At 41.5% G+C, this 72,089-nt stretch overlaps 1 non-coding gene across 1 annotated transcript; it reads right to left on the bottom strand.

The window, feature by feature from the left end:
- Window positions 1–596: 596 nt before the first annotated feature.
- On the bottom strand, window positions 597–704 carry LOC130937137 (small nucleolar RNA R71). The gene has a single exon (XR_009068369.1). It is a non-coding gene; the product is annotated as a small nucleolar RNA R71 (small nucleolar RNA).
- Window positions 705–72,089: the final 71,385 nt, after the last annotated feature.

Here is a 72,089-nt window from a genome sequence, read left to right as displayed (position 1 = left end):
CTCTATACTGTGACATAGAGGATTCCATAGTTTCTTGTTCCCTTCTCTTTCATATGAGCAGGAACAAAGACAAAGGCATTCTTGTTGAAGCTGACCCTGAACCTGAAAGGACTTTGAAGCGAAAGCTAAGAGAAGCTAAGGCACAACTCTCTGCAGAGGACCTAACAAAAATCTTCAAAGAAGAAGAACACATGGCAGCCGAAAACAACAACAATGCCAACAATGCAAGGAAGGTGCTTGGTGACTTTACTGCACCTACTCCCGACTTCTATGGGAGAAGCATCTCTATCCCTGCCATTGGAGCAAACAACTTTGAGCTTAAGCCTCAATTAGTTTCTCTAATGCAACAGAATTGCAAGTTCCATGGACTTCCATTGGAAGATCCTCATCAGTTCTTAGCTGAATTCTTACAAATCTGTGACACTGTCAAGACTAATGGGGTTGACCCTGAGGTCTACAGACTTATGCTATTCCCTTTTGCTGTAAGAGACAGAGCTAGGACATGGTTGGACTCACAACCTAAAGAAAGCCTGGACTCATGGGAAAAGCTAGTCAATGCCTTCTTGGCAAAGTTCTTTCCACCTCAAAAATTGAGTAAGCTTAGAGTGGAAGTCCAAACCTTCAGACAGAAGGATGGAGAATCCCTCTATGAAGCTTGGGAATGATACAAACAATTGATCAAAAAATGTCCTTCTGACATGCTTTCTGAATGGAGCATCATAGGTATTTTCTATGATGGTCTCTCTGAACTGTCCAAGATGTCTTTGGATAGCTCTGCTGGAGGATCTCTTCATTTGAAAAAGACGCCTACAGAAGCTCAAGAACTAATTGAAATGGTTGCAAATAACCAATTCATGTACACTTCTGAAAGGAATCCTATGAACAATGGGACAAATCAGAAGAAAGGAGTTCTTGAGATTGATACTCTGAATGCCATTCTGGCTCAGAACAAGATATTGACTCAACAAGTCAATTTGATTTCTTAAAGTCTATCTGGAATGCAAAATGCACCAAGCAGTACTAAGGATGCTTCATCTGAAGAAGAAGCCTATGATCCTGAGAACCCTTCAATGGAAGAGGTGAATTACCTAGGAGAACCCTATGGAAACACCTATAATTCTTCATGGAGAAATCATCCAAATTTCTCATGGAAGGATCAACAGAGACCTCAACAAGGTTTCAACAACAATAATGGTGGAAGAAACAGGTTTAGCAATGGCAAGCCTTTTCCATCATCTTCTCAGCAACAGACAGAGAATTCTAAGCAGAACCACTCTGACTTAGCAACCATGGTCTCTGATCTAATCAAAACCACTCAAAGCTTCATGACTGAAACAAGGTCCTCCATTAGGAATTTGGAGGCACAAGTGGGACAGCTGAGCAAGAAAATTACTGAACTCCCTCCTAGTACTCTTCCAAGCAATACAGAAGAAAATCCAAAAGGAGAGTGCAAGGCCATCAACATGGCCGAATTTGGAGAGGAAGGAGAGGAAGTGAACGCCACTGAGGAAGACCTCAATGGGCGTGCACTAGCCTCCAATGAGTTCCCTAATGAGGAACCATGGGAATCTGAGGCTCAGAATGAGACCATAGAGATTCCATTGGACTTACTTCTGCCTTTCATGAGCTATGATGAGTATTCCTCCTCTGAAGAGGATGAGTATGTCACTGAAGAGCAAGTTGCTAAATACCTTGGAGCAATCATGAAGCTAAATGACAAGTTATTTGGAAATGAGACTTGGGAGAACGAACCTCCTTTGCTCACCAAAGAATTGGATGACTTGTCTAGGCAGAAATTACCTCAAAAGAGACAAGACCCTGGGAAGTTTTCACTACCTTATACGATAGGCACCATGACCTTCAAGAAGGCTCTGTGTGACTTAGGGTCAAGTGTAAACCTCATGCCTCTCTTTGTAATGGAGAAGCTAGGGATCTTTGAGGTACAAGCTGCAAGAATCTCACTAGAGATGGCAGATAATTCAAGAAAACAAGCTTATGGACTTGTAGAGGATGTTCTGGTAAAGATTGAAGACCATTACATCCCTGCTGATTTCATAGTCCTAGAGACTGGGAAGTGCATGGATGAATCCATCATCCTTGGCAGACCCTTCCTAGCCACAGCAAAGGCTGTGATTGATGTTGATGGAGGTGAACTGATCATTCAAGTGAATGAAGAATCCTCTGTGTTTAAGGCTCAAGGATATCCCTCTGTCACCATGGAGAGGAAGCATGAAGAGCTTCTCTCAAATCAGAGTCAAATAGAGCCCCCACAGTCAAACTCTAAGTTTGGTGTTGGGAGGCCATAACCAACCTCTAAGTTTGGTGTTGAACCCCCACATTCAAACTCTAAGTTTGGTGTTGGGAGGTTCCAACATTGCTCTGAGAAAATGTGAGGCTCCATGAGAGCCCTCTGTCAAGCTACTGACATTAAAGAAGCGCTTGTTGGGAGGCAACCCAATGTTATATTTTATATATTTTCCTTTGTTATTTTATTTTATTTTGTAGGTTGATGATCATGAGAAGTCACAAAATCAATTGAAAAAGCAAAAACAGAATGAAAAACAGGAAGAAAAACAGTACACCCTGGAGGAAGAACCTACTGGCGTTTAAACGCCAGTAAGGCTAGCAGGTGGGCGTTTAACGCCCAGTCTGGCACCATTCTGGGCGTTTAACGCCAGAAAGGGGCACCAGACTGGCGTTAAACGCCAGGAAAGGGCAAGAACCTGGCGTTAAACGCCAGAAATAGGCACCAGCCCGGCGTTTAACGCCAGAATTGGCTCAAAACGCATTTTTGCATGCCATTTGGTGCAGGGATGACTTTTCCTTGACACCTCAAGATCTGTGGACCCCACAAGATCCCCACCAACCCCACCACCCTCTCTCTTCTTCACCCATTCACCAATCACCTCAATACCTCTTCCCCAAAAACCCTTCACCTATCAAATCCCATCTTTCTCTTCACCACTCACATCCATCATTCATAAAACCCCACCTACCTCACCATTCAAATTCAAACCACTTTCCCTCCCAAACTCACCCTCCCATAGCCGAACCATAACCCTTCCCCCACTCCTATATATACCCATCTTCACTCCTTCATTTTCCCACAACCTAAACACCATTTCTTCCCCTTTTTGGCCGAACACTAAGCCACTCCCTTCTTTCTCATTTCTTCTTCTACTCTCTTCTTTCTTCTTTTGCTCGAGGACGAGCAAACCTTTTAAGTTTGGTGTGGTAAAAGCAGTGCTTTTTGTTTTTCCATAACCATTTATGGCATCCAAGGCCGGAGAAACCTCTAGAAAGAGGAAAGGGAAGGCAAAAGCTTCCACCTCCGAGTCATGGGAGATGGAGAGATTCATCTCAAGGGTGCATCAAGACCACTTCTATGAAGTTGTGGCCTTGAAGAAGGTGATCCCCGAGGTCCCTTTCAAACTCAAAAAGAGTGAATATCCAGAGATCCGACATAAGATCTGAAGAAGAGGTTGGGAAGTTCTTACCAATCCCATTCAACAAGTCGGAATCTTAATGGTTCAAGAGTTCTATGCCAATGCATGGATCACCAAGAACCATGATCAAAGTGTGAACCCGGATCCAAAGAATTGGCTTACTATGGTTCGGGGAAAATACTTGGATTTTAGTCCGGAAAATGTAAGGTTGGCATTCAACTTGCCTATGATGCAAGGAGATGAACATCCTTACACTAGAAGGGTCAACTTTGATCAAAGGTTGGACCAAGTCCTCACTGACATTTGTGAAGAGGGCGCCCAATGGAAGAGAGATTCAAGAGGGAAGCCGGTTCAACTAAGAAGGCATGACCTCAAGCCCGTGGCTAGAGGATGGTTGGAGTTTATCCAACGCTCAATCATTCCCACTAGCAACCGGTCCGAAGTTACTCTAGACCGGGCCATCATGATTCATAGCATCATGATTGGAGAAGAAGTGGAAGTTCATGAGGTTATAGCCCAAGAACTCTATAAGGTGGCGGACAAGTCCTCTACCTTGGCAAGGTTAGCCTTTCCTCATCTCATTTGTCACCTCTGTTATTCAGTAGGAGTTAACATAGAAGGAGACATCCTCATTGATGAGGACAAGCCCATCACTAAGAAAAGGATGGAGCAAACAAGAGACCCCTCTCATCATGAGATCCCTGAGATGCCTCAAGGGATGCTCTTTCCTCCACAAGACTATTGGGAGCAACTGAACACCTCCCTAGGAGAATTGAGTTCTAACATGGGACAACTAAGGGTGGAGCACCAAGAACATTCCATCCTCCTCCATGAAATTAGAAAAGATCAAAGAATCATGAGAGAGGAGCAACAAAGACAAGGAAGAGACATTGAGGAGCTCAAGCACTCCATAAGATCTTCAAGAGGAAGAACAAGCCGCCATCACTAAGGTGGACCCGTTCTTTAATCTCCTTGTTCTTTATTTTTCTGTTTTTCGAATTTTCATGCTTATGTTTATCCATGTTTGTGTCTTATGATCATTAGTGTCTTAAGTGTCTATGCCTTAAAGTTATGAATGTCCTATGAATCCATCACCTTTCTTGAAAAAAAAATGTTCTTAATTGAAAAAGAAAAAGAATTGAATGAATTTTGAATTTTATAACAGTTTAATTATTTTGATGTGGTGGCAACACTTTTGAATGCATGCTTAAACAGTGCATATGTCTTTTGAATTTGTGATTCATGAATGTTGGCTCTTGAAAGAATGATGAAAAAGGAGACATGTTACTGAGGATCTGAAAAATCATCAAAATGATTCTTGAAGCAAGAAAAAGCAGTGAATACAAAAAAAAAAACGAAAAAAAAGAGAAAAGAGACGAAAAAAGAAAAAAAAAGGAGAGAAAGAAAAAGAAAAGAAAAAGAAAGAAATAAAGTTGTGATCCAAGGCAAAAAGAGTGTGCTTAAGAACCCTGGACACCTCTAATTGGGGACTTTAGCAAAGCTGAGTCACAATCTGAAAAGGTTCACCCAATTATGTGTCTGTGGCATGTATGTATCCGGTGGTAATACTGGAAGACAGAGTGCTTTGGGCCACAGCCAAGACTCAATAAGTAGCTGTGTTCAAGAATCATCATACTTAGCTAGGAGAATCAATAACACTATCTGGATTCTGAGTTCCTAAAGAAGCCAATCATTCTGAGTTCAAAGGATAAAGTGAGATGCCAAAACTGTTCAGAGGCAAAAAGCTAAAAGCCCCGCTCATCTAATTAATACTGATCTTCATAGATGTTTTTGGAATTCATTGCATATTCTCTTCTTTTTATCTTATTTGATTTTCAGTTGCTTGAGGACAAGCAACAATTTAAGTTTGGTGTTGTGATGAGCGGATAATTTGTACGCTTTTTGGCATTGTTTTTAGTATGTTTTTAGTATATTTGGTTTAGTTTTTAGTATATTTTTATTAGTTTTTAGTTAAAATTCACTTTTCTGGACTTTACTATGAGTTTGTGTGTTTTTCTGTGATTTCAGGTATTTTCTGGCTGAAATTGAGGGACCTGAGCAAAAATCTGATTCAGAGACTAAAAAGGACTGTAGATGCTGTTAGATTCTGACCTCCCTGCACTCGAAGTGGATTTTCTGGAGCTACAGAAGCCCAATTGGCGCGCTCTTAACGGCGTTGGAAAGTAGACATCCTGGGCTTTCCAGCAATATATGATAGTTCATACTTTGCCCAAGATTTGATGGCCCAAAGCGGCGTTCAAAGTCACCTTCAGAAATTCCAGCGTTAAACGCCGGAACTGGCACCAAAATGGGAGTTAAACGCCCAAACTGGCACAAAAGCTGGCGTTTAACTCCAAGAAGAGTCTCTACACGAAAATGCTTCATTGCTCAGCCCAAGCACACACCAAGTGGGCCCGGAAGTTGATTTTTATGTCATTTACTCATCCTTGTAAACCTTAAGCCACTAGTTTCCTATAAATAGGACCTTTTACTATTGTATTTTCATCTTTTGATCATGTTTTTATGATTGAACCCTCTTTGGGAGGCTGGCCATTCGGCCATGCCTAGACCTTGTTCTTATGTATTTTCAACGGTGGAGTTTCTACACACCATAGATTAAGGTGTGGAGCTCTGCTGTACCTCGAAGTATTAATGCAATTACTATTGTTCTTCTATTCAATTCCGCTTGTTCTTGTTCTAAGATATCACTTGTTCTTCAACTTGATGAATGTGATGATCCGTGACACTCATCATCATTCTCACCTATGAACGTGTGCCTGACAACCACCTCCGTTCTACCTTAGATTGGGTGAATATCTCTTGGATTCCTGATACACGATGCATGGTTGATCGCCTGACAACCGAGCCAGCCATTCCGTGAGATCAGAGTCTTCGTGGTATAGGCTAGAACTGATGGCGGCATTCAAGAGAATCCGGAAGGTCTAACCTTGTCTGTGGTATTCTGAGTAGGATTCAATGATTGAATGACTGTGACGTGCTTCAAACTCCTGAAGGCGGGGCGTTAGTGACAGACGCAAAAGAATCACTGGATTCTATTCCGGCCTGATCGAGAACCGACAGATGGATAGCCGTGCCGTGACAGGGTGCGTTGAACATTTCCACTGAGAGGATGGGAGGTAGCCACTGACAACGGTGAAACCCTTGCATAAGCTTGCCATGGAAAGGAGTAAGAAGGATTGGATGAAGACAGTAGGAAAGTAGAGAGACGGAAGGGACACAGCATCTTCATGCGCTTATCTGAAATTCCCACCAATGAATTACATAAGTATCTCTATCTTTATCTTTATGTTTTATTCGTATATCACCATATCCATTTGAGTTTGCCTGACTAAGATTTACAAGATGACCATAGCTTGCTTCATACCAACAATCTCCGTGGGATCGACCCTTACTCGCGTAAGGTTTATTACTTGGACGACCCAGTGCACTTGCTGGTTAGTTGTGCGGAGTTGTGATGAAGAGTTGAGATTGCAATGAGCGTACCATGTTGATGGCGCAATTGATGATCACAATTTCGTGCACCATTCATGCAAGAAATGTGGAAAGAAATATGAAAATTTGAGAAAATTTGAGTTGAGAAGGAAAATCCCCTCCCCTCCATGGTCCTGGCGTTAAACATCCAGGAGTAGCATGTTTTGGGTGTTTAATGCCCACTTGCTGCCTGTTTTGGGCGTTTAAATGCCCAGCTAGGTACCCTGGCTGGCGTTTAAACGCCAGTTTTCCTTCCTTACTGGGCGTTTAAACGCCCAACTAGGTACATTGGCTGGTGTTTAAACGCCAGTTTTCTTCCCTTACTGTGCGTTTAAACGCCCAACCAGGTACCCTAGCTGGCGTTTAAACGCCAGAATTTCTATATCACTGGGCATTTTTCTAATCATCCAGGATGCTGCAAGTCTGGCGTTAAACGCCCAGAATGGCACCCATTCTGGCGTTTAAAGCCCAAAAATGCTCCTTACTGGCATTTTTCTGCTAGTGAGCATCTTTTTTCTATTTTCTGCTCTGAATTCTTCTGTAACTCTACAAACTCCTGTAATGGAAGATAAATTTTGTATCAAACTCTTATAATTATTATTTAAAAAATAAATATGCTTAACCAATGGCTGGGTTGCCTCCCAGCAAGCGCTTCTTTATTGTCCTTATCTAGACCTCACTGAATGTTATTCTAGTCTCAGTTTTGAGCACTCTTATTCAATATTGCTTTCAAGATAGTGCTTGACTCTTTGCCCATTAACAATGAATCTTTTGTCAGAATTAATATTCTGAAGCTCCACATAACCATATGGTGACACACCTGTAATCACATATGGTCCCCTCCACCTTTTTGCTTTCTCCTTGTAAATTTTTGCATTTTCGAAAGCATTGAGTCTGAACTCTTCTAGCTCATTCAACTGGAGCAATTTTTTCTCTCCAGCTAATTTAGCATCAAGGTTTAGGAATCTGGTTGCCCAGTAGGCTTTATGTTCCAGTTCCACGGGCAGATGACAGGCTTTGCCATACAAAAGTTGGTATGGAGAAGTTCCTATAGGAGTCTTGAATGCTGTTCTGTATGCCCACAGAGCATCATCCAAGCTTTTTGCCCAATCCTTTCTACGGGCCATTACAGTCCATTCCAGGATTCTTTTTAGTTCTCTATTAGAGACCTCAGCTTGCCCATTTGTCTGTGGATGATATGGAGTTGCTACCTTGTGGCTAATTCCATACCGGACCATAGCAGAGTAAAGTTGTTTATTGCAGAAATGAGTGCCTCCATAACTGTTTAGTGCTCTGGGGACACCAAATCTACTGAAGATATGTTTCTAGAGGAACTTTAGCATTGTTTTAGTATCACTAGTGGGTGTTGCAATTGCCTCTACCATTTAGATACATAGTCTACTGCCACTAGAATATATGTGTTTGAGTATGAAGGTGGGAAAGGCCCCATGAAGTCAATACCCCATACGTCAAACAGTTCAATCTTTAAGATCCCTTGCTGAGGCATGGTGTAACCATGAGGCAGATTACCAGCTCTCTGGCAACTGTCACAGTTCTGTACAAACTCTTGGGAGTCTTTATAGAGAGTAGGCCAATAGAAGCAACATTGGAGGACTTTTGTGGTTGTTCGCTCACTTCCGAAATGTCTTCCAAAGGATCCTCTGTGCATTAGAGGCCAAAGGATCCTCTGCGCTTCTTCTCTAGGCATACATCTATGGATTATTCCATCTGCACATCTCTTAAAGAGATATGGTTCATCACACGGGTAGTACTTTGCATCAGAAATTAATTTTTTCGTTTGCTACCTGCTGTACTCCTTGGGTATGAACCTTCCAGCCTTATAGTTTGCAATGTCTGCAAACCATGGTACTTCCTGAATGGCAAAGAGTTGCTCATCTAGAAAGGTTTCAGAGATCTCAGTTATGGGGAGGGACACCCCTTCTACTGGTTCTATCCAGGACAAGTGATCTGCCACTTGGTTTTCTGTCCCTTTTCTGTCTCTTATTTCTATATTAAACTCTTGCAGAAGCAGCACCCACCTTATGAGCCTGGGTTTTAAATCTTACTTTGTGAGTAGATATTTAAGAGCAGCATGGTCAGTGTACACAATCACCTTTGATCCTACCAAATAGGATTTGAACTTGTCAATGGCATAAACCACTACAAGCAATTCCTTTTCTGTGGTTGTGTAATTCTTCTGTGCATCATTTAGGACACGGCTGGCATAGTAAATGACATGCAGAAGTTTGTCATGCCTCTGTCCCAATACTGCACTAATGGCATGGTCACTGGCATCACACATCAGTTTGAATGGTAATGTCCAATTTAGTACAGAAATGACTAGTGCTGTGACCAGCTTAGCCTTCAGAATCTCAAACGCCTGTAGACACTCTGTGTCAAATATAAATGGTGTGTCAGCAGCTAGCAGATTACTTAGTGGTTTTGTGATTTTTGAAAAATCCTTTATAAACCTCCTATAGAATCCTGTATGCCCCAGAAAGATTCTGATTGCCTTAACATTGGCAGATGGTGGTAATTTTTCAATTACCTCTACCTTAGCTTGATCCACCTTTATTCCCTTGTTTGAAATTTTGTGTCCAAGGACAATTCCATTAGTCACCATAAAGTGACATTTTTCCCAGTTTAAAACCAAGCTGGTCTCTTGGCAACTTTTTAGAACAAGTGTTAGATGATCAAGACAGGAGCTGAATGAGTCTCCATATACTAAGAAGTCATCCATGAAGACTTCCAGAAATTTCTCCACCATATTAGAGAAAATAGAGAGCATGCACCTCTGAAAGGTTGTAGGTGCATTACACAGACCAAATGGCATCCTTCTGTAGGCAAATACCCCAGATGGACATGTGAATGTTGTTTTCTCTTGATCCTGGGGATCTACTGCAATTTAGTTGTAGCCTGAATAGCCATCCAAAAAGCAGTAATAGTCATGACCTGCTAGTCTTTCTAGCATCTGGTCTATGAATCGTAAAGGAAAATGATCCTTTCTGGTGGCTGTATTGAGTCTTCTATAGTCAATACACATGCACCACACTGTAACTGTTCTTGTAGGAACCAGTTTATTCTTTTTATTATGCACTACTGTCATTTCTCCCTTCTTGGGGACGACTTGGACAGGGCTCACCTAGGGGCTATCAGAAATAGGATAAATAATCCCAGCCTCTAGTAGTTTAGTGACCTCTTTCTGCACCACTTCCTTCATGGCTGGATTTAGCCACCTTTGTGGTTGTACCACTGGCTTAGCATTATCCTCCAAGAGAATCTTCTGCATGCATCTAGCTGGGCTAATGCCCTTAAGATCACTTATGGACCATCCAAGAGCTATCTTGTGTGTCCTTAGCACTTGAATCAGTGCCTCCTCTTCCTGTGGCTTTAAGGTAGAGCTTATGATCATAGGAAAAATGTTGTCTTATCCCAAAAATGCATATTTCAGGGATGGTGGTAGTGGTTTGAGCTCGTGTTTGGGGTGCTTTTCCTCTAATTGAGGAATTTTCAGAGGTTCCTCTGTTTCCTCTGGCTCCTCCAGATCAGGCTGAACATCTTTAAATATGTCCTCTAGCTCTGATTCAAGACTCTCAGTCATATTGACTTCTTCTACCAGAGAGTCAATAAGATCCACTTTCATGCAGTCTTTTAGTGTGTCTGGATACTGCATAGCTTTGATAGCATTCAACTTAAACTCATCCTCATTGACTATCAGGGTCACTTTCCCATTTTGGACATCAATGAGAGTGCGTCCAGTTGCTAGGAAAGGTCTTCCTAGAATAAGAGTTGCACTCTTGTGCTCCTCTATTTCCAGCACTACAAAGTCAGTAGGAAAGGCAAATGGCCCAACCTTGACAATAATGTCCTCAATTATGCCTGATGGGTATTTAATGGTGCCATCCGCAAGTTGAAGATAGATTCGGGTTGGTTTGATCTCTTCGGTCAAACCAAGCTTTCTGATAGTAGATGCAGAGATTAGGTTGATACTTGCCCCAAGATCACACAGAGCTGTCTTGGTGCAAATTCCTTCTAATGTGCATGGTATCATAAATCTTACGAGATCATTAAGCTTCTCAGGTAAGCTTTTTAGAATGACTGCACTGCATTCCTCAGTGAGAAAAACTTTTTCAGTTTCTCTCCAATCCTTCTTATGGCTTAAGATTTCTTTCATGAACTTAGCATAAGAGGGTATTTGCTCAAGTGCTTCTGCAAATAGAATCTTTATTTCAAGAGTCCCGAGATAGTCTGCAAAGCAGGCAAATTGCTTATCTTGTTCCGCTTGGCGGAGTTTCTGAGGATAAGGTATTTTGGCTTTATATTCTTCAACCTTGGTTGCTGCAGGTTTATTTCCTACAGAAGCAGGCTGAGACGGCTTCTTGAGGGAGTTATTATCAGCACTTGTGGGTCTCTGATCCCTTACTGGCGTTTGAACGCCAGGATTGGGCATTGGATTGGCATTTAACACCAGATGCCTACCCTGTTCTGGCGTTTGAACGCCATAATTGAATATGGAATTGGCGTTTGACGCCAATTTTTCACCCTTTTCTGGTGTTTAGACGCCAGAATCATTCCTCTCTAGGCTCTTACTGTCCTCAAAGGAATTTTGGGTAGTATTCTGTTCATCCTCTGTTAGCTGTTCTTTCCTTGGCTTTTTGCTACTTTGAGTTAATGTATTTACTGTTTTTCCACTCCTTAATTGAACAGCTTGACATTCTTCTGTTATTTGTTTAGATAACTGTCGTCTTGTCCGGTCAAGTTGTGCTTCCATATTCTTATTAGCATCTTGAGTATCTTGTAACATTTCTTTAAATTCTGCTAACTATTTTGTCAGAGTAAGTAATTGTTGGTTGAGTTCAACAACTTTTTCTAGAGGATTAAGGTCAGTAGATACTGCTTTAGCCTCTTCCTTTATGGAGGACTCACTGCTCAAGTACAGATGCTGATTTCTAGCAACAATATCTATAAGCTCTTGAGCCTCTTCAATTGTCTTTCTCATGTGTATAGATCCACCAGCTGAGTGATCTAGAGATATCTGAGCTTTTTCTATAAGCCCATAGTAGAAGATGTCTAACTGCACCCATTTTGAAAATATTTCAAAGGGGCATTTCCTCAGCATCTCTCTATACCTCTCCCAGGCGTTGTAAAGGGATTCATTATCCCCTTGCTTAAAGCCTTGGATGTCCAGCCTTAGCTGTGTCATCCTTTTGGGATGGAAATATTGATTCAGAAATTTTTTTGACAGCTGTTTCCATGTCCTTATGCGGGCCTTAGGTTGGTTATTTAACCACCTCTTAGCTTGGTCTTTTACAGCAAATGGAAATAGTAATAATCTGTAGATGATGTGTGGAAAGCGATCCAACACAAAACTCACCGGCAAGTGTACCGGGTCACATCAAGTAATAAAACTCACGGGAGTGAGGTCGATCCCACAGGGATTGAAGGATTGAGCAATTTTAGTTCAGTGGTTGATTTAGTCAAGCGAATCAAGTATTGGTTGAGTGATTTTGTATCCAACAGTAAGTAAATGACAAAAAATGTAAAGGGGAAGGGAAGAATTGCAGAAATTAAAGAAAACTGAAAGTAAAAGAGTTGAATCTTAAAGAGCAAGAAATTAAATGACTGAAACTTAAAGTACAAGAAATGTAAATTGCAGTAACTTAAAGTGCAAGAAATATAAATTGCAGTAATGAAAAGGGATTTGAGGACTGGGATTTCAGAATTCAAGCAAGGGAAATTAAATTGCAACAATTGTCAAAGCAAGAGATGGTTTGAGTCCTGTTAGATCTCAAACAGAAAAGGAAATTAAATTGCAGCAGGGGTTCATAGAAGAATCAAAAGGAAAGTGGGATCTCAGGACTCCAGAGACTAGATAGCAAAGTCTAGATCTTAATTGCCTTCCCAGATCCAAATTCACAAAGCAATTAACAAGAAATTAAAGAGGAAGCAGTAAAGGAAATGTAATTGAACTTAATTATGCAGAAGAGGAATTAAAGAGATCTTGAATGGAGATTGAGGCAGAAATTCCTCAATTCTTCACACCCAAGACTCAAACAAGAAAAGTAAAAATGCTCAAGCAAGAACAAGGAAGAAGATAGATCAATTTTCCTTCCCAATTCTCTCAAATCTCAGTTCAAAGCTCTCAATGAAGTCTCCAAATTTCAAAAATCAAAAGAAGATTCAAAAGTCAAAAGTGAAAAATAAAAGTCCTAATTACATCAAACTATCTCCTATTTATACATTTTCTATTCTTGGATTTTGGAATTTGGATGGGCTTTTGATTTGGTGAAGAAATGAATTTAATTGGATTTTTAATCCAATTTCAGCCCATGAAGAAGTAGCTCCCAGGAGGCTGCCCTGCCCTTGTGGAGGGCAGGGCAGGAAATGGTGCGTGCGGCCTTGTGCGTGCGTGTTTGGTGCGAGTGGTGCTGCAGGATGCTGCCCTGCCCTTGTGGAGGGCAGGGCAGAATTTTGTTGGTGCACCAGATTCTGCTGCCCGCGCGTGTGTGCTTGTTGGCCGAGATTCCTTGGTGTGCCAATCTTGTGCGCTGGCCGTGCATCAAAAAAATGATGCCCTGCCCTTGTGGAGGGCAGGGCAATATGCCAAAGATGAGGTCCCAAGTTCGAAACTTGGTGGAGGCAGACGCTACTTCTTTTCTTTGGTTTTCTTGGCACCAAAGTCATGCTTAGTTCCTTGCTTCCTCATGGTGCCGTGTTCGATCCTGGGAGAATGAAGGCAAGCTTGTGAGTAGCACTCTCCCACTCCCCCTTGCTCATGAGTTCGAACCTTGTGGCAAGCATTGGTAGGCTTTTTCCTTGAATTTATTTCTTTGATGAGCCTGATATTGCCCTTGAGGAGGGCAGGGCAAAGTTTTTGCTCTCCTTGATCCTTAGCATCAAATTGTGCTCCGCCCTTGTTGTGGGCAGGGCAGTGTTGCCTCTCAAAGCTTGGTTCATAATGTTGCCCTCCTGGAGGGCAGTGTGCCCTTGTGGAGGGCAATGTTTGCTTCCTCCCTTCCATGCGCCACACTTCCTGTCTCTTGGGCCACGCTTTCTTAAGCCACGCTTTTCCTCTTTTCTTCCTTTCTTCACCTATAAAAAACCAAAACAACCACTCAAAGTATCTCTAAACTCATAAGGTTCATAATTCATAAAAAATCAATTAACTCTTGCTTAAACCTCATGATTTAGCATCAATTCAATGGTGGTTGCTTGACTTAAAGAAGTTTTGCATTTTCATTCCAAATTGCTTACTTAGGATGCAAGAAAGTGCATAAAGACTAATAAAACAAGTGAAATTAGCTTGAAAAATGGGTATATGATGACCTGTCATCACAACACCAAACTTAATTCTTGCTTGTCCCCAAGCAAGCATCAAAACTAAGAGAGTATGAGATGAACAAGAAAAGAAAACATATCCTTATTAGGCATATAGCAGAACTTGATTCATGGAGTTTTTATGCGGACAATGATAACTCAATTATTGTTGCTGTTACATAACATACATTTTTCCTCAAAGGCTTACTAAACTTGCTGTTATAAAGTTTATTCTCTCTTTGCTCCCTTGCTAACTTCTCCTTTCTCATGTTGCTTATCAAGCTTATTATTCTTTGAAGGCTTGGTGTCTAATGTTATAGTAGCCTTTGGCTTTATTTTTACTCAACATCTTTCCACCACAGACACATAGCTCACTATTTCATCCTAGGATCATTGATGCCCAGCATCTCTTTGGATAACTAAATGTTCTGTATCTAGGTTGCTCTTTATTGTGGACTTTCAATTGGCCATCCCAAATCAGTTGATCTAAGTGACCGGGTTTTGAAATACCCCTCAGAATTTACTTATCCAAGCATATCCTAGTACAAGAACACCACAGGCATGTGTCCTAGGGTCCAAGCTATTGGTGTCCAGCCTTTATTCTTTGTTTTTCTTGCCACATTGGCTTTTTCTTCTTCCTTTTCTTTCTGTTTTATTTTTTGTTCTCAAGGGCTTTTTCTATACTGATAAGAACCTTTACAATAGCAAGCTAGCTCACACTTCAATGAAAATAATACCATGCAGCAATTATTTCATGAGTTATGCATTTAATCAGACATATATACCACCATTAACTTCCATTCTACTTATGCAACATTGGATATTTACTTTCCAATTCAAACAATTCTCTTTTATTCAAGCATATGGGAAACAAAACAAAATTCAGCTAGGTGATGAATGACAAGCTTCATGCAGATTAGCATTCTTAATCAAGCAACTTCACTTGCAACTAAATAAACACTTTAGCAGGATATATAATGGTTTCCATGTTCAAAACAATTCACAGCAGCAAGGATTAAGTTTAGATAAAACCTTTGAAGTTGCAGCCCTTTGATTCTTCCTTCTGTTGTGTTCTCTTTGAGTTAATATGCACCATATCTTCAATTGTTGACTCATATCCTGCATAATTCTCAAAGTTGCTTGCTTCTCAAGCCCTTAATTACATGGTTAGTATGCATAAATTGAGTGTGGCTCTTGGATTTATTTAGGTGTTGGGGACACCAAACTTAATTGCTTGCCACTGCCTCTGATGCAACAAGTTAACCAAATGTGAAACCTTGTGTCCTTGCTAAAGATTATGGAATTAAAGCTAGAAAGCAGTTAAATAGTTGGATAATTTGTTTGATTGCTTAGAGCTAGCACTATGCAAGAGGTGAGAATGTGTTTTTAAATGAGATTTTTGGTGGAACACCAAACTTAGAATCTTTCATTCTCCCTTAAATTATTTTGGTGTGCAACACCAAACTTAGCTCCTTGCAATGCATACCAATTATTCAACATTTTTATTTTAAAATCTATGAAAAGAAAACTACCTCAGGTTGGGTTGCCTCCCAACAAGCGCTTCTTTATTGTCACTAGCTTGACATCCTCCATTATGCTGATCATGAAGATTGAAAATCACAGTGCCTTAGCTTGTCTTTCTTCACGGTGAACTTCCTTCCGGTTTCCTCTTTGATGACCTCTATGAATTCCTGTGGAAGGATCTTAGTCACAATATAGTGATCAGACAGCTGTGGGGACACCTTCATGGTTTGACTGTTTATCATTACTTTATCCCTTAGTAAAAATTTTCCAGTGGGGATTTTCTGCTTTTCTTGTTTCTGAGGTTAATCCTTCATAGAAAGCTCGGAAACCCACTTTATCAATTGCTTTCTTGTATCTTTGCCATGCCTTGAAGAGTGGTTCTTCTTCTCCTTGTGTTAATGGGTATTCCCCCTCTTTCAGCTTGATGATCTGTCGGGATGAGGAGAACTTGGCCAGAAATTTGGTGACCAAATCGTCCCAACTAGTGATACTTCCTTGGGGAAAAGTTTCAAGCCATTGTGCAGCTTCACCCCTTAATGAGAAAGGGAATAACAAGATCTTATAAGTGTCATGATCTAGACCATCAGTTTTGACAGCACCATAAGTCCTCAGAAAAGTGGATATGTGCTGTTGAGGATCCTCCAATGGATTTCTGTCATAGGAACAATTGTTCTTGATTAATGTAATGAGTGGTGGCTTCATGTCATGCTATTCTTCATCTGTAGAGACTTCTTTTCCAATGATAGTCTTTCCTTTGACTTCCGTACTTTCCTGTAGCATGCAAACAATCAGGAGGAACAAACAGCAGCACTCTTGAGAATTAAGTGCAGTTAGTTGAGACAAACTCTCAAACAGTTAGTGAGTTGATAGAGGCAAATTTTCAAATAGTTAGTGTGTTAGTAAAAAAATTAAAGAAACAGAAAAGAATTGCTTGATCTAGATCTCCACTTCACTTAATCATTGTCAATCTTTTTCAATCCCCGGCAACGGCGCCAAAAACTTGATGTGTGGAAAGCGATCCAACACAAAACTCACCGGCAAGTGTACCGGGTCGCATCAAGTAATAAAACTCACGGGAGTGAGGTCGATCCCACAGGGATTGAAGGATTGAGCAATTTTAGTTCAGTGGTTGATTTAGTCAAGCGAATCAAGTATTGGTTGAGTGATTTTGTATCCAACAGTAAGTAAATGACAGAAAATATAAAGGGGAAGGGAAGAATTGCAGAAATTAAAGAAAACTGAAAGTAAAAGAGCTGAATCTTAAAGAGCAAGAAATTAAATGACTGAAACTTAAAGTGCAGGAAATGTAAATTGCAGTAACTTAAAGTGCAAGAAATATAAATTGCAGTAATGAAAAGGGATTTGAGGACTGGGATTTCAGAATTCAAGCAAGAGAAATTAAATTACAACAATTGTCAAAGCAAGAGATGGTTTGAGTCCTGTTAGATCTCAAACAGAAAAGGAAATTAAATTGCAGCAGGGGTTCACAGAAGAATCAAAAGGAAAGTGGGATCTCAGGACTCCAGAGACTAGATAGCAAAGTCTAGATCTCAATTGCCTTCCCAGATCCAAATTCACAAAGCAATTAACAAGAAATTAAAGAGGAAGCAGTAAAGGAAATGTAATTGAACTTAATTATGCAGAAGAGGAATTAAAGAGATCTTGAATGGAGATTGAGATAGAAATTCCTCAATTCTTCACACCCAAGACTCAAACAAGAAAAGTAAAAATGCTCAAGCAAGAACAAGGAAGAAGAGAGATCAATTCTCCTTCCCAATTCTCTCAAATCTCAGTTCAAAGCTCTCAATGAAGTCTCCAAATTTCAAAAATCAAAAGAAGATTCAAAAGTCAAAAGTGAAAAATAAAAGTCCTAATTACATCAAACTATCTCCTATTTATACACTTTCTATTCTTGGATTTTGGAATTTGGATGGGCTTTTGATTTGGTGAAGAAATGAATTTAATTGGATTTTTATTCCAATTTCAGCCCATGAAGAAGTAGCTCTCAGGAGGCTGCTGACAAACCCCAATTTGAGGATTTGTCTTGCATTGAATTTGGAGTATTTTGATAACCTTTTGTCACATTTAGCCTAGGAATTAGCATGGTTTTGTTATCTCTCCCATATTTGTGCCTAAGTGTAAAAACATGCTTTGTAAGCCTTATTTTGATGAATTCTAATTTCTCTTTGATTCCATAAGATGCCTTGATGTGTTTGCTAGTAATCTCAGGTTGAAATAGGCTAGGCATGGATCAAAGGAAGCAAGGAAGGAAGCATGCAAGTGGAGAGAAGCACAAAAAGCCAAAGAGTTGATCTCGGCCAAGCACGCGTACGCGCACAAGGCGCTCGCGCGCACATCGCAGAATTGGCAAGGGACGCGCACGCGGACTGTGCGCGCACGCGTCGAAGCCCGCACGTGATTCTTTTATTACAACACGTGTCTGGCGATTTTGGAAGGTTTTAGCAACCAACTTTGGCGCCAAAATGCATATAAGGGCTAAGGATTGAAGGGGATTGACACACATACAACACATTTCACACATTCACACCCATAGACTAATTCTAGATCATTAGATAGATATTTTTAGTTAGTTGCATTTTGTAGAGAGAGAAACTCCAACTTCTCTCTAGGATTCATCTTCATCCTCTCAATTCTCAACCATTCCTTGGTGAGATCTATTACAACACTCAAGTTACTTTGTTCATGTTGTAGATCATCTTCTCTCATCTCCATTAGTGTTTTGTAATTGTTCAATTCTTGTAGATCTTAGGTTTAACTTTGTTGTTTTGGATTCTATTGATTCATTCAAGATTTCATTTTTATTGTTGTTCATTGTTGATTGTTGTTAATCTCTTGTGTTGAATTGCTTTGATTCTAATTCTTTTCTCTCCATTTTACTATGTCTTTCATTCCTGCTCTCCAAGTGTTTGAGAAAATGCCAACTTTAGATATGGAGTAGTATTCTCTCACTTGGCCTAATGGTTGAGTCATTGGAGACACTTGAATAAGGGATGTCAATTGTTGATTAAGAATTGAGGATTGCTAATTGACTTAGAGTGCACTAAAGCTAGACTTCCCTAGGGTAAGACTAGGACTTGTGACTTAAGTTAATTACTTTTACTTGACTTTCCTCTATAATTAGGGGTTAACTAAGTAAAGCAACACTCCTTTGTTATCACGATTGAATGAAGCTATAGTGATGGAACTTCCAATGTTCAACCTTGGCCAAGGCTTTTGATATTGATTGATTGTTGTTTTCTTTTATTCACACTTTTATGCCACACTCTTCAAGCCACAAAAAGACCACTTAACCAATAACATGCATCCTTGTAGCATTCCTAGGGAAGAACGACTCGGGACTAATACTCTCGATTATAGATTGTAGATTTGTTTGATGATGGATTTTGCGTCGGTTTAGACTATACTACGATTGATCACTTGATAAATTCTATACCGACAAAAATCCATTCGTCAAAATGGCGCCGTTGCCGGGGATTGCGCATAAGTGCCATGTTTTTGGTTAATGTAAATATGTGAATATCGTGAATATGTTTTTCTTTTGTTTGTTCGGTAGTTTTTGTTAGTTTTAGATCTCTATTAGTTTTGTTTCTATTTGCCACTATGAATTCTCGTCCTTGTGGTTTTGGATATGACTATGACTACTTTGTAGGTGATGAAAACTTGAATGATGGCTCACATTATGGGATAGACGAATTCTCAGGAAGGGAGCCATATTCATATGAGCAATCACCATGGCAATCTCTCCCCTCAAGTTACTATGATGGTAGTCCCTCCTATAATGCATATCATTCCTATGGATATGATGATTCTTATCATGGTTATACCTCTCAACCACCACCATTCTATGCACCATATTCTCAACCCACATCTTATTTCCACCAAGTGCCCACATATGATCCAAATCTATATTCCCCCTATGCATACCCTTGTGACGATTACGAACAAGCAACCCTTGAATCACCACCACTCCAACATTCTTACCCTCCAACCCAAGTCCCCATGGATGATGCACTTGGTATCATTCTTCAAGAGCAAGAAGAGATCCAAACCGCCTTCACTAGTTTCACCTCTACCCTCCAAGAATTTACGTCCCGTATAATTTTACCCTCTACCAATAACCAAAATAACTTCCCACCTCAAAGCTTTGATGAATCTTCTTTCCAACCATATTATGACTTCTCCTCTCCGCCACCAACCTCCATGGAAGCATATCAATGTCCATTAATCCAAGAGCAATATGATCCTACTTATGTTAGTGAAGCGGAACAAGACTTAAGGGATCGTTTCAAGGAAGAAATGGATCGACTTCAAGCAACCATCCGTCAAAAGATAGATTCTTGGGATTCATATCACAAGCGAAATGAGTTCACGGATGATTGTGAGAAAGCAACCAAAGAGGGAGGTATGAGAGAGACTTTAGAGTCTCAAGATGAGTACAAGGAAATGGAGTGTGTGTTGCAACAAGCGGAGGAAATAGAGATTGTTGAAGATAAAGAAGTGGAAGAAGACCTAGAGGAGGTTGAACAAGAAGGAAGTTCCATCAACAAAAATAACTCTACATCAAGTGACAATGGTGATCTTGTTGAAGCTCTCCCCTTCGAATGTAAAACTAATGTTGAGGAGGGTGCGCAACCTCCAACACATAATTTGATCAATGATAAAGGTTTGACGGAAGTTAGCAAACAAGAAGAATTTAAAGAGAGTTATCAAAAGATAGAAATCATCATGGAGGAGCCAAAGGAAGTGGAACCCACAATGTCAAGATCATTGAAAATCTTCCTTGCTAAGTCACCGTCCCAATCACAAATTGAGTGGGTAATCATCTCATCCTTTAATTTTCTTGACCCATATCAATATGCGTTGTTAGAAACGGACGGTCAACTTAGAACTCTTTGTGGGCTAGAGAGTAAGAACGGATTAGATGTTGGGGGACAATTTGAATCAAGGAGCATAAGGGATGGAAGATCAAACGTAGAGTTTCAAAGGTGGAGTGAAGCCAAATTCAATGGAATTAGGATGATGAGTATGAGTCACAAGGAGAACTCAATAAGTTTGTCACCCTATTGGAAGCATGAAGATCAAGAAGAAAAGGAGTTGACGAACAAAGTATGGGACCCCGGAACATACATAGATCACTATCAACTTAAGGGCATCGTTACTTGCTTAGGCCCCCTTGAAGGCCTTGTACGTTTAAATTGGGATCCCGGAGGCTATTGGAAGAGCAAACATTGGTGGGAATTCGAAGAAGAGTACAAACATAAGCCACCATGACAACAAGCATCTCAAAATGTCCAACTTAAGGACTTAAACTAAAAGTGCTAGGTGGGAGACACCCCACCATGGTAAACTCTTTCCACGCTCTTTTAATTTTGTTTAATAAGTGATTTGAGTTACCATTGTAGGTAGGTTTTCATCTCATAATTAGCTTGTTTGTGTACATTAGTTGCTAGCATATTAACATGTATGTTGTGCTTAGTAGAAATAGAATAAATCTCAAAACCAACTTGCATTTTAGAAAGTATAGGTTTTTGACTAAATAAGGAGTTGTAGGTACCATGGGGAGTCTTTGGGCAATTAGAGCTTTTAGGCATTCAAAAAAAAAAAAAAAAAAAGGGGGGTGGACGCGCGCGCACGCTGTACGCGCACGCGTCCATGAGCGGATGCATCATCAGCCATAATCCAGAGAGTTGGGCCTTCCCTAGGCCAGCGTTGTGCCTTAGGCCCAATTCACTCCACGCTTATGTGCACTACGTGCGTGCGCGCCATACAACCATAAGGAGTATCACGCGTACGCGCACCTGCCGCGTACGCGTCAAATCGCTGCTTGATGAGCGGATATTTTGTACGCTTTTTGGGGGTAATTTCATGTAGATTTTAGCATGTTTCAGTTAGTTTTTAGTAAAATAATATTAGTTTTTAGGCAAAAATCATATTTCTGGACTTTACTATGAGTTTGTGTGTTTTTCTGTGATTTCAGGTATTTTCTGGCTGAAATTGAGGGAGCTGAGCAAAAATCTGACTTAGGCTGAAAAAGGACTGCTGATGCTGTTGGATCCTGACCTCCCTGCACTCGAAATGGATTTTCTGGAGCTACAGGAGTCCAATTGGCGCGCTCTCAACGGCGTTGGAAAGTAGACATCCAGGGCTTTCCAGCAATATATAATAGTCCATACTTTGCGCAAGGATAGACGACGTAACTTGGCGTTGAACGCCAAGTACATGCTGCTGTCTGGAGTTAAACGCCAGAAAAACGTCATGATCCGGAGTTGAACGCCCAAAACACGTCAAAACCTGGAGTTTGACGCCAAGAAAGGCCTTTACACGTGAAAAGCTTTAGTCTCAGCCCCAGCACACACCAAGTGGGCCCCAGAAGTGGATTTCTGCACCAATTATCTTAGTTTATTCATTTTTCTGTAAACCTAGGTTACTAGCTTACTATTTAAACAACTTTTACAGACTCATCTTGTACCTCATGCTATTTTCAGATCTGAATTACATACTTTGTGACGGCATGAGTCTCTAAACTCCATTGTTGGGGGTGAGGAGCTCTGCAGCGTCTCGATGATTTAATACAATTCCTTTGTTTTCCATTCAAACATGCTTGTTCTTATCTAAGATGTTTATTCGCGCTTAACTGTGGAGAAGGTGATGATCCGTGACACTCATCACCTTCCTCAATCCATGAACGTGTGCCTGACAACCACCTCCGTTCTACATCAGATTGAATGAATATCTCTTAGATTCCCCAACAGAATCTTCGTGGTATAAGCCGGATTGATGGCGGCATTCATGAGAATCCGGAAAGTCTAAACCTTGTCTGTGGTATTCCGAGTAGGATTCCGGGATTGAATGACTGTGACGTGCTTCAGACTTTAACCTGCTGGGCGTTAGTGACAGACGCAAAAGAGGGATTCTATTCCAGTAGGAGCGGGAACCAACCGGTGATTGGCCGTACTGTGACAGAGTGCGTGCATAGCTTTCACTGCGAGGATGGGAAGTAGCCATTGACAACGGTGACACCCTACATAGAGCTTGCCATGGAAGGAACAATGCGTGTGAGAAAAGGACGCCTAGGGAAAGTAGAAATTCAAAGGACAAAGCATCTCCAAAACTCCAACATATTCCTCATTACTGCACAACAAGTAACGCTTTTATTCTCTATTATTAAAGTAATAACTATTTATTCTACGCTCTAATTGGCAACGAAAATACGAGGCTAAAGAATCCTATTGGTATCCTGACTAAGCCAAATAAAATAACATTGATTGCTTCAAACCAATAATCTCTGTGGATTCGACCCTTACTCACGTAAGGTATTACTTGGACGACCCAGTACACTTGCTGGTTAGTTGAACGGAATTGTGAAAAGGAAGTAATCAGTTAGTTGAGTTAGTTTAACTTTTTGGCACATGCCAAGGAGCCACTAATCAAGAATCACAATTTCGTCCACCAAGTTTTTGGTGCCGTTGCCGGGGATTATTGAGTTTGGACAATTGAAGGCTTATTTTATTTCTTAGATTAGGAATAATTTATTTTATTTTTATTTTTTTATTGTTATAGAGTCATTAAATCTTGATAGGATAGTTTATTTTAAAAAAAAATTCCTTTTCAAAAATATTATTTTTCTTAATTAATTGTTAAATTTTCGTGAGTTTAGTGTCTTGTTCTAAGTTTGGTGTCAATTGCATATCTCATATTTTCTTTTAAAATTTTCGACTTGTGTTCTTTGTTCTTCATTGATCTTCAAGTTGTTCTTGCTTATTTTTCTTGTTTGATCTTGAGTTTTTCTTGTTCTGTGTCTTTTCTTGTTTTTCTTGTGCTTTTTCAAAACATTAGTTTTCAAAAATTTAGTTTATCCATAAAAATAATACATCTTTAAAATACATTACATTTTTAATTCAGTTGGTTATAGTGTTGGCTTATGTTCTTGGCAATTGGGCACCAGTTCTTTTGAAATTTTTTTTCAAAAATAATTTTTCTTGGTTTAATCTGTGCCAAACTTTAAGTTTGGTGTTTTCTTGTTAATCTTTCATAATTTTCGAAAATTTTATTAAAGTTTTCTAAAAATTTTAAGTTTGGTGTTCTTTCTTTTGTTCTTGGTGTTCTTGTGAATCTTCAAGGTGTTCTTGGGTTTTTCTTGTGTTTTGATCTTAAAATTTTTAAGTTTGGTGTTCCTTGGTGTTTTCCCTCCAAAAATTTTCGAAAAATAAGGAGCATTAGATCTAAAAATTTTAAGTCTTGTGTCTTTTGTGTGTTTTTCTCTTTCATCATAAAATTCAAAATTCAAAAATTTTTATTTTTCTAACTTTTTTTAAAACTACTTTTTCGAAAATCTTACATTAAAAATTCAATTTTCTATTTCAAAATATTTCCACTTTCTTTTATTTAATTTCGTTTTTATTTTTTTTAAAAAAAAATTTACATTTTCCAACTACTTTTTCGATTTTTTTTCTTCTTTTTATTTATTCCATTTTTATTTATTCCATCACCATATTTCAAACTATAAATTCTCAACTTGTATTCAATCATGGAAGCAAGTAGGAATGAACAGTCCAAGAGGACTCTGGGGTCATATGCTAACCCCACTACTGCTTCATATGGGAGTAGTATCTGTATACCCTCCATTGGAGTTAGTAGCTTTGAGCTGAATCCTCAGCTCATTATCATGGTGCAGCAAAACTGTCAGTACTCTGGTCTTCCACATGAAGAACCTACAGAGTTTCTGGCACAATTTCTGCAAATTGCTGATACAGTACATGATAAGGAAGTGGATCAGGATATCTACAGATTACTACTGTTTCCATTTGCTGTAAAAGATCAAGCTAAGAGGTGGTTAAATAACCAGCCTAAGAACAGCATAAAAACATGGAAACAGCTGTCAGAAAAATTCCTGAATCACTATTTCCCTCCCAAACGGATGACACAGCTAAGGCTAAACATCCAAGGCTTCAAACAAGGAGATAATGAATCCCTTTATGATGCTTGGGAGAGATACAGAGAGATGCTAAGAAAATGCCCCTCTGAAATGTTTTCAGAATGGGTGCAATTAGACATCTTCTACTATGGGCTTACAGAAAAAGCTCAGATTTCTCTAGACCACTCAGCTGGTGGATCTATACACATGAGAAAAACAATTGAAGAAGCTCAAGAGCTTATTGATACAGTTGCCAGAAATCAACATATGTATCTAAGCAGTGAATCTTCTAAGAAAGGAGAAGCTAAAACAGTAACTGCAGAACTCGGTCTGGTGGATCAGGATAGTGAATTTAATCAGCAATTAGACTTTCTAACTCAGCAGCTAGCCGAATTCAAGGAGATATTACAGGAAACAAGAATGGCAAACAGGAACATGGAAGTGCAATTAAAGCAAACAGAAAAACGACTGTCAAAACAAATAGTAGAAGAATGCCAAGCAGTTCAATTAAGAAGTGGGAAAACATTAAATACCTCACTTCAAAGCAGCAAGAAGCAAGGACATGAACGAATAGCTAATCAAAATCCCTCTGAGGACAAGCAGAGCCCAGAAAGGGATAAAGCTGGCGCTGAACGCCCAGACCATGCTGATTCCTGGCGTTCAACGCCAGAAACAAGCTTGAATCTGGCGTTGAACGCCCAAAAGGAGCATGGTTCTGGCGTTCAAACGCCAGTAACAAGCAAGGAAGTGGCGTCTAACGCCACTCCAGCTCCTACCTCTGGCATTCAAATGCCAGTAGGGAATCAGTCACATACAAGTGCTGATAACAAGGCTTCCCAACCCACTTCTGTAGGTAATAAACCTGCAGCAACTAAGGTTGAGGAATACAGAGCCAAAATGCCTTATCCTCAAAAACTCCGCCAAGCGGAACAAGATAAGCAATTTGCCCGCTTTGCAGACTATCTCAGGACTCTTGAAATAAAGATTCCGTTTGCAGAAGCACTTGAGCAAATACCCTCTTATGCTAAGTTCATGAAAGAGATCTTAAGTCATAAGAAGGATTGGAGGGAGACTGAAAAGGTTTACCTCACTGAAGAATGCAGTGCAGTCATTCTAAAAAGCTTACCTGAGAAGCTTAAAGATCCTGGGAGCTTTATGATACCATGCACATTAGAAGGTAATTGCACCAAGCAAGCTTTATGTGACCTTGGGGCAAGTATCAACCTAATACCTGCATCTACTATCAGAAAGCTTGGTTTAACTGAAGAAATCAAACCAACCAGGATATGTCTTCAACTTGCTGATGGCTCCATTAAATACCCATCAGGCGTGATTGAAGACATGATTGTCAAGGTTGGGCCATTTGCCTTTCCTACTGACTTTGTGGTGCTGGAAATGGAGGAGCACAAGAGTGCAACTCTCATTCTAGGAAGACCTTTCCTAGCAACTGGCCGAACCCTCATTGATGTCCAAAAAGGGGAAGTAACCTTGAGAGTCAATGAGGAGGAATTCAAGTTGAATGTGGTCAAAGCCATGCAACATCCAGACACCCCAAATGACTGCATGAGTGTTGACATGATTGATTCTCTGGTAAGAGAGGTCAATATGGCTGAGAGTCTCGAATCAGAGCTAGAGGACATCTTTAAAGATGTTCAGCCTGATTTGGAGGAGTCAGAGAAGATAATAGAACCTCTGAAAATCCCTCAGGAAGAGGAGAAACCTCCAAAACCCGAGCTCAAACCATTACCACCATCCCTGAAATATGCATTTCTGGGAGAAGGTGAAACCTTTCCTGTAATTATAAGCTCTACCTTGGAGCCACAGGAAGAGGAAGCACTAATTCAAGTGCTAAGGACGCACAAGACAGCTCTTGGGTGGTCCATTAGTGATCTTAAGGGCATTAGCCCAGCCAGGTGCATGCACAAAATCTTGTTGGAAGATGACGCCAAGCCAGTGGTTCAACCACAAAGGCGGCTGAATCCAGCTATGAAAGAAGTGGTGCAGAAAGAGGTCACTAAATTACTAGAGGCTGGGATTATTTATCCTATTTCTGACAGCCCCTGGGTGAGCCCTGTCCAAGTTGTCCCTAAGAAAGGAGGCATGACAGTAGTTCACAATGAAAAAAATGAACTGGTTCCTACAAGGACAGTTACAGGGTGGCGTATGTGTATTGATTATAGAAGGCTCAATACAGCCACCAGAAAGGATCATTTTCCTTTACCATTCATAGACCAGATGCTGGAAAGACTAGCAGGTCATGAATACTACTGCTTTCTGGATGGATATTCAGATTATAATCAAATTGCAGTAGATCCCCAGGATCAAGAGAAAACGGCATTCACATGCCCTTCTGGAGTATTTGCATACAGAAGGATGCCATTTGGCTTATGCAATGCACCTGCAACCTTTCAGAGGTGCATGCTCTCAATTTTCTCTGATATGGTGGAAAAATTCCTGGAAGTCTTCATGGATGACTTTTCAGTATTTGGAGACTCATTCAGCTCCTGCCTTAACCATTTAGCACTTGTTCTGAAAAGATGCCAAGAGACTAACCTGGTTTTAAACTGGGAAAAATGTCACTTTATGGTGACTGAAGGAATTGTCCTTGGGCACAAAATTTCGAACAAGGGGATAGAGGTGGACCAAGCTAAGGTAGAAGTAATTGAAAAATTACCACCACCTGCTAATGTTAAGGCAATCAGAAGTTTTCTGGGACATGCAGGGTTTTATAGGAGGTTTATAAAGGATTTTTCAAAAATCGCCAAACCTCTGAGCAACCTGCTAGCTGCAGACATGCCCTTTATCTTTGATGAGGAGTGTCTGCAGGCATTTGAAACTCTGAAAACTAAATTGGTCACAGCACCAATCATCTCTGCACCAGACTGGACATTACCATTTGAACTAATGTGTGATGCCAGTGACCATGCCATTGGTGCAGTGTTGGGGCAAAGGCATGACAAGCTTCTGCATGTCATTTACTATGCCAGCCGTGTGCTAAATGATGCACAGAAGAATTACACAACCACAGAAAAAGAGCTACTTGCAGTGGTTTACGCCATTGACAAATTCAGATCCTACTTAGTAGGATCAAAAGTGATTGTGTACACTGATCATGCTGCTCTTAAATATCTACTCACAAAGCAAGATTCAAAACCCAGACTCATCAGATGGGTGCTGCTTCTGCAAGAGTTTGATATAGAAATAAGAGACAGAAAAGGGACAGAAAATCAAGTAGCAGATCACCTGTCCCGAATAGAACCATTGGAAGGGGCGTCCCTCCCTCTCACTGAAATTTCTGAAACCTTTCCGGATGAGCAATTACTAGCCGTCCAGGAAGTGCCATGGTTTGCAGACATTGCAAACTACAAGGCAGTGAGATTCATACCCAAGGAGTACAGTAAGGTGCAATCAAAGAAATTAATCACAGATGCAAAATACTATCTCTGGGATGAACCATATCTCTTTAAGAGATGTGCAGACGGAGTAATCCGTAGATGTGTGCCTAAAGAAGAAGCACAGAAGATCCTTTGGCATTGCCATGGATCACAGTATGGAGGACATTTTGGAAGTGAACGAACAGCCACAAGAGTCCTCCAGAGTGGCTTCTACTGGCCTACTCTCTATAAAGATTCCCGAGCATTTGTGCTTAACTGTGATAGTTGCCAGAGATCAGGCAACCTGCCCCACAGTTATGCTATGCCTCAACAAGGAATCTTGGAAATTGAGTTGTTTGATGTATGGGGTATTGACTTCATGGGACCTTTCCCACCATCATACTCAAACACCTATATTCTGGTGGCAGTGGATTATGTATCCAAATGGGTGGAGGCTATTGCAACACCCACTAATGACACTAATACAGTGTTAAAATTCCTCCAGAAACATATCTTCAGCAGATTTGGTATCCCCAGAGTGTTAATCAGTGATGGGGGTACTCATTTCTGTAATAAGCAGCTCTACTCTGCTCTAGTCCGTTATGGAGTCAACCACAGGGTGGCTACTCCATATCACCCACAGACTAATGGGCAGGCAGAAGTCTCAAATAGAGAACTTAAAAGAATCCTGGAACGGACTGTAATTAACCGCAGAAAGGATTGGGCAAGAAGCTTGGATGATGCTCTGTGGGCATACAGAACAGCATTTAAGACCCCTATAGGGACCTCTCCATACCAGCTTGTGTATGGAAAGGCGTGTCACTTGCCAGTGGAACTGGAACACAAGGCCTACTGGGCAACCAGATTCCTGAACCTTGATGCCAAATTAGCTGGAGAAAAACGATTGCTCCAGTTAAATGAGCTAGAAGAGTTTAGACTCAATGCTTTTGAAAATGCAAAAATTTACAAGGAAAAAGCAAAAAAATGGCATGATAAGAAATTGTCATCCAGAGTCTTTAAACCAGGGCAGAAAGTTCTGCTATTTAACTCTAGGCTCAAATTATTCCCCGGGAAATTAAAATCCCGGTGGAGAGGTCCATATGTAATTACAAGTGTATCACCATATGGCTACATAGAGCTTCACGATAATGACTCTAACAAAAAGTTCATTGTCAATGGACAAAGAGTTAAACATTATCTTGAAGGCAATTTTGAGCAAGAATGCTCAAGACTGAGACTTAATTGAAGAATCAGTGATAGTCCAGCTAATGACATTAAAGAAGCGCTTGCTGGGAGGCAACCCAGCCATATACAAAGTTTAATTACTAATTAAATAAATTTTCTTTCTTTACAGGTTTAGGTCTAAGTATCTTCAAAGGTGAAATAACAAATTAACTGAAGTCCCAAGAGTTACAGAGAAATTTGGAAGTTCACTGGCATGAAAAAGCCAGTAAGAAACATTTTGGGCGTTAAACGCCCAAAAGAAGCACCCACTGGGCGTTTAACGCCAGTAAGGGTAGCCTTCTGGGCGTTAAACGCCAGAAAGGAGCATCTTCTGGGCGTTAAACGCCAGAAAGATGCACCTTCTGGGCGTTTAACGCCAATCTGCTAGCATTCTGGGCGTTTAGAAAAACGCCCAGTAAAGAAGGACTTCCTGGCGTTCAATGCCAGAAAGAAGCATCACATGGGCGTTGAACGCCCAGGAGAAGCATCACATGGGCGTTAAACGCCCAAACCATGCACCATGTGGGCGTTTAACGCCAGGATGGTGGGGAGGAGGTAAAATTCGTTTTTCTTTAAAATTTTTCTAAATTTTTAAGTTTCAATTCATGATTTCTTGCATAAACATGTTTCAAAATATCATCCTTCAAAATCAAATTGGTTTTCTAAGAACCCTAATTTCTAAAATCCCTCTTTCAAAAATATCAAATGTATCTTAATTTATAAACACAAATCTTTTTTTCAATCCAATTCTTTTTTCAAATATTTTTAATATCTTTTTCAACTCATCTTATCTTTTTATGAAAATACCTCTCCTTCTACTCCTCTCCTTTCCTTTCTTTTGCTTGAGGACAAGCAAACCTCTAAGTTTGGTGTGATTTGCCATGATCACTGAGCTAAAAATCATTAAGATCATGGCACCTAAGAGAACAGGAAGAGCAAGGATGTGAACTTAAGGGAGCTGAAGCATCAGAAATTAATTCTTGAAGGCATCCCACAGACTAAAGGAACATCCACTTCCCAAAATACAGGTTGTTAAGTTCTAATTCCAGCTTTAACTCTGTGATAGTATTATTATAGAATTTTACCTTAGAAGTTATATAGGAGTAGTAGTACTTAGCATATCTATTTTGATTTTATTTCCAATTAAGCTATAATTTATTTTTCTCATCATCATCAGGCATGAATAAAGTAGTAGAATTTTTTTTAGAATAAAGAAGTAATCTATATTTTTCGAGTTCCTAATAATAAAATTTATAATTAATTATATGTGGTGGCAATACTTTTTGTTCTCTGAATGAATGCTTGAACAGTGCATAAATTGTATTTTGAATTTGATGAATATTGGCTCCTGAAAGGATGAGGAACACGAAAAATATTATTGATGATCTGAAAAATCATGAAATTGATTCTTGAAGCAAGAAAAAGCAGTCAAAAAAATATATATATATATATATATATATATATATATATATATATATATAATTACAATCAAAAGGAATAAAAGCCAAGCAGCCCTTAAAACCAAAAGGCAAGGGTAAAAAGGATCCAAGGCTTTGAGCATCTATGGATAGGAGGGCCCAAGGAAATAAAATCCAGGCCTAAGCGGCTAAATCAAGCTGTCCCTAACCATGTGCTTGTGTCATGAAGGTCCAAGTGAAAAGCTTGAGACTGAGTGGTTAAAGTCGTGATCCAAAGCAAAAGAGTGTGCTTAAGAGCTCTGGACACCACTGACTGGGGACTCTAGCAAAGCTGAGTCACAATCTGAAAAGGTTCACCCAGTTATGTGTCTGTGGCATTTATGTATCCGGTGGTAATACTGGAAAACAAAGTGCTTAGGGCCACAGCCAAGACTCATAAAATAACTGTGTTCAAGAATCAACATACTACACTAGGAGAGTCAATAATACTATCTGAATTCTGAGTTCCTAAGGATGCCAATTATTCTGAAAATTTAAAGATACAGGGGGATGCCAAAACTGTTCAGAGACAAAAAGCTACAAGCCCCGCTCATCTAATAAATTTGAACTTCATCTAAAACTCTGAAATATATACTACTTCTTTATTTCTGTTAAAACCTATTTTATTTATCTAGTTGCTTGAGGACAAGCAACAGTTTAAGTTTGGTGTTGTGATGAGCGGATATTTTGTACGCTTTTTGGGGGTAATTTCATGTAGATTTTAGCATGTTTCAGTTAGTTTTTAGTAAAATAATATTAGTTTTTAGGCAAAAATCATATTTCTGGACTTTACTATGAGTTTGTGTGTTTTTCTGTGATTTCAGGTATTTTCTGGCTGAAATTGAGGGAGCTGAGCAAAAATCTGACTTAGGCTGAAAAAGGACTGCTGATGCTGTTGGATCCTGACCTCCCTGCACTCGAAATGGATTTTCTGGAGCTACAGGAGTCCAATTGGCGCGCTCTCAACGGCGTTGGAAAGTAGACATCCAGGGCTTTCCAGCAATATATAATAGTCCATACTTTGCGCAAGGATAGACGACGTAACTTGGCGTTGAACGCCAAGTACATGCTGCTGTCTGGAGTTAAACGCCAGAAAAACGTCATGATCCGGAGTTGAACGCCCAAAACACGTCAAAACCTGGAGTTTGACGCCAAGAAAGGCCTTTACACGTGAAAAGCTTTAGTCTCAGCCCCAGCACACACCAAGTGGGCCCCAGAAGTGGATTTCTGCACCAATTATCTTAGTTTATTCATTTTTCTGTAAACCTAGGTTACTAGCTTACTATTTAAACAACTTTTACAGACTCATCTTGTACCTCATGCTATTTTCAGATCTGAATTACATACTTTGTGACGGCATGAGTCTCTAAACTCCATTGTTGGGGGTGAGGAGCTCTGCAGCGTCTCGATGATTTAATACAATTCCTTTGTTTTCCATTCAAACACGCTTGTTCTTATCTAAGATGTTTATTCGCGCTTAACTGTGGAGAAGGTGATGATCCGTGACACTCATCACCTTCCTCAATCCATGAACGTGTGCCTGACAACCACCTCCGTTCTACATCAGATTGAATGAATATCTCTTAGATTCCCCAACAGAATCTTCGTGGTATAAGCCGGATTGATGGCGGCATTCATGAGAATCCGGAAAGTCTAAACCTTGTCTGTGGTATTCCGAGTAGGATTCCGGGATTGAATGACTGTGACGTGCTTCAGACTTTAACCTGCTGGGCGTTAGTGACAGACGCAAAAGAGGGATTCTATTCCAGTAGGAGCGGGAACCAACCGGTGATTGGCCGTACTGTGACAGAGTGCGTGCATAGCTTTCACTGCGAGGATGGGAAGTAGCCATTGACAACGGTGACACCCTACATAGAGCTTGCCATGGAAGGAACATGCGTGTGAGAAAAGGACGCCTAGGGAAAGTAGAAATTCAAAGGACAAAGCATCTCCAAAACTCCAACATATTCCTCATTACTGCACAACAAGTAACGCTTTTATTCTCTATTATTAAAGTAATAACTATTTATTCTACGCTCTAATTGGCAACGAAAATACGAGGCTAAAGAATCCTATTGATATCCTGACTAAGCCAAATAAAATAACATTGATTGCTTCAAACCAATAATCTCTGTGGATTCGACCCTTACTCACGTAAGGTATTACTTGGACGACCCAGTACACTTGCTGGTTAGTTGAACGGAATTGTGAAAAGGAAGTAATCAGTTAGTTGAGTTAGTTTAACTTTTTGGCACATGCCAAGGAGCCACTAATCAAGAATCACAATTTCGTCCACCACTGCTGCAAGAACTTGCGCCAAGCTCCAGAGAGTTAAGCCAGCTCTGGGCCAACCTTAAGCCTCTGGCCCAATTCAAGTCGTGCGTACGCGTACCTTACGCGTACGCGTCTATATGACAAGAAAAGAAAATGACGCGTCCGCACGCGTCGTGCTTGCGCGTTTTAGGGTAAACCACCAATTGTGCGCGAACGCGCACATGCTGCGTACGCGCAGGCCTAGTTGTGCAACCACCAGGCCATTGACCAGAGAGTTAGGCCTCTTATGGGCCAACCTTAAGCCTACAGCCCAACTCCTTTCACGCGTGCGCGCACGGTACGCGCACGCGTCCATACCCATTTCGACCTTCCACGCTTAAGCGCGCTGTACGCGCACGCGTAGGTCCCTAGTGTCATCAATGCACGCGGACGCGCAAGGTGCGCGCCCGCGTCATTTTAAAATGATGATAACCCTAATGCTCAACGAGCGTCGCGCAGTCGCGCCCTTCTTCCCCCCCCAATTCCATCTCCATTTCTGCAACTCCCATAACCTCCCTGCTCTGCCGGCGACCACCACTGCCGGCCACCCTTCCTTCTTCTTCTCTTTCTCTCTTCCATCAACCCTCCTTATCTCATTCACTCACCACATTCTCCCTCTCAGCCACTCACTCTTCTTCCCCCTTCCGGCCGAACCTTCACCGTGCCGCCATCACCACCGCCGGCGACGCCCCGCCCTCATCACCACCCAAATCTCTCTCTTCCTCTCAACCATCCGTTTCTTCTCGGCCGCCGCAACAACTCTCGCCGCCGCCTTTCTGCCGCCACCGCCACCGTTGACGACGGCACGGTCTCTAATTCTGTGACCCTACTCCCCAATTCCCTTTCCGTTCCTAGTTCCCTGTCGCCCCAGGTTCTTGCTCCAATTTTCGTTTTCATTAATTTTTCATTTCTGTTAATTACTTTAATTTTCTGTTAGATAGTCTGCATTCAAATGTTGTATGTTAGGATTAGTTAGATATAACTGCGGTTAGGTAGCTAGGGCTGGATAGAGGATTCTAGGCCTGATAAGTGCTCCGTTTGTGTTTAAATTTTTGTTTGTTTACTTGTATGCTAAGTGCGACTTTTGAGTTGCTCTGTATGCAATTTGTGCTGCCTGAATGCCTTATTGTTGCTACTGTGATTGGTTGATACTGTAATGATGCTGTTTGTGCTATTTTGCCACCCGGGAACGTCTAATTTTAAGCCGAGATGCTGTCCAATTTTCAAGAAATTTAATCTCATATTGATCTTTATTACAAATTTGGGCTAATTCTCGTTAATTTTGACTTCCGGGATTTACATAAACATTGTAAACATGATTTGTGTGCTTGAAAGGTGCATTTCTCATCATACTACTAATATAATCTCACTTGTACAAATCATTGACTTCTTTACTCACTAACTTCACGCTTACTTGCATTCTAAACCATTTGACCATTCCTTTGAGTCATGATGATGAACATGCCTATTCCTTTAGAATTGTTACATAGTTTGAAACATTGAATTCCTGATTTTAAAGCCTGCTATCCATGTTTCAAAATCTATTCACATCATGTTTGCTTGTCATCTACTTTACATCCTGATCATGTTTTACTTGCTTCATGCTAAGTGATTAATTGCCTATATTCTATTCCGTTTTTCAGGATGTCGGATAAAGGGAAAGGAAAAGCATCATCTTCCAAAAAGAGAAAGAAAACCCCAAACCCCACTTTTGCCTCATTGCTTGCCTATGCTCAAAACCCTCTGAATGACATAGATAAGGCAAATCAACTACTACCGGCTCAGGATAGGGTCAAATTCCCCAATCTCTATTGTGAACTCAGATTCCCAAGCTACAATTCAAAGAATCTGAATACTGAGAAGAAACTACTTATTCCATCAGATCTGACCGACATCATCCATCAGCGTATTGACCGGATGGGTTTGACTTTTCTGGATAGGGAATTGAGCCGGGTGAACCGGTCTTGGGTACAAGAGTTTTACTGCAATTTCTTCCGCCACTCCCTTGATTCGGTACTTGTTAGGGGGATTGAGGTACCCATCACAGAGCAGGCCATAGAGGATGCCCTTACTTGCCGGCCTAAGACCAGTGACACTGATGCATTCATGCAGGCAGAGATAGACCTTCATTGCATGACTTTTGATTTTGAAGCATTGAGGGCAGTGGTAGCTACTCCGGATGCACCTTGGGTTATGGATGCCGATAACACGGCACCCAAGGGGATGCACTTTAGTTATCTGAGTCGAGAGGCCAAGACTTGGCAGCAGATCTTCGCTCATTATGTCATGCCTACGACTCACTTCACAGAGATCCCGGTTGCTATGTTGATCCTGATCAGCTGTGTGATGGAGGGGAAAGAGGTCTACCATCCCCAGCTGATCAGGCAGTTCATGTGGAGAGCCCACATCCGAGGTATCTTTCCGTTTCCGGTTTTGGTCACTCAGATGATTCAGCGGGCCGGAATTCCGTGGCACCAGGATGATGTATCACCACCACCACCGCTCCCTCAGAAGGAGCCAGTTACTATTCCGTGGGGATCCTGGGTGCACGAGAGGCCCGCCTCGCACCGTAGATCTCGAGCCAGAGCAGCAGTTGAGGGAGCTGGACCCTCTTCATCATCAGCCCCTGCGGGAGCATCTACCGCAGCCGCACCTCAGCCGATGTACTTATTAGTTCAGCGTTTCTTCCGGTACATGGAGCGCAGTAAGCGCCAGATCATGCGTCGCCTGGATCGGATTGACCAGATGTTTGTGGCCCAGGGCCTTGAGCTACCCCCGCTACCAGAGTCTTCCGGTTCCGATGAGGAGACAGATTTACAGACTGAGGGTATTCATGCGGATGAGCCAGCACATATGGAGGCACCACCTCAGACACAGGAGTCTCAGCCGGTACCACAGCCACAGCCAGAGCCTACCGGTGTACCTATCCCGGATCCTCAGGATTAGCATCGAGGACGATGCTTGATCTTAAGTGTGGGGAGGTAGCCGGTGGCATCATTAGATACCGGTGAACATTTTTAGCCACTTTTCTAGCTATCTCACTTTGCACACTCTTTGTATATATTTGATGTATTTTGAGTTTATTTTAGATACTTCTACTGCTTGATACTTTTACTACTCATTTTGGATTTATTTTGGATTTTAGATACTTTGATGCTTATGGATATCTTTAGATGTTTTAGATGATAGATTTCATACTTTTACTTTTAGTTGAATTTTTCTTTATACATTGTTGCATATCTTTCTTTTTAGTTCGTGGTTGTGATTAGAAATCATACTTTGACTTGCAAACACTTAGACACCCTTTTTGCATAAGAAATTGGTTTTAAGTGAAAGGGAAGGGTGAACTAAGAAAATTTTTTGAATTTTTTCAATCACAACAATGCTTAGTTGAACATTGAAAGTTTCCAAGGAGTTTGAACATAGGGCATTTACCCAATTGATTGAAGGAAAATTTTGGTGAACTTGCTTGAATTTCATACTTTGTGAAGCATGTATTGAACTAAGAACACAAGCTTGTGAGACTTGAGCCTATTGATGTGGTTACATTTTATAGCCACTTATCTTCCATTCTTGTGTGAATTTATTCTCTTTCTATGATTGTAATCCTTGATTTGCTTGATTCTATATGTCCATTTATTTCTTGTATTTATGCATTTATATGATTGAGGCCATTACTTCATTAGCCACTTACCCAAATAGCCAACCTTTTATTCTCCATTGTTAGCCAATTTTGAGCCTATGCTTAACCAACTTATTTTCAATTTAGCACATTACAAGCCTAAGGCGAAAAACCAAGAAAAGTTCTTGTTTGGATCTTTGATTAGCCTAGGCTAATGAGAGTGTGTATTATTCAAAGTTGGTGAGGCTTGGGAACATTGGATGGGAAAAAGGGGTAGTACACTTTCATGTTTAGGAATTGGGTACATACTCATGTATTGATCAAATGAATAGACCTTATGCATTGATGTTTTTGTATATAGTTGACAAAAGAAAAAGAAATGAAAAGAAAAAAAAAAGAGAAAAAAAAAAGAAAAGAGAAATAAAAGTGAAAATGAGAAAAACAAGAGAAAAAAATATATAGAAGAAAAAGAAAAAAATATATAGTAAAGAGGGGACAAATTGCTCCAAAGTAAAGTCAATAAAAAGGAATCAATGCATAGGTGTTATGAATAAAATAAGAATGCATGAGTATGCAAGAAAAAAGTGAAGAATGGGTGGTTAGAATAGTTCGAATTTGTATAGGTCATTATGTAGGTTAGGTGGGAAAGTCTATGCTAATCAAAGATTCAATCCTAGTCCACTTAACCATAAATGATCCTACCTTGACCCTAACCCCATTACAACCTAAATGAAAGACCTCATGATGAATGTATGCATGCATTGAATAAATGTTGATTGCTAGAAGAAAATCAAATTTTGGAAAACATGATTAGAAGAGAATTGAGTGAATTAACCCTTAAACACTTGAGTGAATAGAGCGGATACACATCCGGTGAGGGTTCAAAAGTTCAATCACATGTATTCACCCATATTATCTATATTCTTGCAAGTTGAACTCTTTTTGATGATTCAATACAATTGTGGTTTGGACTTAGTTCCTATATGCCTAGCTCTTGTGCTTACGCATGTCTCTTGGGAATTGATTTGTTTGAACTAAGTATTCCCAATTGCTTTAGATAGTTGCATGTAGATAGGACTCATATAGTTTAGTTGCATTCAATGTCATGACCCTTAGTTCCTTCTTATTTTAGCATGAGGACATGCTAAGGCTTAAGTGTGGAGAGGTTGACAAACCCCAATTTGAGGATTTGTCTTGTATTGAATTTGGAGTATTTTGATAACCTTTTGTCACATTTAGCCTAGGAATTAGCATGGTTTTGTTATCTCTCCCATATTTGTGCCTAAGTGTAAAAACATGCTTTGTAAGCCTTATTTTGATGAATTCTAATTTCTCTTTGATTCCATAAGATGCCTTGATGTGTTTGCTAGTAATCTCAGGTTGAAATAGGCTAGGCATGGATCAAAGGAAGCAAGGAAGGAAGCATGCAAGTGGAGAGAAGCACAAAAAGCCAAAGAGTTGATCTCGGCCAAGCACGCGTACGCGCACAAGGCGCTCGCGCGCACAAGGCGCTCGCGCGCACATCGCAGAATTGGCAAGGGACGCGCACGCGCACTGTGCGCGCACGCGTCGAAGCCCGCACGTGATTCTTTTATTACAACACGTGTCTGGCGATTTTGGAAGGTTTTAGCTGATGACAAGTCATCATATACCCATTTTTCAAGCTAATTTCACTTGTTTTGTTAGCATTTATGCACTTTCTTGCATCCTAAGTTAGTGATTTGGAGTGAAAATGCATAACTTCTTTAAATCAAGCAACCACCATGAATTTAAAGTTAATCATTGAGGTTTGAGCTCATTTTAATTGAATTTTAATTGATTTATAAGCCTCTTGAATTTAGTGATACTTTGAGTGGTTGTTTGGTTTATTTTAGGTGAAGAAAAGAAAAGAAAATGAAAAGCGTGGCCCAGGAAGCGTGACACAAGAAAAGGAAAGCATGGCCAAAGAGGAGATAAGCGTGCCGCATCACAATGGGAGAAGCAACATTGCCCTCCACAAGGGCAGAATGCCCTCTAGGAGGGCAGCATTAAGTGACCGAACCAAGAAAGGCAACTCTGCCCTGCCCACTCCAAGGGCAGAGCACAAAATGGTGCCTAGGAACCAAGAGAAAGCAATTTCTGCCCTGCCCTTGTGGAGAGCAGGATCGGGCTCTCAAAGGAAAGAAATCAAAGGAAAAATAGCTCCCATGCATGCCACGAGGTTCGAACCAAAAACCATGAGGAAGCCAAAGACTAAGGGTGACTACCGTGCCAAGAAACCAAGAAAATAAATAGCGTGTTTGCACCCTCCCAGGTTCGAACCCGAGACGTGAAGGAAGGAACCTTGCCCTGCCCTTGGCGCGGGCAGGGCAGCATTTGAAGCTGGCACACCAAAATTCAAAAGCTGGCGCACCAAGTTTGTTCCTTGCGCACCAACCGCGCGCAACGCTCCTCAATCTGGCGCATCAAACTTCCTGCCCTGCCCTTGGCGCGGGCAGGGCAGCGTCCCACGCACCAACGTGCATCGCGCGCACGCGCGCTCCTCAATTCTGGCGCATCAACATTTTCTGCCCCGCCCTTGGCGCGGGCAGGGCAGCCTCTGGCGCACCAAACTCATGCCAGACGCGCACAGACTCGCACCACAAGCACCAAGGCTGCACCAAATCACACCACCATGCATCAATTTTCTGTCCTGCCCTCCACAAGGGCAGGGCAGCCTCCTGGGAGTGGTTTTTGGGCCAAAATTCAAATTAAAAATTCATTTGAATTCATTTCTTCACCAATCCAAAAGTCCATCCAAATCCCATTATCCAAGAATAGAAAGTGTATAAATAGGAGTTAGTTTGATGTAATTAGGACCTTTATGCTCACTTTTAAATTTTTACTTTTACCTTGGCTTTTGAATTTTCACTTTCACATTCCTTTGGAGCTTTGACTCTCTTGGAATTGTTCTTGAGAGAATTGGCCGAGAACTAAGAGGATCAAGGGAGAATTGATTGATCTCCTTCCTCATTTCCCTTGGGCAATTCTACTCTCTGTTTTTCTGAGTATTGGATGTGTGAAATTGGGGAAATTCTGTCCCAATTCCCATTCAAACTCTTTGCACTTTGATTTCTGCATAATTAAATTCCAATTCTGTTCTTCTATTGCTTCTTCTTTAATTTTCTGTCAATTGCTTAGTTCATTCAGATCTGGGAAGGAAATTGGGTTTTAGGCTCTGCTACCTAAGCCCTTGGGATCCTGAGATCACAATTTCACTTTTGGTTCTTCTGTGAACCTTTGCTGCGTTTTATTTTCTCTTTGTTTGAATGCTCTTTGCTTCTGATTTACTTTCTGCTCAACCATTTACTGCAATTTACTTCTTCTTTGTTTAGATCTTACAATCCCATTCCTCAATTCCCTTTTACTTTCTAGCAATTTATCTTTCTTGCCATTTAAGTTACTGCAATTTAAGTTTCTTGCACTTTAAGTTTCAGTCATTTACTTTCTTGCTCTTTAAGATTCTGCACATTTACAATTCTGTTCTTCAATTTACTGCATTTCTCCCTTCCCCCTTTACATTTACTGTCATTTAACTTCTGTTAAACACAAATCACTCAACCAAAACTTAATTCGCTTGACTAAATCACCCACTAAACTAAAATTGCTCAATCCTTCAATCCCTGTGGGATCGACCTCACTCATGTGAGTTATTATTACTTGATGCGACCCGGTACACTTGCCGGTGAGTTTTGTGTTGGATCGTTCTCCACACATCAAGTTTTTGGCACCGTTGCCGGGGATTGAAATAGATTGACAATGATTAAGTGAAGTGGAGGTCTAGATTAAGCATTTTTTTTCTGTTATTCTAACTCTTACTAACACACTAACTGTTTGAGAAATTGCCTCTACTAACTCACTAACGATTTATCTCAAATAACTGCACTTAATTCTCAAGAGTGTTGTTGTTGGGTCACTCTGATTGTTTGCATATCACAGGAAATCAAGTTTCTACAGACGAAAGGTATCATGACATGAAGCCACCACTCATTGCACTCATCAAGAACAATTGCTCTTATGATGGAAATCCATCAGAGGATCCTCAACAACATATATCTACTTTCCTGAGAACTTGCAATGCAGTCAAAACTGATGGTCCAGATCAGGACACTTACAAGATCCTATTATTCCCTTTCTCATTGAAGGGTGAAGCTGCACAATGGTTTGAAACTTTTTCCCAAGGAAGTATTACTAGTTGGGATGATTTGGTCACAAAATTTCTGGCCAAATTCACCTCATCCAAACAGATCATCCAGCCGAAAGAAGAGGGACATTTATTCACACAAGGGAACGAAGAACCACTCTTCAGGGCTTGGGAAAGATACAAGAGAGCAACTGATAAAGTAGGCTTCCGAGCTTTCTATGAAGGATTGACCCCAGAAACAAGAAAAGCAGTGGACTACTTCTCAGATGGCCTACTCAAAGCAACAACAAATGCTCAAGGAGTCACAGACTTCAATGACAAAGGAGTCAACAACCAACATCCATCTAAGAAACCACAAAATGAAAGCTCAGAAAAAGAAGTGGCAAATATTGAAGAGGTGAATGCGATCAAGGATCAAGACAAACAAATGCACCATCAACCACAGCAAAACATAGAGTTGTCTGCTACAATAAATGCTGAATTTCCACCATGGAGACCTCATTCTTATCTGAGAATGAGGGAGTCTCAACATCAAGAACAGGGAAGTTTCCACCAGGATAATTCCATGACCACAACCAATCAACATCTCCCACCCACTAATACCACCCAAAGCCAATACCCACAACACAGACACTTCCAAACCCATCTTAACTGGAGAAGGAATGAGTATCAAAATCACAGACCAAGAGAATTCCATTACAACAACCCGAACTTCATAAACCATCAAAAACACCATTACAGCAGTAACAACCACTACATGCCGCCTCCACACTCACCCTTCCTATCTTCAACATGTCATAACTATCCGACCCTACAAGACTCTCAGAGAATCACAAACCTGGAGATCCTAATGGAGAGAATGATGAAACATCAAGAGGAAGCAACTAGGAACCAAGAGATGTTAATGAGAAGACTTGAGGAGCAGATAGCTCAAGTGGCAAAGCACTTTGCAGAAATGGGTGAGAAGAAACCAAATACTTTCTTCAAAACCAGTGAAGATAAACCAACCAACAACAAAGATGCTACAAAGAAGGAAGGATGGAAAGGGATCATGGAGGACAACGAGAAAATACTGGACAAAGGAAGCACCAGCCAAGAACAATACAACAAGGAATTCTTTCAAAAGGAAGCAGAGGATAGAACTAAAGAAAAGAAAAAAATCCTCACTGGAAAGTTTTCACTAGGGGATCGAGTGATGATCAATATTCAACCCTTGAAGGTATCCCCACAGTTGTCTGAACACTACACGGTGACTAAGATCCTTTCACAAGAATGTATAGAAGTCATCAAAGAGGAAACCGGAAGGAAGTTCACAGTGAAGACAGACAAGCTAAGGCACTGTGATTTTCGACCTCCATGATAAGCAAAAATGAAGATGTCAAGCTAATGACAATAAAAGAGCGCTTGTTGGGAGGCAACCCAACCTGAGGTAGTTTCTTTTCATAGCTTTTCAATAAAGATGTTGAGTAATTGTGGTGCATTGCAAGGAGCTAAGTTTGGTGTTGCACACCAAAACAATTTGAGGGAGAATGAAAACTTCTAAGTTTGGTGTCCCACCAACAATATCATTTAAAAACACATTCTCACCTCTTGCATGATTCTAGCTCCAAGTAATCAAACACATTATTCAACTGTTGAATTGTTTTCTAGCTTTTATCCCATTAACCTTTAGCAAGAACACATGGTTTCAAATATGGTTAACTTGTTACATCTGGGACAGTGGCAAAACAATTAAGTTTGGTGTTCACACACCAAAATCAATCCAGGAGCCACACTCAGTATTATGCTTACTGACCATATAATTAAGGGCTTGAGAAGCAAGCAACTTTGAGGATTGTGCAGGACATGAATCAACAATTGAAGACACTAGGCATTGTGACTCAAAGGGAACACAGCAGAAAGAAAAATCAAAAGGTGAGTCTTATAACAGCAAGTTTAGCAAGCCTTTGATGAAAGAGATGTATTATGTAGCAGCAACAATAAGTGAGTATCATTGTCTGCATAAATGCCCCATAAATTGAAGTTCTGCTATCTGCATAATAAGGATGTGTATTCTTTGCTTATTCATTTCATTTACTCTTAGTTTTGATGCTTGCTTGGGGACAAGCAAGGTTTAAGTTTGGTGTTGTGATGACAAGTCATCATATACCCATTTTTCAAGCTAATTTCACTTGTTTTGTTAGCATTTATGCACTTTCTTGCATCCTAAGTTAGTGATTTGGAGTGAAAATGCATAACTTCTTTAAATCAAGCAACCACCATGAATTTAATGTTAATCATTGAGGTTTGAGCTCATTTTAATTGAATTTTAATTGATTTATAAGCCTCTTGAATTTAGTGATACTTTGAGTGGTTGTTTGGTTTATTTTAGGTGAAGAAAAGAAAAGAAAATGAAAAGCGTGGCCCAAGAAGCGTGACACAAGAAAAGGAAAGCATGGCCAAAGAGGAGATAAGCGTGCCGCATCACAATGGGAGAAGCAACATTGCCCTCCACAAGGGCAGAATGCCCTCTAGGAGGGCAGCATTAAGTGACCGAACCAAGAAAGGCAACTCTGCCCTGCCCACTCCAAGGGCAGAGCACAAAATGGTGCCTAGGAACCAAGAGAAAGCAATTTCTGCCCTGCCCTTGTGGAGAGCAGGATCGGGCTCTCAAAGGAAAGAAATCAAAGGAAAAATAGCTCCCATGCATGCCACGAGGTTCGAACCAAGAACCATGAGGAAGCCAAAGACTAAGGGTGACTACTGTGCCAAGAAACCAAGAAAATAAATAGCGTGTCTGCACCCTCCCAGGTTCGAACCCGAGACGTGAAGGAAGGAACCTTGCCCTGCCCTTGGCGCGGGCAGGGCAGCATTTGAAGCTGGCGCACAAAAATTCAAAAGCTGGCGCACCAAGTTTGTTCCTTGCGCACCAACCGCGCACAACGCTCCTCAATCTGGCGCATCAAACTTCCTGCCCTGCCCTTGGCGCGGGCAGGGCAGCGTCCCACGCACCAACGTGCATCGCGCGCACGCGCGCTCCTCAATTCTGGCGCATCAACATTTTCTGCCCCGCCCTTGGCGCGGGCAGGGCAGCCTCTGGCGCACCAAACTCATGCCAGACGCGCACAGACTCGCACCACAAGCACCAAGGCCGCACCAAATCACACCACCATGCATCAATTTTCTGCCCTGCCCTCCACAAGGGCAGGGCAGCCTCCTGGGAGTGGTTTTTGGGCCAAAATTCAAATTAAAAATTCATTTGAATTCATTTCTTCACCAATCCAAAAGCCCATCCAAATCCCATTATCCAAGAATAGAAAGTGTATAAATAGGAGTTAGTTTGATGTAATTAGGACCTTTATGCTCACTTTTAAATTTTTACTTTTACCTTGGCTTTTGAATTTTCACTTTCACATTCCTTTGGAGCTTTGACTCTCTTGGAATTGTTCTTGAGAGAATTGGCCGAGAACTAAGAGGATCAAGGGAGAATTGATTGATCTCCTTCCTCATTTCCCTTGGGCAATTCTACTCTCTGTTTTTCTGAGTATTGGATGTGTGAAATTGGGGAAATTCTGTCCCAATTCCCATTCAAACTCTTTGCACTTTGATTTCTGCATAATTAAATTCCAATTCTGTTCTTCTATTGCTTCTTCTTTAATTTTCTGTCAATTGCTTAGTTCATTCAGATCTGGGAAGGAAATTGGGTTTTAGGCTCTGCTACCTAAGCCCTTGGGATCCTGAGATCACAATTTCACTTTTGGTTCTTCTGTGAACCTTTGCTGCGTTTTATTTTCTCTTTGTTTGAATGCTCTTTGCTTCTGATTTACTTTCTGCTCAACCATTTACTGCAATTTACTTCTTCTTTGTTTAGATCTTACAATCCCATTCCTCAATTCCCTTTTACTTTCTAGCAATTTATCTTTCTTGCCATTTAAGTTACTGCAATTTAAGTTTCTTGCACTTTAAGTTTCAGTCATTTACTTTCTTGCTCTTTAAGATTCTGCACATTTACAATTCTGTTCTTCAATTTACTGCATTTCTCCCTTCCCCCTTTACATTTACTGTCATTTAACTTCTGTTAAACACAAATCACTCAACCAAAACTTGATTCGCTTGACTAAATCACCCACTAAACTAAAATTGCTCAATCCTTCAATCCCTGTGGGATCGACCTCACTCATGTGAGTTATTATTACTTGATGCGACCCGGTACACTTGCCGGTGAGTTTTGTGTTGGATCGTTCTCCACACATCATTAGCAACCAACTTTGGCGCCAAAATGCATATAAGGGCTAAGGATTGAAGGGGATTGACACACATACAACACATTTCACACATTCACATCCATAGACTAATTCTAGATCATTAGATAGATATTTTTAGTTAGTTGCATTTTGTAGAGAGAGAAACTCCAACTTCTCTCTAGGATTCATCTTCATCCTCTCAATTCTCAACCATTCCTTGGTGAGATCTATTACAACACTCAAGTTACTTTGTTCATGTTGTAGATCATCTTCTCTCATCTCCATTAGTGTTTTGTAATTGTTCAATTCTTGTAGATCTTAGGTTTAACTTTGTTGTTTTGGATTCTATTGATTCATTGAAGATTTCATTTTTATTGTTGTTCATTGTTGATTGTTGTTAATCTCTTGTGTTGAATTGCTTTGATTCTAATTCTTTTCTCTCCATTTTACTATGTCTTTCATTCCTGCTCTCCAAGTGTTTGAGAAAATGCCAACTTTAGATATGGAGTAGTATTCTCTCACTTGGCCTAATGGTTGAGTCATTGGAGACACTTGAATAAGGGATGTCAATTGTTGATTAAGAATTGAGGATTGCTAATTGACTTAGAGTGCACTAAAGCTAGACTTCCCTAGGGTAAGACTAGGACTTGTGACTTGAGTTAATTACTTTTACTTGACTTTCCTCTATAATTAGGGGTTAACTAAGTAAAGCAACACTCCTTTGTTATCACGATTGAATGAAGCTATAGTGATGGAACTTCCAATGTTCAACCTTGGCCAAGGCTTTTGATATTGATTGATTGTTGTTTTCTTTTATTCACACTTTTATGCCACACTCTTCAAGCCACAAAAAGACCACTTAACCAATAACATGCATCCTTGTAGCATTCCTAGGGAAGAACGACTCGGGACTAATACTCTCGATTATAGATTGTAGATTTGTTTGATGATGGATTTTGCGTCGGTTTAGACTATACTACGATTGATCACTTGATAAATTCTATACCGACAAAAATCCATTCGTCAGCTGCCCTGCCCTTGTGGAGGGCAGGGCAGGAAATGGTGCGTGCGGCCTTGTGCGTGCGTGTTTGGTGCGAGTGGTGCTGCAGGATGCTGCCCTGCCCTTGTGGAGGGCAGGGCAGAATTTGTTGGTGCGCCAGATTCTGCTGCCCGCGCGTGTGTGCTTGCTGGCCGAGATTCCTTGGTGCGCCAATCTTGTGCGCTGGCCATGCATCAAAAAAATGCTGCCCTGCCTTTGTGGAGGGCAGGGCAATGTGCCAAAGTTGAGGTCCCAAGTTCGAAACTTGGTGGAGGCACACGCTACTTCTTTTCTTTGGTTTTCTTGGCACCAAAGTCATGCTTAGTTCCTTGCTTCCTCACGGTGCCGTGTTCGATCCTGGGAGAATGAAGGCAAGCTTGTGAGTAGCACTCTCCCACTCCCCCTTGCTCATGAGTTCGAACCTTGTGGCAAGCATTGGTAGGCTTTTTCCTTGAATTTATTTCTTTGATGAGCCCGATATTGCCCTTGAGGAGGGCGGGGCAGAGTTTTTGCTCTCCTTGATCCTTAGCATCAAATTGTGCTCCGCCCTTGTTGTGGGCAGGGAAGTGTTGCCTCTCAAAGCTTGGTTCATAATGTTGCCCTCCTGGAGGGCAGTGTGCCCTTGTGGAGGGCAATGTTTGCTTCCTCCCTTCCATGCGCCACACTTCTTGTCTCTTGGGCCACGCTTTCTTAAGCCACGTTTTTCCTCTTTTCTTCCTTTCTTCACCTATAAAAAACCAAAACAACCACTCAAAGTATCTCTAAACTCATAAGGTTCATAATTCATAAAAAATCAATTAACTCTTGCTTAAACCTCATGATTTAGCATCAATTCAATGGTGGTTGCTTGACTTAAAGAAGTGTTGCATTTTCATTCCAAATTGCTTACTTAGGATGCAAGAAAGTGCATAAAGACTAATAAAACAAATGAAATTAGCTTGAAAAATGGGTATATGATGACCTATCATCAGTAGACATCCTGGTCTACTTCCTTATCATGTACTATGTCAGCAATTTGTAAGAACTGTGCCAGAAACTCAGTAGGTTCTTCTTGTGGAAGACCGAAATACTGTCAATTTTGCTGCACCATGATAATGATGAGATGAGGATTCAACTCAAAATTACTTACTCCGATGGAGGGTATACAGATACTACTCCCATATGAAGCAGGAGCGGGGTTAGCATATGACCCCAGAGTCCTTCTAGACTGTTCATTTCAACTTAGTTCCATGATGCAGAAAGGGAGATGATGTGGATTTATTTTATTTATTTTACTATATATATATATATATATATATATATTTCAAAAAATTAATAATAAAAGAAAATTGGAAACTAAAAAAATAAAGTAAAAAGAAAGATTTGAAAATTTGTTTGATGAGGATTTTCGAAAAAAAATGAAGAAAGTGAAAGTGGTTAGGAAGTTTTGAAAAAAAAAAAGATATGATTGAAGACAATTTAAAAAGATTTGATTTTTTAAAATTGATGACTAATTTAATGCAAAATTTTCGAAAATTTGGTGGAAACACCAAGGAACACCAAACTTAAAAATTTTAAGATCAAAACATAAGAAGGACTCAAGAACACTTTGAAGATTCATAGGAACACAAAGAACAAAAATTCAAAGACTCAAAGGATTCAAGAACATAAAAAGAACACCAAACTTAAAATTTTAAGAAAACCAAAAATAAATTTTTGGAAAATAAAAACTAACAAGAAAACACCAAACTTAAAACATGCAACTAGACCAAACAGAAGAATCTAAAAGAAGAATAATAAATTTTTGAAAAATTTTAAAAAGAAAATAGAAGACTCTGACCCAAAAGACAAAATTTTCCTAATTTAAGCAACAAGATGAACCGTCAGTTGTTCAAACTCGAAACAATCCCCAGCAACAGTGCCAAAAACTTACTGCACGAAATTGCAATCACACTTGCAATTTCGCACAACTAACCAGCAAGTGCACTGGGTCATCCAAGTAATACCTTACATGAGTAAGGGTCGATCACACGGAGATTGTCAGCGTGAAGCAAGCTATGGTTACCTTGTAACTCTTAGTCAGGAGATTAATGATGAAAAGGGTTTTTGTTTGTAATATAATAAAAGAACATGAAATAAAAGGTATTTGTGGTTCAATAATGGAGAATAGGTTGGAGTTTTGGAGATGCAATGTCTCTGAATCTTTGCTTTCCTACTATCTTCTTCTTCACGCACGCAAAACTCCTTCCATGGCAAGCTGTATGTAGGGTGTCACCGTTGTCAATGGCTACTTCCTATCCTCTCAGTGAAAATGGTCCATGTGCGCTGTCACCGCATGGCTAATCATCTGTCGGTTCTCGATCATGTTGGAATAGAATTCAATGATCCTTTTGCGTCTGTCACTATGCCCAACACTCGCGAGTTTGAATCTCGTCACAGTCATCCCTTCCCAGATCCTACTCAGAATACCACGGACAATGTTTAGACTTTCCGGATCTCAGGAATGGCCGCCAATAATTCTAGCTTATACCACGAAGACTCTGGATGCACAAGTTTGAACACTCTGTTGTCAGGAGAGGTACTCAAATTCGTGAACCAGGAACCCAAGAGATAAACATTCAATCTAAGATAGAACGGAGGTGGTTGTCAGGTAGGCGTTCATAAGTTGAGAATGGTGATGAGTGTCATGGATCATCACATTCATCATGTTTAAGTGCAAATGAATATCTTAGAATGGAAACAAGCGTGATTGAATAGAAAACAGTGGTAATTGCATTAATTCATCGAGACACAGCAGAGCTCCTCACCCCCAACAATGAAGTTTAGAGACTCATGCCATAGAGATACAATGTAAAACGTGAAAATGTCATGAGGTACAAAATAAATCTCTAAAAGTAGTTTTTATACTCAACTAGTAACCTAGGTTTACAGAAAATGATTAAACTGAGATAGGTGCTGTAGAAATCCACTTCTGGGGCCCACTTGGTGTGTGATGGGGCTGAGCATTGGAGCTTTCACATGCATAGGCTATTTCTGGAGTTAAACGCCAGCTTTAATGCCAGTTTGGGCATTTAACTCCAACTTTATGCCAGTTCTGGCGTTTTGACGCCAGAAAAGGGCAGAGAGCTGGCGTTTTAACGCTACGTCATGAAAACTCACGCAAAGTATGGACTATTATATATTGCTGAAAAGCACCAGATGTCTACTTTCCAATGCAATTAAGAGCGCGCCATTTGGAGTTCTATAACTCCAGAAAATCCACTTCGAGTGCAGGGAGGTCAGAATCCAACAACATCTACAGTCCTTTTTCAGCCTCTGAATCAGATTTTTGCTCAGGTCCCTCAATTTCAGCCAGAAAATATCTAAAATCATAGAAAAACACACAAACTCATAGTAAAGTCTAGAAATATGATTTTTACACAAAAAATAATAAAAATATACTAAAAAGTGGCTAAATCCTACTAAAAACTATATGAAAATACCCCAAAAAAGCGTATAAAATATCTGCTCATTACCCCTCTAGCTTAGCAAACATAGTCTCTGATCTATCTAAGGCCACCCTCAGTTTCATGAATGAAACAAGGTCCTCCATTAGAAATTTGAAGGCACAAGTGGGCCAGTTGAGTAAAAGAGTCACTGAAACTCCTCCTAGTACTTTCCCAAGCAATACAGAAGAGAATCCAAAAAGAGAGTGCAAGGCCATAACCTTATTTGTTGTGGCCGAACCTAGAGAGGAGGAGGAGGACGTGAATCCCAGTGAAGAAGACCTCATGGGACGTCCTCTGGACAAAAAGGAGTTCCCAATTGAGGAACCTAAGGAATCTGAGGCTCATCTAGAGACCATAGAGATTCCAATAAACCTACTTCTACCATTCATGAGCTCTGATGACTATTCCTCCTCTGAAGAGGATGAAGATATTACTGAATAGCAAGTAGCTAAGTACCTTGGAGCAATCCTGAAGATGAATGCCAAGTTATTTGGTAATGAGACTTGGGTGGATGAACCCCCTTGCTCACCAATGAGCTGAATAACTTGGTTAGGCAGACATTACCTCAAAAGAAACAGGATCCTGGTAAATTCTTAATCCCCTGTACCATAGGCACCATGACCTTTGAGAAGGCTCTGTGTGACCTGGGGTCAGGCATAAACTTAATGCCACTCTCTGTAATGGAGAAACTGGGAATCTTTGAGGTACAGGTTGCCAAATTCTCATTAGAGATGGTAGATAAATCCATGAAAAAGGCTTATGGACAGGTAGAGGACAATGCTAGTAAAGGTCAAAGGCCTTTACATCCCTACTGATTTCTTAATCCTAGACACTAGGAAGGATGAGGATGAATCCATCATCCTTGGAAGACCCTTCCTAGCCCCAGCAAAAGCTGTGATTGATGTGGACAGAGGAGAGTTGATCCTTCAATTGAATGAGGACTACCTTGTGTTTAAAACTCAAGGATCTCCCTCTGCAACCATAGAGAAGAAGCATGAAAAGCTTTTCTCAATACAGAGTCAAACAAAGCTCCCACATTCAAACTCTAAGTTTAGTGTTGGGAGGCCACAACCAAACTCTAAGTTTGGTGTTGAACCTCCACATTCAAACTCTAAGTTTGGTGTTGGAAGGTTCCAACAATGCTCTGAACATCTGTGAAGCTCCATGAGAGCTTACTGTCAAGCTATATTACATTAAAGAAGCGCTTATTGGGAGGCAACCCAATTTTATTTTTCTATGTTATTTTCTTTTTTTAGGTTGATGATCATGTGGAGTCACAAAAACAACTGCAAAAATTAAAGAAAAATCAAAAATAGCATTAAAAACAACACACCCTGGAGGAGAAACTTACTGGTGTTTAAACACCAGTAGGGGTAGAAGAATGGGCATTTAAAGCCCAGTCTGGCACCATTCTGGGCGTTAAACGCCAGAAAGAAGTACCAGACTAGCGTTAAACGCCAGAAAGAAGCAACAAACTGGCATTAAATGCCAAAAACAGGTTGCAGCTTGGAGTTTAACACCAGAAAAGGAATAAAAGCTGGCATTTAACGCCAGGAACAAGTAGCAGTCTGGCGTTAAACGCCAGGATTGCACACTAAAGGTGTTTACACGCCTAATTGGAGCAGGGATGAGAAATTCTTGACCCCTCATAATCTGTGGACCCCATAGGATCCCCACCTACCCCACCTCTCTCTCCCTCACACATCTCTATAAACACTCTACCCAAAACACCACTCACCAATCAAATCCTATCCTTTTTCCTATATTCTCTTCACCAATCACCTCCAAATCTCTTCCCCAAAAACCCCACCTACCTCATGGTGCTCGAAATTGTAATCACACTTTTGCAACCCCGCACAACTAACCAGCAAGTGCACTGGGTCGTCCAAGTAATACCTTACGTGAGTAAGGGTCGATCCCACGGAGATTGTTGGCTTGAAGCAAGCTATGGTTATCTTGTAAATCTTAGTCAGGATGTCAGAAATTATCAGGGTTGATTGTGAAAAGCAAAAGAACATGAAATAAGTACTTGTTATGCAGTAATGGAGAATAGGTTGAGGTTTTGGAGATGCTCCATCTTCTGAATCTCTGCTTTCCTACTATCTTCTTCATCAAACACGCAAGGCTCCTTCATTGGCAAGCTGTATGTAGGGTTTCACCGTTGTCAATGGCTACCTCCTATCCTCTCAGTGGAAATATTCAACGCACCCTGTCACGGCACGGCTATCCATCTGTCGGTTCTCAATCAGGCCGGAATAGAATCCAATGATTCTTTTGCGTCTGTCACTAACGCCCCACCCTCAGGAGTTTGAAGTTTGTCACAGTCATTCAATCATTGAATCCTACTCAGAATACCACAGACAAGGTTCAGACCTTCCGGATTCTCTTGAATGCCGCCATCAATTCTAGCTTATACCACGAAGATTCTGATTAAAGAATCCAAGAGGTATCTACTCAATCTAAAGTAGAACGGAGGTGGTTGTCAGGCACGTGTTCATAGTTGAGAATATGATGAGTGTCACGGGTGATGTGCGGAAAACGATCCGACACGAAACTCACCGGCAAGTGTACCGGGTCGCATCAAGTAATAATAACTCACATGAGTGAGGTCGATCCCACAGGGATTGAAGGATTGAGCAATTTTAGTTTAGTGGTTGATTTAGTCAAGCGAATCAAGTATTGGTTGAGTGTTTTGTATCCAACAGGAAGTAAATGACAGGAAATGTAAAGGGGGAAGGGAAAATTGCAGTAAATTAAAGAGTAGGAACGTAAATTTGCAGAATCTTAAAGAACAAGAAAGTAAATGACTGAAACTTAAAGTGCAAGAAATGTAAATTGCAGTAACTTAAATGGCAAGAAATGTAAATTGCTTGAATGTAAAAGGGATTTGAGGACTGGGATTGCAGAATCTAAACAAAGAGAAAGTGAATTGCCACAATTAATAGAGCAGAAATTGAATTGGAAGCAATGATGATTCAAACAGAAATTGAAATTAAAATGCAGCAAGGTTCACAGAAGAACCCAAGTAAATTGTGATCTCAGGACTCAAGAGCTTAGGTAGCAGAGCCTAAAACTCAATTTCCTTCCCAGATCTGAGTTATCAAAGCAATTGACAGAAAATTAAAGAAGAAACAGAGAAGAACAGAAATGAAATTCAATTGTGCATAAAAGGATTTAAAGAGATTTTAGATGGGAATTGAGACAGAATTTCCTCAATTTCACACACCCAAAACTCAAAAAAAAAAGAGTGGAATTGCCCGAGTAAACACGAGGAAGGAGATCAGTCAATTCTCCCTTAATCCTCTGAACTCTCGGTCAAGTCTCTCAAGAACAATTGCAAGAAATTCAAAGCTCCAGAAAGTGCAAAATTCAAAAGTCAAGCTAAAGGTGAGTGATCAAAAAGTCCTAATTACATCAAACTAGATCCTATTTATACACTTTCTATTCTTGGATTTTGGAATTTGGATGGGCTTTTGATTTGGTGAAGAAATGACTTTGATTGGAATTTTAATTGAATTTTTCGGCCCAAAATGGTAGCTCCCAGGAGGCTGCCCTGCCCATGTGGAGGGCAGGGCAGGATTTGGTGCATGTTGGTGTGGCTTTGGTGCGGCCTGGTGCATGTTGGTGCAGCTTGGTGCGCAAAACGCTGCCCTGCCCGCGCCGAGGGCAGGGCAGGAAAAATTTGGTGCGCCAGAATTGCCACGGTGCGTGCTTGGTGCTGCCAGGATTGAGCTGTGATGCGCCAGAGTTGTACATCAACCAAATGCTGCCCTGCCCTCGCGGAGGGCAGGGCAGTGTTTCCAAAATGCAATCCCGTGTTCGAACCTGGGCGGACGCACACGCTACACCATTTTCCTTGGTCTCTTGGCACGGTAATGGGTCTTAAGTCCTAGCTTCCTCATGGTCCCGTGTTCAACTCTTGTGACAAGCATTTGGAGATAATTTCCTTTGAATTTCTCCCTTGGTAAGCCCGATACTGCCCTTGTGGAGGGCAGGGCAACATTTTCTTCTTCTTGATTCCAAGGCACAAATTTGTGCTCTGCCCTTGTAGTGGGCAGGGCAGAGTTGCCTTCTTTGCTTAGTTCCCTTATGTTGCCCTCCTAGAGGGCAGTGTGCCCTTGTGGAGGGCAATGCTTGCCTCCCCCATTGCATGCGACACACTTTTCCTTCCTTTGACCACGCTTCCTTCTCCTTGGGTCACGCTTTCTTAGGCCACGCTTTTCTCTTTTTTTTCTTTTCTTCACCTACAATAAACCAAAACAACCACTCAAAGTATCACTAAATTCAAGAGGCTTATAAATCAATTAGAATTCAATTAATATTAGCTTAAACCTCATGATTTAACATTAATTTCATGGTGGTTGCTTGATTTAAAGAAGTTATGCATTTTCACTCCAAATCACTTACTTAGGATGCAAGAAAGTGCATAAATGCTATCAAAACAAGTGAAATTAGCTTGAAAAATGGGTATATGATGACTTGTCATCACAACACCAAACTTAAATCTTGCTTGTCCCCAAGCAAGCATCAAAACTAAGAGTAAATGATATGAATAAGAAAAGAACACATATCCTTATTAGGCATATAGTAGAACTTGATCTATGGGGTCTTTATGCAGACAATGATAACTCAAGTTATTGTTTGCTATTACATAATACACATTTTTCATCAAAGGTTTGCTAAACTTGCTGTCATAAGACTCACTTTTTAATTCCTCCCTTGCTAACTTTTCTTGGCTTACAATGCTTAACAAGCTTATTATTCTTTTGGAGGTTTGGTGTCAAATGTTGCAGTAATAGCCTTTGGCTTTATTTGTTTCTTTCTTTTACTCAACATCTCTCCACCACAGACACTTGGCTCACTAATTCTTCCTAGGATCATTGATTCCCAGCATCTCTTTGGATAACTAAATGTTTTGTATCTAAGTTGCTCTTTATTGTGGACTTTCAATTGGCCATCCCAAATCAGTTGATCTAAGTGACCGGGTTTTAAAATACCCCTTAGAATTTACTCATCCAAGCATATCTTAGTACAAGAACACCACAGGCATATGTCCTAGGGTCCAAGCTATTGGTGTCCAACCTTTATTCTTTGTTTTTATTGCCATTTTGGCTTTTTCTTTCCCTTTTCTTTCTGTTTTTGTTACCAAGGGCTTTTTCATTATTGATAAGAGTCTTTACAACAGCAAGCTAACTCACACTTGAATGAGAATGATATTATGCAGCAGTTATTTCATGAGTTATGCATTTAATCAAACACACATACCACCACTAACTTCCATTCTTACTTTTGCAACATTGGATATTTCACTTTTCAATTCAAACCAAATCTCTTTTATTTCAGCATATGGGAAACAAGACAAAATTTAAAGCTAAGTGATGGATAACAAGCATTATGCAGATTTAGCAATTTTAACAAGCAGTTTCACTTGCAACTAGATGAACACTTTAGCAAGACTTACAATGGTTTCCAGATTCAAAACATTTCACAGCAGCAAGGATCAAGTTTAGATACAACCTTCGAAGTTGCAGTCCTTTGATTCTTCCTTTTGTTGTGTTTTCTTTGAGTTAAGATGCACAATATCTTCAATTGTTGACTCATGTCCTGCATAATTCTCAAAGTTGCTTGCCTCTCAAGCCCTTAAGTGTATGGTTAGTATGCATAAATTGAGTGTGACTCTGGATTGATTTTGGTGTGGGAACACCAAACTTAATTGTTTGCCACTGCCTCTTATGCATCAGTTTTAACCATATGTGAAACCTTGTGTCCTTGCTAAAGGTTAATGAAATTAAAGCTAGAAAGCAATTAAACAGTTAAGTAATATGTTTGGTTGCTTGGGGCTAGCATCAAGCAAGTGGTGAGAATGTGTTTTTAAATGATATTTTGGTGGAACACCAAACTTAGTGTTCCGAGGGTTACCTGAAACGTGTAGCTCGGTCCTCTGGCAAGACCCGAGATGGGGGTTCCGTGACCCGAGCTTGATGCGCTGAGCGGCGGGTGGTGGTACCTGCAATGACACTCCGATGCTTAAGTTAGCACGGGTGCAAGCAGATATGTGTAGAATATAGAATGTCTGTTATACCTGGGTGCTCCAGTGTATTTATAGTAGTTGGCCGTGATCTTCCCTGGATAAGATATTCTTATCTTTATCTTATCTTTTGGGGGTTTTTTCCCTATCTTTGTGGAACCGCCTTTCCTAGGCCGTTTCGGCCTTTAGGTTTTTGGGCTTCGTTCCTTTTGATGGGCCTTCTTTAGCTTATTTGTCCGAGGTCCGACCTCAGGCGTGGGCCTTGGAACAAGGTCGGACCTGCTATGGACTTACCGAGTTTGGGGAGCTCGGTCAGGGTATGAACAGTGCCCCTGCCCGAGTTCGTCCTTTGAGAGGTCGAGCTCGGGCATAGTAGCTTTTTCAAAATTTGAAAATGGCCGTTTCAGCATTTATTGCTTTTTACCGTTTCTCCTCGATTTCCGTTCGGGCTCTGTGAAGGTCATTATTTATTTGCCCCTTTCCTCATTTTCTTCGTTTATTCTGTTTCCCTTTTCCGTTTTTCTGAGTTTTCGCCATCTCTCCTTCGAGCACCGCTCCTTCTTTTTTCTTCTTCTCCGATTCTTTCTGTGCGTTTTTTCCGGGGTTTCTTCTGCGCCGCCTGTTTCTTGCTGTCAGAACTCGTCGTTCTCTTTCTTTCCAGGTTTGTTCTCGTCTCTTTTTCTTTTGTGTACGTATGCTTCTGTTCTTTTGTGTGGCTCTTTGTCTGTTTCTTTTTCTCTATGCCTGGGTTGCCCCGAAAAGAGGCGCCGCCATTGCTTTGTTGTTTGTACATGGGGGGGGCTCTTTTTTGTTTTCTGGTATTTTGCTCCGGGTTTGCTGTATTTTCTTCTAAAAGATCTTTCTTTCTTGCTTTTGCTGAATGGGTTTTTGCTGCCTTTATGTGATTTTTGTTTTGCTGTTTGTACTCTTCTTTGTAGGCAAGATTTTTATGTCTCGAAAGGTTCTTCAAGCAATGTCGACCAAGATTCCGAGTGGTCTTGGTTGGGTAGATCCTGTTCCTCTAAAAGTCCCTTCTGTGGTAGATTCTGAGTATTTAGCTAGGTTTCGTAGGCAATGTAGTGTATGTGAAGATAGAGAGTCCGAGAGGGATTATGAGCTAGTAGCCCCGGATTCCGAGGAGAGAGTGTGCTTCCCGCCCTTAGATAGTTCCGAGAAGCTCTTCGTTTACGCTTATGATTGTTTTTTCTCTAAACTGAGCGTCCGACTTCCTTTTACCGACCTGGAGTCCGAGGTGTTGTGGTCTTGTAACCTTGCCCCTACGCAGCTCCATCCAAATTCTTGGGCCTTTTTAAAGCTGTTCCAACTTTTGTGTCAGTTTTTGGGTGTCTCTCCCTCTATTTCTCTTTTTTCCTATTTGTTTGTGTTGACGAAGCCGGGGTCGGGTGGAGGGAAGGTGTCCTGGGTCTCTTTTAGGGCTAACCAGGGAAGAAAGTTTTGTACCCTGTATGATGAGTCCTTTCACGATTTTAAGAACTTTTATTTCAAGGTCCGGGCTGTTGGAGACGTCCGACCTTTCTTTCTAGATGAGAGTGGGGAGCCTTCTTTTCCTCTTTGTTGGCAGGAGAATGTAGTGTCTGTTAAGTATACCTTTGAGAGTCTAGATGAGGTGGAGCAGGCTTTTGTGGGTGTGGTGAGCAGTTTATGGGGTCGGGCACCTCACTTGGACACGAAGAAAATGTTGGGAGATCCAAGCCTTCTCCGTTCCGAGTTAGGTAGTTCCCGACCTCTTCCGAAATTCATCTTTTTGTAGTATTTTTGTATTGCCTGTTTTTGGTGGAATTTCTGTTGTTGTAATCCTTTTCTCTATTTCTTTGCAGAAATGTCTTCTCAGGCGGATTCCATGAAATTCCTTCGTCAGACGAAGAAGTCGGTTGCTGCTCGGAATATCGAGGCCGGGCAGGATTCTGCCCGATCTTCTCCACAGAAGGCTACTGTGGGTGTTCAGACTCGGTCGAAGACTATTCCGACTCCTCAGTTCCGAGCTATAAGTCAGGATCCTCCGGCCTCTGGGACTGTTACTTCTTCTCCTCCTCCGTTCTCGGGTCCTCCTTCCAAGAAGCAGAAGACCTCTGCTGGTTTTAATGATAAGGACTTTGATGCTCTTGGTTGGATTGAGCAGCATATCCTTCCTCAGACCTTTATTTCTACTGATGATGTGTCTATGGAGCATCATTTTCAGTATATGGCGCGGAGCTGTGTCCGGATGGCTAGTCTTCATGCCGCTATTGCCCGGGAGTTCAAGAAATCTCCTCTTGGGGCGACTAGCTCCCGACTTGAGAAGGCTCAGTCCGAGCTTGATAAGATTAGTCAACTGAAGGCTGCCAGGATTACTGAGCTGGAGGCTTCTTTGGAGAAAGAGAAAGCTAGGGCTACCGCGGCTGTGGCGTCAGCGAAGACATCTGAGGAGATGGCGAAGGCGGCCACAGAGAATTATACTCGGCTATATGCCGAGCTTGTGGAGACGAAGGAGGAGTTGCAATCTGCGCAGGACAAGTTTTACGAGCTGGAAAGTCATGTGGCCAAGGGCATGGACGCTATGTTTGAAAATCTGAAGGCTCAGGTTCGGGTTCTTGCTCCCGACCTAGATCTGAGCTTGTTCAGTACGGATAACGTCGTTACGGAGGGAAAGATTGTTCCTGCTCCAAACGAGGATGAGGTTCCGGCGTCCGACCCCGAAGTTCCTGTTGAGAACCCGACTTCCTCTTTGGCCGGGGATGGATCTGGTGTGGGGGTTTCAAACCCGGGTGACGTTGCCGTTGATGCAGTTCCGATTTCTATGTTTGCTCCGCAGCCTTCAGTTGATGCGGAGTCTGGAAAGGGCCTTGATCCTCTGTGACCTTGTATTTTTGGTATTTTGCCCGACCTGTGGGCTCTTTTATTTTTTGGATGGTTTCTGTGAACGCTTTGGACACCTTTTGCTTTATTTAGCTACTTGTAGTAACTTTTTTATGCGGTGTTTTTTTTTTTTTTTTTTTTTGTTCGCGTTTGACTTTTTGTTTCCGCTTTGTGCTTTTTAGTTGTTTTCGGATAACAACTTTTTAGCTAGCGTTTTGACCTTTTGTTTTTCGCCTTTGTGCTTTTTTTAGTTGTTTTCGGATAACAACTTTTTAGCTAGCGTTTTGATTTCTTGTTTTCGCTTTTGTGCTTTTTAGTTGTTTTCGGATAACAACTTTTTAGCTAGCGTTTTGATTTCTTGTTTTCGCTTTTGTGCTTTTTAGTTGTTTTCGGATAACAACTTTTTATCTAGCGTTTTGATTTCTTGTTTTCGCTTTTGTGCTTTTTAGTTGTTTTCGGATAACAACTTTTTAGCTAGCGTTTTGATTTCTTGTTTTCGCTTTTGTGCTTTTTAGTTGTTTTCGGATAACAACTTTTTAGCTAGCGTTTTGATTTCTTGTTTTCGCTTTTGTGCTTTTTAGTTGTTTTCGGATAACAACTTTTTAGCTAGCGTTTTGATTTCTTGTTTTCGCTTTTGTGCTTTTTAGTTGTTTTCGGATAACAACTTTTTATCTAGCGTTTTCGAAATCTTGGTTTTCCGCCCCTTTAAGGCTTCTTTCTCTGGTCCGGGCTTTTCCTCGGACCTCGGAAGTTTCGAGTACCTCCTTTGTTGGGTCCGACCTTGTTGCCGGTCGGCCCTTTAAGTTATTTTTGTAATCTCTTTTTATTTGGCTTTTTGAGCCTTTCCAGAGTTACTTTATAACTTCTCACATTAATTTGAACCTCGTCGCTTTATCTTTGCCGACCTTGTGTGGTCTCTTGGCAAATGATTTTTTGCGTTTTGTCGAGCATAAATTAATGTGCCTTGGCGGGGTACTTTTTCAGGATTTGTTTCGTCACGAGGAAGAACAAAAGAAAATAGAAAAATTTGATTAGTATTAAAAAGAAAGAATATTTACAGAGTGTTTACCCTTGACTAGGTCGGGTGCCTTACTTGACCGGGTGTCTCATTAAAAATCCCTTGTAGGGAAAAAGAGTACACCTCGGGTCAAATCTTTCTAGCTGTAGTACCGTCTTAGATTACAGGCGTGCCAGGCCCTGGGCAGCTCATTGCCTTCTAGGTCGGATATCCTGTAATAACCTGTTCCTAGGACTTCTGTCACTTTGTAGGGTCCTTTCCAATTTGCAGCTAGCTTTCCTTCTCCCGACTTTTGTGTTCCGATGTCATTTCGGATTAGAATCAGGTCATGAATGGAGAAGCTTCGCTTTATTACTTTCTGATTGTATCTGAGGGCCGTTCTCCGTTTTAGGGCTTCTTCTCGAATCCGAGCTCCTTCTCGGACCTCGGGGAGGAGGTCGAGTTCTTCCCTTTGTGCCTGCGGATTATCTTTTTCGTTGTAGAAGATGGTTCTAGGTGACCCTTCCTCTATTTCAATAGGAATCATTGCCTCCATTCCATAAGCTAGTCGGAATGGCGATTCTCCCGTTGTAGAGTGTGGGGTTGTCCGATATGCCCATAGCACCTGGGGGAGCTCTTCAGCCCATGCCCCTTTGGCTTCTTGGAGTCTTCGTTTTAACCCGGCCAAGATGACTTTATTTGCAGCTTCTGCTTGCCCATTGGCTTGTGGGTGCTCGACTGATGTGAATTGCTGTTTGATTTTTAGTTCGGTCACCAACTTCTGAAAACTTGTGTCCGTGAACTGTGTTTCATTGTCTGTTGTGATGGAGTAGGGGACTCCGAACCTTGTGACAATGTTCTTGTATAAGAATTTGCGGCTTTTCTGAGCCGTGATGGTGGCTAAAGGTTCAGCTTCGATCCACTTTGTGAAGTAGTCGACCCCTACTATGAGGTATTTGACTTGCCCCGGTCCTTGTGGGAACGGGCCGAGTAGGTCGAGTCCCCATTTTGCGAAGGGCCATGGCGCAGTGATGCTGATAAGGTCTTCGGGTGGTGCCTTGTGAAAATTGGCGTGTTTTTGGCAGGGGGCATATTTTCACAAACTCTGTTGCGTCTCTTTGCAAGGTCGGCCAGTAGAACCCGGCTCTGACTACTTTTTTGGATAGTGCCCGAGCTCCGAGATGGTTCCCACACATGCCTTCGTGGACTTCTTCGAGGACGCTCTTTGTTTCTGAGGTCGGGACGCACCTAAGGAGGGGGTTTGAGAATCCTCTTCTGTATAATACATCGTGTATTAGTGTATAATTCTGGGCGTCTTTCGTAAGTCTTTTAGCTTCCTTTCTTTCGGCGGGGAGAGTTCCCGACTTCAGGTAGCTGAGTATGGGGGTCATCCATCCTTGCTGTTGGTCGGATATATTTAGCGTTTCTTCCTCTCTTAGCACGGAGGGAGATCGTAAGGTTTCCTGGAGGAGACTTCTGTTGTTGCCTCCGGGCTTGGTGCTGGCAAGCTTTGAGAGGGCATCTGCCCGGGCATTTTGTTCCCGAGGTATGTGCTGGATATGTATTTCTGAAAAGTGGCGTAATTGTGCCTGCGTTTGGTCCAGGTATTTCTTCATAGTTGGGTCTTTGGCCTGGTAGCTTCCATTTACTTGTGATGTGACGACCTGGGAGTCGCTGAAGATTGTGATTTTCTGGGCTCCGACCTCTTCGGCTAGTTTTAGTCCTGCTAGTAGGGCCTCGTATTCGGCTTGGTTGTTCGAAGCCTGGAACTCGAATTTTAGGGATAGTTCTATCCGCGTTCCTTGGTCGCTTTCGAGTATAACCTCCGCTCCACTTCCTGTTTTTTTTGAGGACCCGTCGACATACAGGTTCCATGAGAGTGGGGTTCCAGGGGTCTCACTGTATTCTGCGACGAAGTCGGCTAGATACCGAGATTTTATGGCAGTCCGGGCTTCGTAGTGGAGGTCGAACTCGGACAGTTCCACCGCCCATTGTAGGATTCGTCCTGCCAGGTCTGTTTTTTGTAGGATGTGTCTCATGGGTTGGTTTGTCCGGACTTTGATGGTGTGGGCCTGAAAGTAGGGACGGAGCCTCCGAGCTGTGAACACTAGGGCGTAGGTGAATTTTTCTATTTTCTGATAGTTTAACTCGGCCCCTTGTAGTGCCTTGCTTACAAAGTATACGGGATGTTGTCCTTGGTCATTTTCTCGTATTAATGCTGAAGCGACTGCTCGATGTCCGACCGAGAGGTATAGTACGAGCTCTTCCCCTTTTAAAGGTCGGGTTAGGACTGGTGGCTGTCCTAGGAATTCCTTGAATTCTTGAAAGGCTTTTTCGCACTCCGGGGTCCACGAGAAGGGTTTCCCTTTCTTTAGGAGTGAGTAGAGAGGTAGCGATTTTATTGCTGATCCTGCCAAGAATCTTGATAGGGCGGCCAGCCTTCCATTCAGTTGTTGTACTTCTTTGACACTCGTCGGGCTCTTCATATTGAGTATTGCTTGGCATTTGTCCGGGTTTGCTTCGATGCCCCTTTGAGTCAGCATGAAGCCTAAGAACTTTCCGGCTTCTGCGGCGAAGGTGCACTTCGTCGGGTTAAGTCTCATGTTGTGTTTTCTGAGGGTGCCGAAGACACTGGTGAGGTCGGTCAGCAAGTTTCTGTCTTCTTGTGTCTTTACCAGCATGTCGTCGACGTACACCTCCAGTTGTAGTCCGATGTGCTCTGAGAATACTTTGTTCATTAGCCTCTGGTAGGTTGCCCCTGCGTTCTTTAGCCCGAAGGGCATTACTACGTAGCAGTAGTTTGCCCTTGGGGTTATGAACGAGGTCTTTTCTTGGTCAGGTCCATACATCGGGATTTGGTTGTATCCCGAGTATGCGTCCATGAAGGAGAGATATCTATAGCCTGAGGCTGCGTCTACTAAGGCGTCGATGCTTGGTAGCGGATATGGATCTTTGGGGCAGGCTTTGTTGAGATCCGTGTAGTCGACGCACATCCTCCATTTTCCATTGGGCTTTTTTACCAGGACCACGTTCGCGAGCCATAGGGGGTATTTTACTTCCCTAATGAACCCTGCATCTAGTAGTGCTTGTACTTGGTCTTCTATTGCTTGCATGCGTTCGGGCCCGAGCTTCCTGCGCCTTTGTTGGACAGGTCGGGATCCCGGGTATACTGATAACTTGTGGCACATCAGATCGGGGCTTATACCTGGCATGTCGGAGGCTTTCCAGGCGAAGAGGTCAGAATTCTTCCTTAAGAGGTTTATGAGTTCCTCTTTTAGGCCTGCCTCGAGATTTGCCCCTATGTTTGTTATTTTTTCAGGTGTGCTCCCAATCTGGACTTTTTCGGTTTCTCCCTCTGGTTGTGGCCGAAGATCTTCTCGGGCTTGAACTCGTCCGAGTTCTATCGTGTTGATCTCTTTCCCTTTTAGGTTTAGGCTTTCGTTGTAGCATCGCCGTGCTAGTTTTTGGTCGCCCTTTAGGGTAGCGATTCCTTTTGTGGTGGGGAACTTCATACAGAGGTGTGGGGTCGAGACTATAGCTGCCAGTCTGTTTAAGGTTGGTCGCCCAATGAGGGCATTGTATGCTGAAGTGACGTCGACTACAATGTAGTCGATGCTTAATGTTTTAGATTGCTCGCCTCTTCCAAAGGTAGTGTGTAGTGAGATGTATCCTAAGGGATGGATCGGGGTGTCCCCTAGCCCAAATAGGTCGGTGGGATAGGCTTTTAGCTCTTTTTCTTCAAGTCCGAGCTTGTCGAAGGCCGCTTTGAACAGGATATCTGCTGAGCTTCCCTGGTCAATCAGGGTTCGATGTAAGTTGGCGTTTGCTAGAATAACGGTGATCACCATTGGATCGTCGTGCCCGGGTATTATCCCTTGAGCATCTTCTCGGGTAAATGAGATAGTGGGTAACTCGGGCAGGGGACTGTCTTCTCAGACATGATAGACTTCTTTGAGGTGTCTTTTTCGCGAGGATCTGGATGTTCCTCCGCCTGCGAAACCTCCATTTATCATGTGAACGTGTCTTTCAGGGGTTCGCGGGACTTGTTCGGCCCGACCTTCATTGTCTCCTCGTCTTCTTTTTCTGGTCTCTTCTCCTTTCTCTGCTATGTATCTGTCGAGCTTTCCTTCTCTGGCTAGCTTTTCTATAACATTCTTTAGGTCGTGGCAGTCGTTGGTAGAATGACCGTAGAGCTTGTGATATTCGCAGTATTCGGACCGATCTCTTCCTGCTCTCTTGTGTTTTAGAGGTCGGGGCGGTGGAATTTTTTCGGTGTGGCACACTTCTCTGTAGACGTCTACCAGGGAGACTCGGAGGGGGGTGTAGTTGTGATACTTCCGTGGTTTGTCCGAGCTGTGTTCTTCTTTCTTCTTCTGTTCCCGATCTCGATCTCGGAGTGGGTAGGTTGATTCCTTCCTAGAAGAGTCTCTTAGCTGGGAGGTTTCTTCCATGTTGATATATTTTTCTGCCCGCTCCTGCACCTCGTATAGGGAGGTCGGGTATCGTTTGGATAGGGATTGGCTAAACGGTCCCTCCTTTAGGCCGTTTGCTAGTCCCATGATGGCCGCTTCAGTGGGCAAGTGTTGTATGTCCAGGCAGGCTTTGTTGAATCGCTCCATGTATTCTCGGAGAGTTTCTTGGTTACCTTGTTTGATCCCGAGTAGACTGGGGGCATGTTTTGCCTTGTCCTTTTGAATGGAGAACCTCGTTAGAAATTTTTTGGTTAGATCTTCGAAGCTGGTGATTGATCTTGGTGGCAGTTTGTCGAACCACTTCATAGCTGACTTGGTGAGAGTGGTGGGGAAGGCTTTGCACCGAATCGCGTCGGAGGCGTCGACTAGGTACATTCTGCTTCTGAAGTTGCTGAGGTGGTGACTTGGATCGGTGGTGCCGTCGTAGAGATCCATATCGGGTGGTTTGAAGTTTCGCGGTACCTTCTCCCTCATGATCTCTTTTGTGAAGGGATCATGATTGCCTTCGGGGGTGGTGTCGCGTTCTGTTCGATCTTTCAGGTTGGCCTCTATTTTCCGAAGTTTTTCTTCTAATTCTCTGCGCTTGCGAGCCTCCCTTCTCAAATCTTGTTCGGTTTCTTTTTGCCTCTTTAGGTCCTCTTCGAGTTGTTTCAGTCGGTTTTGTTGTGCCCGGACCGCTTCTAGAATTTCCGAGCTCCTTTCTCTTTCGGGATTTTGTGGATCTTTGTTTGGGAGTGATGTCTTTGGGCGATCCTGTTTGTTTCCTCCTGGAGTGCGTGGTGATAGAGGGCTGTCCGGTCGTTCTCCGGTGTCAACTTCCTCCTCTTGTTCTGAAGCAGCATGGTCATTGTTGAGAGGATCGTCCGCCATGGTAAAGGGATGACTTCCAGGTTCCCCGGCAACGGCGCCAATGTTCCGAGGGTTACCTGAAACGTGTAGCTCGGTCCTCTGGCAAGACCCGAGATGGGGGTTCCGTGACCCGAGCTTGATGCGCTGAGCGGCGGGTGGTGGTACATGCAATGACACTCCGATGCTTAAGTTAGCACGGGTCCAAGCAGATATGTGTAGAATATAGAATGTCTGTTATACCTGGGTGCTCCAGTGTATTTATAGTAGTTGGCCGTGATCTTCCCTGGATAAGATATTCTTATCTTTATCTTATCTTTTGGGGGTTTTTTCCCTATCTTTGTGGAACCGCCTTTCCTAGGCCGTTTCGGCCTTTAGGTTTTTGGGCTTCGTTCCTTTTGATGGGCCTTCTTTAGCTTATTTGTCCGAGGTCCGACCTCAGGCGTGGGCCTTGGAACAAGGTCGGACCTGCTATGGACTTACCGAGTTTGGGGAGCTCGGTCAGGGTATGAACACTTAGAATCTTTCATTCTCCCTTAAATTGTTTTGGTGTGCAACACCAAACTTAGCTCCTTGCAATGCATACCAATTATTCAACATTTTTATTGAAAAAGCTATGAAAAGAAAACTACCTCAGGTTGGGTTGCCTCCCAACAAGCGCTCTTTTATTGTCACTAGCTTGACATTGAACTCCCTTTAAGGTGGTTGATGTTGGTGATGTCTCAACTTGTCACCTCTCACTGTAAGCTTTCTCTGTGTTCCTTGATGCTCAATTTCAATGTGCTCAAGAGAGAGTACTTGGTTGATAGTGTAATAATCCTTTGTTCCCAGCTGTTGATACACTAGTCGCACCTTGTCACCTTTGGCAAATCCTTCTGTTGGGATTTTCTTGTTCTTCCACCCTTTGTAGGCCCTTTTCTTGTTTTTCTTCTTTTTCTTCCTTGTTGATATGCTTCTTTTGACAGTGACTTGAGTTGTGTTGCCTTCCTTTTTGTTTATTATCCCAGCTTCTTTTTGAATTCCTTTTTCTTTCTGTGGATGCTTATTTTCCTGTTCTACTGCTTTATAGGTTGTTTGCTTTGGAAGGAAGTCACCACTTGTCTTGCTTGGTTCTTCATTCCTTTGTGATTCTGGAAAGACTTTCAAGGTGATGCTTTCCTCATGCATCCTGAGGGTTAGCTCTCCCTGTTCTATATCCACAATGGCTCTAGCAGTGGCCAAAAATGGTCGACCAAGTATTATGGAGTCATTTCCATTTTCTGAAGAATCCTGGACCACAAAATCTGCAGGATAAATGAACTTGTCAACCTTAACTAAAAGGTTCTCAATAAGCCCTTTAGGATATACCACTGATTGGTCCACCAACTCCAAGGACATCTGTGTTGGTTTCACCCCCTCTATGCCAAGCTTTTTCACTAAAGAAGATGGGATTAGATTTATGCTTGCTCCTAAATCACACATCCCCTTGTTGATGAATAGATTTCCAATAGTGCATGGTAGGAAGAAACCTCCAGGATCTTCAAGCTTGGGAGGAAGTCCCTTTCTAATGAGTGCACTGCATTCTTCACCAAGCATCACCGTTTCCTTCTCATTCCAATCTCTTTTCTTGTTGATGAGCTCTTTCAAGAACTTGGCATACAGAGGCATTTGCTCCAAAGCCTCGGCCAAAGGCATGTTGATTTCCAACTTCTTGAAAGTCTCAAGAAATTTGTGGAAATGCTGATCCTTGGTCTCTTTGTGAAACCTCTGTGGATATGGCAGTGGTGGTGTTGAGCTCTTCTTCACTTGATGTTGTTTTGAATTTGGTTCTTCCATGATCTGCTCTCCTTTCTTCAAATTATTTGGTTTGTTGTTTTCCTCTGTGAGTTTTTCTGGGACATTCTTGCTTAGCTTGCCCTTGTTGATGGCTTCATCATTCTTTGTTGGCTCATTGTCAGTATGCTTGGCTGCCCCTTGGTCACCATCCAATAACACTTTTCCACTTCTTAGTTGCACGACCTTGCATTCTTCCTTTGGGTTGGGAATGGTGTCACTAGGTAGTGAACTTGATGGCTTCTCAACAGAAATCTGCTTGGAGATTTGCCCAATTTGCCTTTCCAAGTTCTTCATTGAAGCTTCTTGGTTCTTTGTTGTCAATTCTTGGTTCTTCATCATTTTCTCCATGAGCATTTCTAGATTGGTGATCCTCTGGGAGTCTTGTGAGATTGGTTGGTTTTGGGGTGTTAATGGATGATGATAGGTGTTTTGATTTGTTGGGTGGTTGTTAGGTGGATGATGGTTAGAGTTGGGGTAGTTATTTTGTGGTTTTCTATATGTATTCTGGTTAGTGTTTGGCTGGGGATTGTGGTTTGTGTTTTTCCAATTGTTTTGACCTGTGTTTCTTTGCCATGGTTGTTGGTTTTGATTATGGTTATCTCCCCATCTGAGGTTGGGATGGTTCTTCCAAGATGGATTGTAGGTTTCACCATAGACTTCATTTGTTCCAGGATTTTGGTTGTGCATGTATTGGACTTGCTCTTGCTGTTGCTCCTCTTGAGTTTCTTCACTTTGCACCCAAGTGGTTGGAGGTTGGCTTATGGTGCTCACTGCTGCCACTTGCAAGCCATCAATTCTTTTGGCCATTTGCTGAAACTGTTGTTGAATCTACTGCTGCATCATCTTGTTCTGAGCTAGAATTGAATCCACTCCTTCTAACTCCATTACTCCTCTTCTCTGTGATGGTTGGCGTTGTCTTTGATGAGCAAAGAAATATTGGTTATTGGCCACCATATCAATGAGGTTTTGAGCTTCCTCTGTGGTTTTCATGAGTTGTAATGAGCCTCCTGCTGAGTGATCAAGTGCTTCTTGAGCCTTTAGAGTGAGTCCTTCATAGAAGTTTTGTAACTTATCCCATTCAGTAAACATCTCTGGTGGACACTTTCTCAATAGAGTTTTATATCTTTCCCATGCTTCATACAAATTCTCAGCCTCCATTTGAGTGAATGTCTGCACCTCAGTCTTCAATCTTAGGATTCTTTGAGGGTGATAAAATTAGGCAAGGAACTTGCTCACCAAGTCATCCCAAGTGTTGATGCTTTCCTTTGGGAATGTTTCTAGCCATTGGGTGGCTTTGTCTCTGAGAGAGAATGGAAAGAGCAACAACTTGTAACTGTCAGGAGGCACACCATTGGTTTTAACAGTGTCACAAATCCTCAAGAAGGTGGATAAGTGTTGGTTTGGGTCCTCCAATGGTCCTCCTCCAAAAGAACAGTTGTTTTGAACCAAAGTGATGAGTTGTGGCTTGAGTTCAAAATTGTTTGCATTGACATTGGGGGGAAGAATGCTACTCCTACAGTGTCTAGCATTTGCAAATGTGTATGAAGCCAAGACTCTTCGTTGTTGGTTATTGTTGGCTCCTTCTCCTGGCTGATTGGGATCTCCTTCCATCTCTTGGAATTCCTCCTCAGATTCTTCCTCTCCAATGACGTTCTTTCCTCTTTCAGCTCTTCTTATTCTTCGAAGAGTTCTTTGGTCAATTTCAGAGAGGACAGGGGAAGATCTTCCTGTACCTGACATACAAACACACAACAATAAACACAGACCCAGAAAATTAATAAAACTTCAATCTATTGCTAGAATGAGGTTTTAGTTAGTTTAAGCAAAAATTCAAACAGTTAGTGTGTTAGTAGGAATTAGAATAACAGAAAAGAAAAAGTGCTTAATCTAGACCTCCACTTCACTTAATCATTGTCAATCTATTTCAATCCCCGGCAACGGCGCCAAAAACTTGATGTGCGGAAAACGATCCGACACGAAACTCACCGGCAAGTGTACCGGGTCGCATCAAGTAATAATAACTCACATGAGTGAGGTCGATCCCACAGGGATTGAAGGATTGAGCAATTTTAGTTTAGTGGTTGATTTAGTCAAGCGAATCAAGTATTGGTTGAGTGTTTTGTATCCAACAGGAAGTAAATGACAGGAAATGTAAAGGGGGAAGGGAAAATTGCAGTAAATTAAAGAGTAGGAAAGTAAATTTGCAGAATCTTAAAGAACAAGAAAGTAAATGACTGAAACTTAAAGTGCAAGAAATGTAAATTGCAGTAACTTAAATGGCAAGAAATGTAAATTGCTTGAATGTAAAAGGGATTTGAGGACTGGGATTGCAGAATCTAAACAAAGAGAAAGTGAATTGCCACAATTAATAGAGCAGAAATTGAATTGGAAGCAATGATGATTCAAACAGAAATTGAAATTAAAATGCAGCAAGGTTCACAGAAGAACCCAAGTAAATTGTGATCTCAGGACTCAAGAGCTTAGGTAGCAGAGCCTAAAACTCAATTTCCTTCCCAGATCCGAGTTATCAAAGCAATTGACAGAAAATTAAAGAAGAAACAGTAGAAGAACAGAAATGAAATCCAATTGTGCATAAAAGGATTTAAAGAGATTTTAGATGGGAATTGAGACAGAATTTCCTCAATTTCACACACCCAAAACTCAAAAAAAAAGAGTGGAATTGCCCGAGTAAACACGAGGAAGGAGATCAGTCAATTCTCCCTTAATCCTCTGAACTCTCGGTCAAGTCTCTCAAGAACAATTGCAAGAAATTCAAAGCTCCAGAAAGTGCAAAATTCAAAAGTCAAGCTAAAGGTGAGTGATCAAAAAGTCCTAATTACATCAAACTAGATCCTATTTATACACTTTCTATTCTTGGATTTTGGAATTTGGATGGGCTTTTGATTTGGTGAAGAAATGACTTTGATTGGAATTTTAATTGAATTTTTCGGCCCAAAATGGTAGCTCCCAGGAGGCTGCCCTGCCCATGTGGAGGGCAGGGCAGGATTTGGTGCATGTTGGTGTGGCTTTGGTGCGGCCTGGTGCATGTTGGTGCAGCTTGGTGCGCAAAACGCTGCCCTGCCCGCACCGAGGGCAGGGCAGGAAAAATTTGGTGCGCCAGAATTGCCACGGTGCGTGCTTGGTGCTGCCAGGATTGAGCTGTGATGCGCCAGATTCACTTTTTGGTGCGCCAGAGTTGTGCATCAACCAAATGCTGCCCTGCCCTCGCGGAGGGCAGGGCAGTGTTTCCAAAATGCAATCCCGTGTTTGAACCTGGGCGGACGCACACGCTACACCATTTTCCTTGGTCTCTTGGCACGGTAATGGGTCTTAAGTCCTAGCTTCCTCATGGTCCCGTGTTCAACTCTTGTGACAAGCATTTGGAGACAATTTCCTTTGAATTTCTCCCTTGGTGAGCCCGATACTGCCCTTGTGGAGGGCAGGGCAACATTTTCTTCTTCTTGATTCCAAGGCACAAATTTGTGCTCTGCCCTTGTAGTGGGCAGGGCAGAGTTGCCTTCTTTGCTTAGTTCCCTTATGTTGCCCTCCTAGTGGGCAGTGTGCCCTTGTGGAGGGCAATGCTTGCCTCCCCCATTGCATGCGACACACTTTTCCTTCCTTTGACCACGCTTCCTTCTCCTTGGGTCACGCTTTCTTAGGCCACACTTTTCTCTTTTTTTTCTTTTCTTCACCTACAATAAACCAAAACAACCACTCAAGTATCACTAAATTCAAGAGGCTTATAAATCAATTAGAATTCAATTAAAATTAGCTTAAACCTCATGATTTAACATTAATTTCATGGTGGTTGCTTGATTTAAAGAAGTTATGCATTTTCACTCCAAATCACTTACTTAGGATGCAAGAAAGTGCATAAATGCTAACAAAACAAGTGAAATTAGCTTGAAAAATGGGTATATGATGACTTGTCATCAACGGGTCATCACATTCATCCGGGTTAAGAGCAAGTGATATCTTAGAACGAAAGCAAGCATGATTGAATAAGAAACAGTAGTAATTGCATTAATCCATCAAGACACAGCAGAGCTCCTCACCCCCAACCATGGGGTTTAGAGACTCATGCTGTAAGAAGTACACAAAGAAACATGTAAAGTGTCATGAGGTACAGATACAATGTCAAAAGATCCTATTAATAGTGAACTAGTAACCTAGGGTATACAGGAATGAGTAAATGACGTAAAAATCCACTTCTGGGTCCACTTAGTGTGTGCTTGGGCTGAGCATTGAAGCTTTCATGTGTAGAGACCTTTTCTGGAGTTAAACGCCAGCTTTCATGCCAGTTTGGGCGTTTAACTCCAATTTTTGTGCCAGTTCCAGCGTTAAACGCTGGAAATTCTGAGGCTGATTTGCAACGCCGGTTTGGGCCCTCAAACCTCGGACAAAGTATAGACTATTATACATTGCTGGAAAGCCCAGAATGTCTACTTTCCAACGCCGTTGAGAGCGCGCCAATTGGGCTTTTGTAGCTCCAGAAAATTCACTTCGAGTGCAGGGAGGTCAGAATCCAACAGCATCTGCAGTCCTTTTCAGCCTCTAAATCAGATTTTTGCTCAGATCCCTCAATTTCAGCCAGAAAATACCTGAAATCACAGAAAAACACACAAACTCATAGTAAAGTCCAGGAAAGTGAATTTTAACTAAAAACTAATAAAAATATACTAAAAACTAACTAAATCATACTAAAAACATACTAAAAACAATGCCAAAAAGCGTATAAATTATCCGCTCATCACAACACCAAACTTAAATTGTTGCTTGTCCCCAAGCAACTGAAAATCAAAATAGAATAAAAAGAAGAGAATATACTATAGACTCCAAAATATCAAAGAAACATAGTTCCAATTAGATGAGCGGGACCAGTAGCTTTTTGCTTCCGAACAGTTTTGGCATCTCACTTTATCCTTTGAAGTTCAGAATGATTGGCCTCTTTAGGAACTCAGAACTCAGATAGTGTTATTGATTCTCCTAGTTAAGTATAATGATTCTTGAACATAGCTAGTGTATGAGTCTTGGCTGTGGCCCAAAGCACTCTGTCTTCCAGTATTACCACCGGATACATACATGCCACAGACACATAATTGGGTGAACCTTTTCAGATTGTGACCCAGCTTTGCTAGAGTCCCCAATTAGAGGTGTCCAGGGTTCCTAAGCACACTCTTTTTGCCTTGGTTCACAACTTTATTTCTTTCTCTCTTTTTTCTCTCTTTTTTTTTTCGAAATTTTTTTTTGTATTCACTGCTTTTTCTAGCTTCAAGAATCAATCTGATGATTTTTTAGATCCTCAATAACAGTTCTCTTTTTCCCTCATTCTTTCAAGAGCCAATAATTTTAACATTCTCAAAACAACAAATTCAAAAGACATATGCACTGTTCAAGCATTCATCCAGAAAACAAAAAGTATTGTCACCACATCAAACTAATTCAACTAGTTTCAAGGATAAATTCGAAATCCTGTACTT

This window comes from Arachis stenosperma, chromosome 6, assembly GCF_014773155.1.
Source record: "Arachis stenosperma cultivar V10309 chromosome 6, arast.V10309.gnm1.PFL2, whole genome shotgun sequence".
Taxonomy (NCBI): domain Eukaryota; kingdom Viridiplantae; phylum Streptophyta; class Magnoliopsida; order Fabales; family Fabaceae; genus Arachis; species Arachis stenosperma.
This window is presented reverse-complemented; position numbering and strand designations above follow the sequence as displayed.